This window comes from Hordeum vulgare, chromosome 4H (assembly GCF_904849725.1).
Source record: "Hordeum vulgare subsp. vulgare chromosome 4H, MorexV3_pseudomolecules_assembly, whole genome shotgun sequence".
Lineage (NCBI taxonomy): Eukaryota > Viridiplantae > Streptophyta > Magnoliopsida > Poales > Poaceae > Hordeum > Hordeum vulgare.
The window spans coordinates 153,589,393-153,661,481 of NC_058521.1; the positions used below are offsets into that span (position 1 = coordinate 153,589,393).

General features: G+C 45.4%; 3 protein-coding genes across 4 annotated transcripts; 2 read left to right on the plus strand and 1 right to left on the minus strand.

Moving 5' to 3' along the window:
* The first annotated feature begins 17,859 nt into the window (after positions 1–17,859).
* On the plus strand, positions 17,860–20,067 carry LOC123448226 (protein OCTOPUS-like). Its single transcript, XM_045125055.1, has one exon. It carries the CDS (start codon positions 18,160–18,162, stop codon positions 19,654–19,656), a length of 1,497 nt encoding a protein of 498 aa, XP_044980990.1. The 5' UTR covers positions 17,860–18,159; the 3' UTR covers positions 19,657–20,067.
* Positions 20,068–26,318: 6,251 nt separating this feature from the next.
* Positions 26,319–30,884, minus strand: LOC123448227 (protein prenyltransferase alpha subunit repeat-containing protein 1). Of its 2 annotated transcripts, XM_045125056.1 has the most exons (11): positions 30,763–30,884; positions 29,799–30,199; positions 29,414–29,692; positions 29,224–29,334; positions 28,991–29,081; positions 28,779–28,847; positions 28,582–28,659; positions 28,207–28,290; positions 27,029–27,079; positions 26,730–26,945; positions 26,319–26,612 (listed from the first exon to the last, which is right to left on the minus strand). In XM_045125056.1, exons 2-11 carry the CDS (start codon positions 29,882–29,884, stop codon positions 26,490–26,492), a joined length of 1,188 nt encoding a protein of 395 aa, XP_044980991.1. In that variant the 5' UTR covers positions 29,885–30,199; positions 30,763–30,884; the 3' UTR covers positions 26,319–26,489. The 2 variants fall into 2 exon arrangements, with proteins under 2 accessions (XP_044980991.1, XP_044980992.1); XM_045125057.1 differs by lacking the exon at positions 27,029–27,079.
* Positions 30,885–31,035: 151 nt separating this feature from the next.
* On the plus strand, positions 31,036–31,943 carry LOC123448228 (acyl-coenzyme A thioesterase 13-like). The gene is made up of 2 exons (XM_045125058.1): positions 31,036–31,387; positions 31,459–31,943. Exons 1-2 carry the CDS (start codon positions 31,166–31,168, stop codon positions 31,786–31,788), a joined length of 552 nt encoding a protein of 183 aa, XP_044980993.1. The 5' UTR covers positions 31,036–31,165; the 3' UTR covers positions 31,789–31,943.
* The last annotated feature ends 40,146 nt before the right edge of the window (positions 31,944–72,089 follow it).

The window sequence follows — 72,089 nt, forward strand, 5'->3', positions numbered from 1 at the left end:
GAGATGATTTTCATAAGCCCACTACTATCTTGTTCTTTTCGTTGTTGGTTTTCCAACCACTATGACAATTCTCTGTATGGAGGCTCTTCAATCCTATTATGATGATAGTTGTCATTCTTTTTGTTCATTCTCTTCTTCTGCTTGAGCTAGTTCATATTCTCTTGTTCCGGAGGCATTCTGATGTTGCTCTTTTGGGTCAATCTTGTTGTTCTACCAAGATCATGGTGTTCCCTTGCTCTACTTAGTTGTTTGTTGTGCATATTGTCTAATTCTTCCATCTTATCGAATTTTTTGTCCCATTTTCCTACCGAAGTGTTGCCGAAATTTTTCGTGAATTCTTGCTTCTTTCTCATATCATTCCTCATATCTTTGCAACCTTCAAGGATCGTTGGTTTCACTCGTTTGTCAAAGAAGCGACTAAGTTTTTACCTCTTGTTCTTTCTCATCCTCTCCCCCTTTCATTCTTGGATCTCGGGGCGAGATCCTCTTGCAGTGTAGGAGAGTTGTGACAGCCCGAGACCGACGTTCCAGAAGATTCCCCTTTCTTTCCGTTTTCGTCGTGTGTCTATTTTCTTTTGTCGCATCTTCATCGCATCATCGGCATTGCATCGGCATCCCGTTGCCGCCAGTTTTCAAAACTTGCATCCGTTAGTAGTTGCCGGTTCTCGTCGTTGTCCGTTCTGAGTCCGACCGCACACGCACGCGCCCGCGGCATCGTTTAAATCTTGTTTTGAAAAGTGTGTTGAAAACTTTCTCTGATTGGGTTGGAACTTGGCGTGCGGTCTTATTTGGACGTAGTTAGGCCGCTTGTCAAATTTCGTCGCCATCGGAGTCCGTCTGGTACCCGAATGGTTGACCGTAGTGGCAGCTTATTCGGTCTATCGTCAGACGTGTTTTCGGTGTTTTAAAAACAACTAAGTCGCCGGGTTGCCTATTTTTTCCCCTCTCACCTCTGCCTAGACCCTCTCCACAGTGCACCGACCTGCCCGCAACCTAGCCCGAAACCTCCCGGTACCCGAAACACACAGTCGTAACCGTTGGGTCCGGGTCAACACCGTTTTACCGCAAACCGTCTTCGGTTTGTCCAGAGGACTTCCTATCCTATTTATCTCGACCACCCAATCTAAATCGGAGGGTCGAGATGCCCCTAAAGCTAACCCGTGGGCTATATAGTCCATCATAGGCCAATTCAGTTCAAACCCTAGATCCTAGGCTCTTGTCCCATCGCCCGCCGCCACTCCTCGTTTTTTCCATCGGGCCAACCAGAGCCACTCGCCCGCACCCACAGCTCCCCCCCCCCGGCAAGCATTGCGCGCAGTGGCAGCCAGCACCGCGCCTAGCAGCAGCAGCTCCAACAAGCAGCAGAAGCCCCCATGGCCGCCGACGCCGTGAACCCCACCGCCAGGACCTCCGCCCGCGGCCTACAGCGCCAGGAACGAGTCCCCCTTGCGTGGATCTGAGCCACCGTTGGAGGAGTTTCAACCCCCACCTCGTGTCGTTGCCTTCTGCGCGTGCTGACAGGTTGAGGAGACGAGCTGCTTCGAGCCGATCATGGGAAGGCACCAGCGTGCGCCTCCACCTAGGCCTCTAGCCTCGCGCTCGTCTGGGCACCGAGCTGGGAAGGTGCAGCCGCCTCCAGCTCTGCGTTCCCAAGCCATCTCCGCACACCGCTTCTTTTTTTCCCTGTTGTAAGTCCGATCTGAACTCTGCTTCGTTTTGCCCAGATGCGTTCTGTTTGTCGGCCTTATTAGGATTTCCATGTCACTATTAGCACGAGGACGCCAGCATCAGAGTGGCTAGCCATCCACGATTTAGTTGATGCGACCAGGGGTCGAATCCCCATGGGCGCACCTTTTTAATATCATTTTCTTCTTTGCCCAAGTTGTTATCTCCTTAATCTTAGTTCAAGCGCTAAGTTATGCCACAACTGCTAAGGTAATTCAGTGGTAACACACACTAGTGCGTTTCTGAAGCTCTTGGGCTCTAATCCAGATCCCCCAAGATTTTGCACTTCTTTTTTTAATTTTGTTACGTGCACCAGAGCACTACTTGGGCCGACTTCAGCCTGGGCCACTACACAATAGAGCAATTCGGTCCATTGTTTTTTTTAACGTCGTGTGATTTTTTCCCAATTTCCAGGGACTTTGCTAATTTCAGGAAAAGCTTGTTTTTCAAACGAGCGTAGTTTCTAAACTGTGCATCGGATCGGAGTGATTCAAATTTGTAACTTGCCTAGAATTTTGCGTAGAGTAATAATTTCCAACTCTCATGCATAATTAGAACTGTTCAGGATGTTGTTTGCATCGGTTTGCGTGTCGACGTGTTGAAAACGGTTTAGGTCGTAACTATTTGAACCGTAGCTCCGATTTGATCGTGTCCTACATGAAACTTGCTTAGAATCTTGTGTAGTTTCATTTTCTCTTGCTGTTTGTATGTTTTGAAGTGCTCGTGACCGCCGTTGCACACATATAGCATTCATGCCATCATATCTTGCGGTGCTTGTATCTTTTGAACCGTAGCTCCGTTGGAGATGTTCTTTATGTGTAGATTGCTTGAAATGACGCGTAGAATCACGTGAACCTATTTGTTTTGCTGTTTAACAACCAATTAAATGTGTTAGTTCAGATCTGGACAGAATTGTTAATTAACATGTGAGGTCGTTTCGGAGATGCTATATGACATTTCCGACCTCATTTAAAATGCCTAGATAGGTAGTTTAATTACGCTTCACCTCTTGCCATGTTTAACCACATTTAATATTGTCGTGTAACTAATCGGGATAGAACTAAATAATTAAACATGGAGTTTCGTCAATATGCAACTCGTTGCATATTGAACTTCACTTAAGGTGTAGTGTTTGTTTGTCGTGATTTGTCGTGTTGGGGCTTGCATGTATTCAGCTGCTCATGCATCATTTGTGTTGTGCGTCGTGTGGTGAATTCCAGGTGTTGTTTTGTGTTTCCGGTTTGCTTCATCTCGATAGAGTTCCGCAGCGTGTCGGAATGTGAGGACCCGTTCGACTACGTCGGTTCGTCTGCTTCACGGAGTCGTTCTTCTTCCAAGCGGGATCTCAGGCAAGATGACCATTTCCCCAGATACCATTACTATCATTGCCATGCTAGTTTTATTGCTTCTATCGATTATGTCTCGTTGCCTACCACATGTTAAATATCAGCCTCTCAACAATGCCATGGAACCTTCAACCTGTTCGACCTAGCAAACCACTGATTGGCTATGTTACTGCTTGCTTAACCTTGTTGTTAGCGTTGTTAGTTGCAGGTGTAGTTGCTTCCATGTGATAACATGGGTTCCTTGTTATATCACCATATTAATGCTATTAATTTAATGCACCTATATACTTGGTAAAAGGTGGAAGGCTCGGCCTTTCTAGCCTGGTGTTTTGTTCCACCTTTGCCCCCTTAGTTTTCGGCTACCGGTGTTATGTTCCATAAATGAGCGCTCCTAACACGATCGGGGTTGTTATGGGGACCCCCTTGATAATTCGTTTTAGATTAAAGCTGGTCTGGCAAGGCCCAACTTTGATACTACATTTGCCTAATCACCTAATAAAATTGCATAGGGACTTTCCGGACCCCGAGGATAATTTAATCAACCCCCGGGCCAGTGCTCCTCATGAGTGTTGGTCCAAACTGGACAGACTGCGGGGGCCACCATGGGGCAACTCGAGGTTTGGCACCTGTAGGCTTTTCCATCCGTCGTGTCCTGAGAACGAGATACGCGGCTCCTATCGGGTTCGTCGACACGTCGGGCATTGCTGGATTAGTTTTACCTTTGACGAGATATCTTGTGCATCGGGATTCCGGTGATGCTTTGGGTAATCTCAGAGTTGAGGTTTTCCACTAGGGAATTCGACGAGATCGCAAGCTTCGTGATTGAGGATTTCTATGCGGCTTGTGGTAATTTGTGATGGACTAGTTGGAGCACCCCTGCAGGGTTAAATCTTTTCGGAAAGCCGTGCCCGCGGTTATGTGGCAACGTGGAAACTTTGTTTAACACTGGTTCTAGATAACTTGAAGTTAGCTTAATTAAAACCTGCCAACTGTGTGCGTAACCGTGACTGTCTCTTTCGTGAGTTCCTTCTCCGATCGAGGACACGGTGGGGTTATGTCTGACGTAGGTAGGTGTTCAGGATCATTTATTTGATCAACAGTAGTTCACGTCCGCTATGTGTAGATCTTCCCCCTCTTATTTCTGGTACTCGTAAGTTTAGCCACCAAATATATGCTTAGCCGCTGCTGCAACCTCACCACTTAACCATGCCTCACCCATTAAGCTTTGCTAGTCTTGATACCTTTGGAAATGAGATTGCTGAGTCCCCTGTGGCTCACAGATTACTACAACACCAGTTGCAGGTACAGGTAAAGGTTACTTGACACGAGCGCGTTGATTGTTCATTTGGAGTTGCTTCTTCTTCTTCTTCTTCATCGATCTAGGATGGGTTCCAGGCCGGCAGCCTGGGATAGCAAGGATGGACGTCGTTCTTCTTTTCCCCTTTGTTTTCGTCCGTAGTCGGACCCTGCTCTTACTCTTGATGATTATGTAATGTACTGATGTAGCTTGTGGCGAGTGTAAGCCAATTCTATATATATCTCTTCTTTTCAGTACATGTACTTGTAACGATATCCATTCTTGCGACACGACGAGATGCGCTTCTATCCCTGACGAGGCCTTCGTGACAAATTGAGGATAGGGTCGCATCTTGGGCGTGACAGTGATCCCGGTGTGCCCACTATACCTTGCTCCATTAAAGGAAACTACGTTAGAACTGCGTTGTGCGACCTTACAGCCGGTGTTAGTGTTATGCCTCTCTCTATTTATCATAGGCTTGAACTGGATAAGTTGACACTCACTGAAATCTCTCTGCAAATGGCCGACAAATCAACTGCTTTTCCTATCGGCATTTGCGAGGATGTGCCTGTTGTGGTTGCTAACACCACTATCTTAATAGACTTTGTTATCTTGGATATTCCCGAGGATGATGCCATGGCTGTCATCCTCGGAAGACCCTTTTTAAACACTGCAGGGGCTGTTATAGATTGCAACAAAGGCAATGTCACTTTCCATGTCAACGGTAATGAGCATACGGTGCACTTTCCAAAGAAACAATATGAGCATACGGTGATCAACCCTATTGACGGATTTCTCTCGATGACCATGAGATGGATGAATCAAGGAGTCACAAACCTCTGTTTCAAGCTTTCACTTTCGGTTGCTTAGAAGAAAAATGATAGATTTAATTTAGTTTTCCCTGTTTTCTGTTTTAGCGTCTGGTAGAAAAGTACCCCGAAAATCAAAGTTCTCCGAACGCTCTGAAAATCAAGTTTGATTTTTTCTGGAATATTTGAAAAATACTGGGACAAAGAGTCTGTCTGGGGGTCACACCAGTGGGCCACAAGCCCTAGGGGTGCAGGCACCCCCCCTGGCCGCGCTACCCAGGCTTGTACGGCCCACAGGCACCCCCTCCACTCATGCTTGCTCCCATCCAGTTCTCCTACCTCCAGAAAAAATCGTTTCGCAGCTCAAACCCGTGTTCTTGCACCTCTTGCTAGGATTTTCGATCTCTTTGCTCAAATCACCGTTCTCCGAACCGTTTTTGGGAAATTACTCGGTAAGTGACTCCTCCATTGGTCCAATTAGTTTTTGCTCTAGTGCCTTGTACTCCACGTATTTTTGCTGCCTTGGTGACCATGTTCTTGAGTTTTGCATGCTGATTCTAGCTGGTCCCAAGTAGTTTTGTTGAGTAATATGGTCTCTAGGCACTAGTGGGAGTAGTTGCTACAAGTTTCGTTGAGCCTTATTCACCTTCTCTTAGAATCACCAAAAAAAATTTAGAAATTTTCAGAGATAGAAAAGGGAAAAGATGAGGAGTTTCTTGAGAGGCTCGTCAAGCCGTGACCCCAAGGATGATGGGAGTGAGAAGAAGCCCAAGTATCCGGTCCCTCGAGTCGCGGGAGTTCGAGCGTGCGAGTGGCCAAGCGACGTGTTCTTACGCGCCGCTGGAATTTATGAGGACTTTTATCACTTGGTGGAGAACGCAAGCCTTACCGCCTTCGTTGAAGATAAGTGTTCGCGGTACCTCCTCCTCACTAATATCTTCGTACAAAGCTTTAACTTCTATCTGAGGAAGAATCCTCCTATGGTTGAGTTTAAACTTTATGATGTCCCCCAGCGCATGTCACTCCAGGATTTTTGCAATGTTTGCAAATTACCTTACGTTGGGGATATTCATGAACCTCGTCCACGGGACTTGGAAGCTTTTATCGGTACGATTGCTGTAGGAGAGGAGAGAGGAGTGTCTTGCGCTAGAGATGCTAGCATTCATTTTCCCGTGCTTCGGTACTTCTCACTATTTGTGGGAAAATGTTTGATTGGTCGTGGGAAAGTTGGGTCACTTAGTTCCCCGGATCTTGCGGTCTTGCGCGAAGCCCTTTATAATGATAAAGCTTATAGCTTGGGTGCTATAGTAGCGCAACGGTTGAACCTGAACCGTTCTAAGGGTGTTGTCTATGGAGGTATCTACGCTACTCGTCTTGCCAGATATTTTGAGATACCTATTAGACTAGAGGAAGAAGAAGAGGTTCTTCTTCCCGAGAGATATCTAGATTACGATAGCATGGTTCGCCGTGACTTTCTTGATAGAGATATAGGTGGTAGGATGATTTATAACCTGGTGTTTAGTCAGGGTACTCGTCAGACTATTACTTTGCCTGCTTCTTCTTTGTTCAATCTTCATGCAGGCAGGTACACTATTATGCCCTCGGACATCTACGCATATTGGGGCCTGGCCCAACCACAGTTGCTCGTGCCCGAGCCGCCGGTCGAGTACGAGACGCCAGTTTATCAGTGGGAGCCAGAGGAGCTCACACAGCAGTGGCATCCTCAGTCCACTCCGGAGAACCCAGGAGTTGGTTATTTCCCTCCTTGGGAGTAGACCAAGTTAGGCCAAAAGCCTAAGCTTGGGGGAGTACGTGTTCTCACCGACTTTACATTCTTGCTTATGCTTTCACTTTGTTAGCCGGTGTTCACACTTTTCCACTGTACCATCCATGCTAGTTTATTTTATTTTTCTCGTTTTCTTTTTGTGTGTCTGTCTAGTTTGAGAAAACCCAAAAAGATTTTCTTTCTCTTCTTTTGCTTGTTGGGAGCTTTCCCGCGTAGATAGTTTTCTTTTTCTTTGGGTCAAGATAGAAGATATTGGTTACACTGTTTAGTGGCTCTTGCATGCATACATGTTTAGCTTTCAAAGAGCCATATTACTTTGTCTTCTCCTTTGTGTTTGCCTGCAGATTCCAGCTTTAGTCCAATGCACGAGCACGCTTATTATTGTTCACATCGTTCGGTCGTGCAAGTGAAAGGCAATAATGACGATATATGATGAAGTGATTGAGCCTGGAAAAGCTGGTATGAACTCGATCTATTTTGTTTTTTAAATATGACTAGCTCATCATGCCTAATTCAGCTTTGTTGTGAGAAACATGTTTGCAATGACAACTTAGAGATCATAGTTGCTTATGCCATGCTTATTTAGCTAGGAGCTTATAATGGTTTGTCTTGGATGCCCACATGAATGTTGAGATGACTATGATGTAGTATGATAGGATGGTATCCTCCTTTGAATGTTTCAAGTGGCTTGACTTGGCACATGTTCACGCATGTAGTTGAAACAAAATCAACATAGCCTCTATGATGTTCATGTTCATGGTGATTTATGTCCTCCTCATGCTTGCACTCGATGTTAGTTAATCTCAATGCATTTTGATGACTGTTGTCGCTCTCTAGTTGGTCACTTCCCAGTCTTTTGCTAGCCTTCGCTCTCTAGTATGTCCTCCTCATACTGCTTGTGCATCCACCTCCCATAAACCCAAGTTGTGCCATATGAGTCCACTATACCTACCTATGTGCGGTATCTACCTGCCGTTCCAAGTAAATTTGCATGTGCCACTCTCTAAATCTTGAAGAAATAATTTGTTTTGCATGCCCGAACCGCTCATGTGGTGACACGGGGCTATTGGTATCTTCCATGCTAGGCGTGTTATCCCCGATATGTGTTTATTCACTATCATTCACGAGAAAGGGGCCGGTAATTGGAATTCCTAGTTCCATGCTCAAATCGAAAAGATAATTGTAAACAAAACTCCCCCAGGATTGATGTTGGTATGGACGGTACCCGAGGATTCGGCTAGCCGTGGAGTGTGATTGATTGGTGGTGGGGGAGTCAAAACTTTACTTTTCTGTTTGGAAACCGCCTATAGCATGTGTAGCATGGAAGATGTTGAGAACTCTTAGTCATTGCGTTGACAATGAAAGCATGCCACCCAAAATTATTATCTCTGTTTTCAAAGCTTGAGCTCTAGCACCTCTGCAAATCAATGCTTCCCTCTACGAAGGGCTTGTCTATTTATGTTCGTGTTGAGTCATCCTCCTCTTACAAAAGCACCAATTAGAGAGCACCTCTGTCATTTTTATGCTTTGCTTTTAACTGTGTTGAGTATGACTATGACTGGATCTTCATTGCCATGAATTAGAATGTTTAGTCAGCCCTTGGTCTTTTAAGGTGCTCTGCATTTATGTTTTGCGGTCTCAGAAAGAGCTAGCGAGATACCATCTATTCGTACTGCTTCATGTTGTTTTGATTGAAGTGTTGACACTTGAGGCTTATTATTATTTGCTCGCTAGTTGATTATGCCATTGATATGAGTTTACCGTGAGACCTAGATGTCATTTTCTTTTGTGGTTTGCTTCTGATGTTGCTGAAATTCTGGTTGTGAGTTAGACATAGTTGCAACAACAAGATCAAACAGAGTTCGTCAAAGTTTTTCTTTTGTCTCTCTCAGTTTGTCAACTGAGTTGCTTGAGCACAAGCAAGGCTTTAAGCTTGGGGAGTTGATACGTCTCCGTCGTATCTACTTTTCTGAACTCTTTTGACCGTGTTTTGGACTCTAATTTGCATGATTTGAATGGAATTAACCCGGACTGACGTTGTTTTCAGCAGAATTGCCATGGTGTTGTTTTTGTGCAGAAACGAAAGTTCTCGGAACGTCCTGAAAATTTACGGAGATTTTTTCTGGAATAAAAGAAAAATACGTGCGCAAAGTTCCACGTGAGGGGGCGTGCGAGTGGGCCACAAGCCCCTGGGTCGCGGCCACCCCCTATGGACGCGCCATGAGGGCTTGTGGGGCCCACGTGGCACCACCGCCCCCAATCTCAGTCCTATATCTTCCGTTTCGCCTGAAAAAAAATCAAAAAGAAGGTTTCATCGCGTTTTGCGATACGGAGGCGCCGCCACATCCTGTTCTTCATGTGGAGGGTAGATCTGGAGTCCGTTTCGGGCTCCGGAGAGGGGAAATCGTCGCCATCGTCATCATCAACCTTACTCCATCGATAATTCCATGATGCTCTTCATCGTTCGTGAGTAATCTCATCGTAGGCTTGCTGGACGGTGATGAGTTGGATGAGATCTATCATGTAATCGAGTTAGTTCTTGACGGGGATTGTTCCCTAGTATCCACAATGTTCTAGATTGATGTTGCTACTACTTGGCTATGCTTAATTCTTGTCACTAGGGCCCGAGTGCCATGATTTCAGATCTGAACCTATTATGTTGTCGCCAATATATGTGTTTTTTAGATCCTGTCTTGCAAGTTGTAGTCACCTACTATGTCTTATGACCCGGCAACCCTAGAGTGACAATAGCCGGAACCACTCCCGGAGATGACCATAGTATGAGGAGTTCATGTACTCACCGCGTGTTAATGTGTTGGTCTGGTTCTTTATTAAAAGGAGAACCTTAATATCCCGTAGTTTCCATTAGGACCCCGCTGCCACGGGAGGGATGGACAATAGATGTCATGCAAGTTCTTTTCCCTAAGCACGTATGACTACATGCGGAATACATGCCTGCATTAGATTGATGAACGGGAGCTAGCCACATATCTCTCCGTGTTATAGTTGTTACATGATGAATCACATCCGTCACACTCATCCATCACCGATCCACTGCCTACAAGTCTTTTACTACTGGTTCTCGCTACGTTACTTTGCCTATGCTTGTCCCTTGCTACAAGAGGGATTGGGCTACTTTGTTGCTGCTGTCACTTTGCTGCCGTCACTACTGCTGTTACTTGTTACTTTGTTGTTGCTGCTACTGTTCCTTGCTACTCCGTTGTTACTTGTTGCAAGACTTTGTTGGCACTAACATCCCGTCAACAGGGCCTTTTCTGGCGCAGTTGCTGGGAAGTGTCAAAGCTTTTACTTGCGCCTTTGATACAATAGTTAGGAATAGTCTGCCTTGTCACCAGATCGTTTCTGGCGCCGTTGTTATCATACTACCTTGCTGCTGATACTTTGCTTGCAGACACTAATCTTTCAGGTGTGGTTGAATTGACGACTCAGCTGCTAATACTTGAGAATATTCTTTAGCTTCCCCTTGTGAGCGAATCAATAAATTTGGGTTGAATACTCTACCCTTGAAAACTGTTGCGATCCCATACGTTTGTGGGACATCAAGGGCCATGTGACATTCTGTCTGAGGCTCTGAAAACCAAAGGCCCCCCCATCCGTGCAAGGGATTTAGAGGTCAATGTCCCACACAAGAGGGATTTCTCATTGAGAAAAGAAGAGAGGCTCGCCATGAAAGTAGCGAGTCATGCAAACAAGCAGAATGACTTGTATGAAAGGTTGAAGATGGACATGTACCCGACAGCTTGGATGGAAATTGAGGAGTCATTGATGATGCAGAGGAATCTAACAATGAGAGATAGCTAGCAGATGCAAGGGGGTGGGCATGAAGGATATTGTTATTGTGCAACAACACCACACAAGAGTAGTTGTGCATCAGCTCACCTGGCAACACTGAGACTGCAGCTGTGCATGATGAGGCTATATCTGATCTATATGGAATGACATGTAGACTGAGGGGTGTATGTACACATTATGAACGTAAGTTAAAATGTGCAAGTGCCTAGGTTTCCCCCCCCCCCCCTCTTGGATGGGGCCTCTTGTTAGACAATGTGACATTGAAGTGGGGTTGTGTGAAGTGCTATGTGACTGAAGTCAAGCCTAGATTGATTAATTTTTCCTAGAATAATGTCCTAGGGGACTATGATGAGCACAAGACCTTGGGAGAAACACTGCTAAGTCGTATACAGTGCCCACGGAAGGAAATAGACCTCATGGATGAAATACCTCAAACCCCCCCCCCCCCCAAAAAAAAGCAACCAATGGCTCCCTTGAACCAGTGACTATCTTCTCGTCACATTAGCTCTTGCATGCTTCCCACGAGGAACCTAATAATTGTAATCCAACGAGTGGGGTATCAACATGTGATCAGCCCGCCCGACGTCCTGTCGTACATGCATGTCATCGTCCGCTCCTGAGCAGCTTGTGGCAAGGCCAACAATTGACGAAGACACACCAATGTTCACATGCCGGCCATTGAAGCAACAGTGGGAGACATGGTGGTATTGCATGCTCAGTAGACCAACCCGATGGAACCGCCTGTTAAGTAGTCTGACACTTCGAACCCCCTGCTCAGAAGTCAGACGGTTTGGAACCGTCTACTAAGCAGTTTGAAGGTCCAAAACCACCTGCTCATCAGTCCAGCGGTTCGCAACCGCTTGATCAGGATATCGATGTGTCGGCACTGCGTGCTCAGCAAACCAATGTGTTGGCACAACCCTCCTAGCACACCTCCACGTTGGCACCACCTGTGCAGAAGCCCGACATAACTTGAACGCTTGGTCAGCAGTCTGATGCTTTTGCTATTGTACCTCAGCAGTCCATCACAACAGTATCGATTTCTCACTAGTCTATTGTAACTTTGTCGTACGTTCATCAACAGGTGTATCATGCATCCAAACCTCACACCAGAAGTGCTCTAGTTAACAAGAGGAAAGGGGACATGGTCGCACCCACGAAGAAGGTGCACATGAAACCGAGGAGGGTTGAGAACCAGAGCATCCTACTAGAAAGACTCTTCAACCAGGACCAAATTAACAAGTTGTTTGGAGTGATGAGTAATCCCCGTTCTGATGGCATGGCCGATGAAAAACCGGGGAAGGTACTTTCTAATAATAAAGTAGACACACTTGGACCATACAAGTACGAGTATGGCCAGTCATTTCTTGTTGGCGAGTACTTTGAGGAGTGTAGTTCCAGTTGCCGCAAGTTACGTAAATATTGCATGGTGAAAATGTCAGAAAAGGATAATAACATTCTGCAAGTCCACTACAATAGTCAGCATTTCTCTCACCTGTCAGGTACCATCAATGTTGAACTCAAGGACTTTCATCACTTCTTCAACTTTGATGTGCTCGCTGCAACTCTTGTTAAATGCTTGATGTTGTAAGTACTTCACAAACTCCGATCAACTTCTTCATACAAGGCTATAAATGAAAAAATTCTAATTGTATTGTATTCCTCTTAGGGGATTGATCGCGCAGAGAACAAAAAAGGAGAATGTGTATTTCGTAGATCCTGATGTTGCAAACATCATTTTATTATTAGGTAGCAATGATCTATGTGCCGAGCCATTGAATAGGTCGTCAAGATCTTGCATTTTGTACTCTAAGCAGAATTCTTCGTTTGGCCATATCATGAATGGTAAGTTAAATATACAACCACACATATATTGGTTGTCTTTTAGTTTTTAACATAGTTCTTTAGTTCATGGTTTTCTTAGTCTGTAGCAATCACTGGATCTTGGTAGTCATTATCTCGGACTGCAACACAATTTACTACCTGGGTTCTCTCACAGAGTCAAAAAAGCTTCAGCATTTGACGCATCTTCATGAATTCATGGATATGTATTGAATTCTTTGATGTTGATATTTTGTATTCATATCTGGTCAAGAATTGAGTATGTGAAAATTCATGTTCATTTGGAGTGTACTTTCAAAGTACATAACTAAATGAGTGAACCAGTTCGACCGTCAACTATCTCTGCAGCACGAGATCTTTTCTCTGGTAAGACACTCAAATTCGTTATTTTCGGCAAATGTATCCAAAAGTTCTCAAATATGTTTTCTTATGCTAATCAAATGATCAAGCTCCTAAATAAACCTCTTTCCTTTTCACTCCAAAGAAGAAATCAACTTACATTGTTAGGTTGTTCCTAAGAGGGTAAATACATGATTAACTCTATAAAAAATAACTTAGTGTCCTCAACAACAAGAAGGGGCCAACCTTTGTGGATACTATGTTTGCAGAGACATGATCTCCCTATGCAGATCTCCTGAATGTTGTAGTAAGTCTGTATATTAATTACTATCTTCTACTCCAGACGCATAGAACATTTTGATATAAAACTCATGTAGTTGATCTTTAAACCGATGTCCCATGAATCGCTCCCCACAGCTGAATTGCTCGCCGTTGGGATATTTGTCAGCAAGTTCTTCATGCAACACTATATCAAGCCCACTCATATGATGAAGATTTCAACATGCCTTTTTGTCCAACAATAAGTATGCATTTAGTTAGTTTTAGAAGCTAAACATATACGTATGGATCCATTATTTTTTATGTGCTCAGGTCTTCATATTTCCTACACTGTCATTATGTACCACATATGTCGACACATTTGTGAAATTTACCTAGCATTTGTTCAATTAAGTATTGTGACGAATTTTGACGAGTGTTCTTCATGTGGAAACTATTTGTTAAATTGCATATCATGGAGAATTTGCTTTTTGCAGGGCGGTTCAAATGCAATATTTTTCCATAACATGTCCATTTAAGCACACATGGTTCAAGTAAATAAGCATGTGGGATCCAGAACAGAAAGCACGCGTCACTCATAGCGCATCCGCGTGTGATCTATAGGAAAAGCACACAAGATATAAACTAAAACATTGGTGATACACAACAAATTGCACACAGTTTACAACACTTCTACGTGTGCGTAGGGAATCCGCAACCGTTTCTGATAGCACATTATCTCACACATGAGCTTAGAGGAAACTGTGCCCGATGCAAAATGCAATCTCACTCGTACATTATTTAGCAAAGTGTGCGATATTATCATGCATGGCAGACGCTTTCCATAGAACAATCGTGTGTGATGATCTAGATATCGCACACAGTTTCTACGACGGCCCGTGTGGCTTCGTTAATATTTTGCAAACGGTTAAGTGTCAAACATCGCTTGTTTTTTATTAGCAATTAGACGCATTTCACTCGTGATAAACTTGTGCGATTGGTCCCCAAATTCCACATGTGTGACCAAGATATAGTGTGAGCTATATGCTACTATATCGCGCACAATTATATTTGGCACAACGTCTGCACCATCGGTCACCATCGCACACGATTTCTGTGTCATGTGGGATGCCCCCCTCCCCCATCGCACACACATCCAAGCGACAGTTTAAACTCCATCATGGAAAGGGGGTAAAAACCATTTGTATAGGACGTCACTGCACCAATGGATTGGCAATGAGTTCAAGCCTAAGGATTAATCAGGCCTTACTCTAAGGTAAGCCATTGATGATCAATGACGAGACATATTTTGATGCTCATCACCGTTGTTTAAACCAGATAATCTTGAAATTTAAAGAAATCACTCTCATATTGCTAATAATGACTAATGAATGTAAGATATCGTGAAATCTTTTGTCTAATTTTTTCCACAGAAAAATACCAAATATGGAGATAAATCATCACTTAAAAGAAACACAAGGAAAGTGGAGAAGGGGCGGAAGGAATATGAGGCGCAACAATCAATCCAGAGCGCAAGACGGTGTCTTGTATGAGCGCACGCGCTCGTACCAGCACTCGTACCAAGTGCCCTCGAGTCTAGGAGGTCCACCCCCAACAACATTTATAAAAGGGACCGACACTAGAATCACGAAGGGGGCGTCGAGAGAACTAAACATCAAGAACACCACTGAAGCCATCGCCCAAATTTATCCTATTTCAATGATATATTTCACATTATGATGCAATTCTAATGCTTTTCTCTCTTAAAATGCAAGGTATACAGAGAGAGGGGAACTATCGGACATATGGAATTCATGACCAAAAATACAACAAAAGAAAAAAAATCCGAAGCTCCTAAAGCAAGGGGGATTTTAAGAAATCATTTTTAGAAAATATGAAGCCAAGAGCCACGAGAGGGGCTAGAGGGGACCCACCAGGGCGCTCGCTACCACCCCAAGCGGTGGGCCCTAAGCCGCCCCACATGGTCGCATGGGCCCCTGGTGGCTCGCCTCCTGATGCCCTTTGACCATAAAATCCCATTACCCTGGACAAAATGATAGAAGTTCCTTGATACTTCCTCTCGTCGTCTGCAAGGTGAAACCTAACTCAAGCACTTTTGCTCTCCCGTCGAGCGATTTTGCCAAGGAAACTTCCCTCCGAGAGGGGGAAATCAAAGTCATTGTCATCACCAACAACACTCTTTTCATTGTTGAGTTCATCATCTTCATCAACATCTTCGTGAGCACCAGCTCATTTCCAAGCCCTAGTTCAACCATTTTGGATATTAAGAGGGGGCGAGGTGCTTGAAAGAAAGTGTGAGAACATGTCAAACTCATGCACCATCCTTCCTAACACAATATCCAAAAAATACCCCCAATCCCATCGCAAGTATGCCAACTGTCACCCTACCCTATTCCCACGGGGTCTGAGGGTCGTGCCCACATGATACAGGGTTAAGTCTCTTGACAGCTCGTGTGCATGGGCTCCTGGCACCGTATGTCCATGGGGTTGTGTGCAATCTCGCTGGGCATCCCGTGCGTGTGGGGTCTCTCACACCCATGCCCATGGGATATGAGGAATTCTCTAGGGCAAAGCTGGCCAAACGGGTCGTGCTTTTTGGGCCGGCCCGGAAGCACGCCACAGGCCAGGCACGACACGGGCTAATCGGGTCGTGCCAGGCATGCAGCCCGCCTCGGGCCGTGCCTGGGCCTGAGGGCTGGGCACGCGGGCCGGCACGGCACGGCCCGTTTACCATATTTACTATTTATTTATATACATATAAGATTAAAAAATAACCTAATAGGCCAAAATCGACCCAAAATACAACCCAATATGTTAAAGTCGGCCCAAGAAACAGCTAAACAGGCCAAAATCAGCCCAAATAACAACCTAAAATTATAAAAAAAACTAACAGGCTAGCGGGCCTGGCGTGCCTGGCGTGCCCACGGGTCGGCCCGTATAGCCTCCGTGTCGTGCCTGGGTCGGGAGGCTGCGCACGTGGGCCGGCACGGCACAGCCCGACTAGTATTCGTGCCTGGGCGGGTCGTGCTGTGTCAGGCCCGTTTATGGCGGGTCGTGCCGGGCCGGCCCGTTTGGCCAGGACTACTCTAGGGTAACCCAGTGCGCGTGGGAATTCTCTAGCAAGACCGGTTAGAGGTTCCTCCAGAAGCTCATTTGCTTGTGGTGTGTAGTGACTAGTGCATTGCAGGAAGAGTTCATATCGCCGATGCGTCATGTGTGTGACGGGAGGTTCAACCAGTGGGTTGTGTTACAATGCGGCGACATTGCCGCTTGGAGTGGAGGAGATGGCTAGGGGAGGAGGGGGGAGACGCCGTATAGGGTTTGGAGCAAGGCTGGCTTTGGAGCGAGCCCCAAATTTTGACGACCGCGACATATATGTTGATTTTGTTAGAGTGTTATTTTGTACTAATCATAATGTTATTATGACGGTTTGGCTAATATAGCGACTCTGCTAGAGTTGCTATTGGTTACTTTTCGTGCACGCAAAAATCATGAAGGCATCGCTCCTGATTGAATTTATGGGCACATGTTCTCAGCTTAAAATTACAAGCGCTAATCCCTGCTCCGACTTTGTTATTTGTCAACTAATGTGGTAACGTTCAGATAAGGAGAGACCGGCTAGTTTAGCTCCTAGTACTTGTTAATAACCCCGGGCTCGCGTGACCGTTGGAGGATTAGAATAACAATGAGGAGCATATCCATCATATGCAATGCGTTAGACTGTTTATTATAGTTAAATGTTTCACTCTCGTACGTGCTCCTTTTTGTGTTTCAACTTGGGTTCTTTGGTAAAAATATATATTAGTATGAAATTCCCTTTAATTAATAAATAAGTCGCTGTGTAAAAAAAAATGATGTTTCAAGTAAAATACCTTCAGTATGAAATTCTTGTCATTAACACGCATGAATGTACGAGTGGACAAGATCCTTCCTTGTGTTAATTGTGGTGGTGTTGCTTTCAGATGGAAACTAATTGAAGGCCCCATCCAGTCCAGTCGAGTCCAGACCATGCATCCTGTGCAAGCTTATGCACAATGATGATGCTGAATAGCAAGGTGGACATGAGCATTAGCTAGCAGAAGCTGGTAGGTAGTACTACAATCCAAAGCAAAGCACAAGCAGGTCGGTCGATGGATCGATCATAAGAGAAAAGTTAGCGTGCATGCATGCATGCATTGCTGAAAATTATCATTCATGATGCACTGCATTCTTGGGAATATTATCATTATGCTCAAATCCTGGTCCATCCAGCTAATTATTTGCTACGCCGATGCATCAATTTCACCTACTCCTACTACTCTTGTGTTTATCATTCATCTAATTAGAGGTGTTGGCACGCATGTTTTGTTACCCTACACAATGAGAACGTGTCTGCTTGGGATTTGTTTGTCTGGCCAAAATTGAACTAGACATAGACCATACATGTGGGAATGCATGAAGTGAAATGTTAAAGCAAATGAAGAATGGAATGGAAGCAAACAAATGTAAGAGAGTTTGTATGGAATGTGCAACAAGAGTCCAAGATGGGGGAAAGGGTAAAAGCAAAAGAGAAGAGAGAGGAGAGGGACAGGGGCAAGAAAGGAAAAGTGAAAAAGAAAAGGAAGGGAAAGAGGTCACCATCACTGCCCCTGCCTAATGAGGTCTGTCTCTTTTGCCTGCTCAGCTCATCACCTCTCCCAGTCCCAGTTGAGTTGAGGGCTCAAAACACCACAGCAGTAGAGAACACAATAGAAGAATATAACACAAGAGTCTTCCATTCCACTCCTCATCTTGTCTTTCTCCCACATCACAAGTTTCTTTCTTTCTTCAGGCAAAACACATCAGTCTTCTTGAGTAGGAATTCAGTTCGTCAATGGCAATGGTGCTGCCTCCTTGCCCTTGCCCTTGATAGATTGATAGACGAGCGAGTGGGGTAGTCCGTCAATGGATCAGCCGGTGCCCTCCATCTGCGGCCTCCACCCGGGCATCGCCGTCACCGGCTTCTGCTCCGCCTGCCTCCGCGAGCGACTCGCCGGCCTCCACCCCAGCGACCCCGCCGACTCGGCGGAGCTCCGCCGCTGCAAGTCCTTCTCCTACGCCCGCTCCGCCGCCGCCTACTTGGAGCCGCAGCGCCGCTCCTGCGACGCCCGCGGCGCCGCCGCCCTCTTCCACCAAGACCTCGCGGGGGAGGAGGAACATCTTCCACCAACAACGGCGGCCCGGCCCATGAAAGACCACATCCACCAAGAGTCCTCCTCCAAGAAGACCGCCGGCACATTCGGGGGGCTGGGCAAGAAATGGCAGGAATGGCGCCGCAAGAGCAAGCTCAAGAAGCAGGAGCAGGGGGGCATCACCAGCAGCAGGGCCGCCATGCCGCACGAGAATCTCCGGCACCGCAGCTTCCGCGACACGCGCTCCGAGGTCGCCGTCGACGCGCTCGGCCGGCGCTCCGTCGATGTGGACACCCTCCTCTCGATGGACCCCGGCCGCATCTCGGTGGATGAGCCCCGAGCTTCTTGCGACGGCTACCACGGCGTACGGTTACGCATTCCCCCGATGCTGTCCCTGGTCGAGGATGCGCCCATCCCACGCTCTGATGGCCAAATCCCCGTGGAGGAAGACGAGGACACCGAGCCCGGCGGCTGCGCCCAGACAAGGGATTACTACTTGGACTCCTCCAGCTCCAGCAGGAGGCGCCGGAGCGTGGACCGCTCGTCCTTCTCCAGCCGCAAGTCATTCTCCGATGCCAGTGAGCTGCCCAGGATGATGGCTGGTGCCACTGCCAATGCCAATGCCAATGCCCGGGTTTCGCCGGCCATTGGTGCCGAGTTCTATCAGTACCACCACGCTCAGAGTCAGAGTGTTCTTGACCATAACCAGCAGTGGGAGCAGGGACCGAATTCTTATTCTCTCCGGGATGATGATATGTCAGGGAGCATTGATCCGGCGGCATTCCAGGATGGCATCCCTCTGCCGGCTAAGAAGTCTAAGAAGTGGATCAAAGGGTGGAACATCTGGGGTCTCATACATAAGAAGAGCAGCACCAAGGAATCTGAAGCCACCAGTTTGGCCAACAGATCATTCTCAGAAAAGTGGCCGGAGCTCCGTGCAAGGGGATACAATGGGCAGATGCTCAGGTGCAACAGCAGCGTAAGCGCAAGGAGCTCCTTCGGTAATAGTGGAGCAGCAATGGGCGGTGTGAGCGGGAGGAGGAGCAATGTGGAAATGCATGTTAATGGCTTAGGGAGGATGAGGAAGGAGGAGGTTTTACTCGAGAGGAATTTCAGTGCAAGGTACACGCCTTGCACGGTTGATAATGGTGCCATCCCTTATCCAGTCGGAGGTACCCAATTCAACCGGCGAAATCAGAATGGGATGCCCGGGAAAGGAAGGCCTGCTCGTTCATCCAATTTGCCTCGTAGCTCACTTGGAATGTACTGATGTAGCAGTGATGAAGGCAGGTTTATGTTCTTCTCCATCTTCATCCAATGTGCCTTGGCTACAATGTGCATAGCTATGGTAGTAGCGTCATCAAAATCAACTTTTTATAGGCTCAGAAGAAAAGGTCGTCAGGTGAAGTGGTGATGCTGTTGGATTATATACCTTACTTAGTCTTATTTCCTACTGGGCTTGGGAGTGGAGCATAGCATTTAACTTTACACCCTTGTATAAGATATGCCATATGTATGTTTGCTTTTCTCAATTGAATTCAAGTTAGCATTCTGGCAATAGCAATAACATGATGTAGGGGCTATGGAATCAAATGCCGATAATCTTATTGGTGTTGTAAGATGTTTTGGATCTTGTTTGAGATTGACAGCAAGAAAATTGCAGGGTCCTTGTTACAGCCTAGCAGCATGTCAGGTTTTCTCCATAAATCTTAAATCCGTTACAACTTCATTTCTTCCTTAAGCTGTGCTTATGTTACTTTTAGGGCTACCTAGGTTGCTTGTTTTCAGGTTATTGTAAAAAAATACATTATTCTGCTGGATAAATCAGATAATTGTTATGTTATCTAAGGATCCTATCGCATTTCCCTTATGTTTCAGAATGAAGTTGTTATGACCGGCATCGTTTATAGCCGGAGGAGGCCCAATGGGCCGGTTTAGTTAGGGGCTTAGCCCAAATTATTTTATTTTTATTAGCATCAAGATTATATAAACAGTTGTAAGACACCCTTCTGAAATTAAGCAATAAGACATACTCCATCCGTCCCAAAATAACTGTCTTAAGCTTAGTACAACTTTATACTAGAGCTAGTATAAAGTTGAGACAATTATTTTGGGACGGAGGGAGTATTATATTGTCCGGCTTCGAGAGGAGCCGGAATCCCTAACCCTAGTCGCCGCCTCTTCCATCGCTGTTGCCTCCCCACAGCGCGAGACGGCGCCCTCGCGCCGGCCGCCGCGCTCACGCCCACGCCCACGCCAGCTTCCCTCCTACCCTTACAATTTCAGGCAGAGGCAGTAGGATCCTAACTCGTACCAGTTTGGTATCAGGAAGCTTTGGTTCGGTCATGTCTTCGCCGCCACCACCACCGCCTCGATGACCACCACGGATGGCGCCCCGCACGTGCCCGTGTCGGTCACCTCGCCGTGCCGCTTCCTACCGTCCTCACCCCGGAGGAGATCGTAGGAGCGATCCGCGACCTCACCACCGCCGTCCAGGGGATCCGCCTCTACCTGGCCGGCCCCTACGGGCCGCCGCCAGTCGCGCCAACAACCGCCGCCAACGGGTCGTTGTTGCTGTTGTGGCAGTCGCCGCACCAGGCGGCATCTATCGCGCTCGCCGGGCCGCTGCAGCCGACGCTACTGTTGTCGTCGCCGCCACCCTCCGTCGGGCCGCTGCAACGACGATGCTGCTGTCGTCGCCGCCACCCTCCGCCGGGCCGGGCCCTACCTCGGCGCCAGGGCTCCCTATCCACCAGCTCTAGGTTTCCCCCCTCGCCGTCGCCGCTACCGACCTGGGTGACTGGGATGTCGCAGCCGGTATACACGACGGCCTCGGCGCCGTCGCACATCCAGTCACCACCGGCGCCACCCCCGCAGTACGGCGAGACCTCTAGCTTCGCGGGTTCTTACGCCGGCCCCGACGGTTACCCGGCGCCGACCCCCGCACTTCTCCGCGCCGACGAGCCGTACCACCACGGCGCCCATACCCACACGTCGTCGCGTTTCACCAAACTAGACTTAGCCACCTACAACGGCACCGAGGACCCCCTGAACTGGCTCAACCAATGTGACCAGTCCTTCCGAGGGCAACGAACGCTAGCGTCGGACCGCAGTTGCTCGCTTCGTATCACCTCCGAGGCGCCGCACAGACGTGGTATTACGCTCTCGAGTAGGACGAGGGCGGCATGCCTCCATGGGAGCGTTCCCGCGAGCTCTGCCTCCGATCCAAGGAAGCCGGCTTGCGGAGCTTGGCCACCTACCCTTCACCTCCACGGTGCAGGACTTCGCTGACCGCTTCGAGGCCCTGGCGTGTCACACGCCCGGCGTGACGGATCGCCAGCGGGCCGAGCTCTTCGTGGGCGGTCTGTCGGATCACATCCGAGTGGATGTGGAGTTGCGGGGCCCCCAAGACCTCCAAATGGCCATGTGTTACGCCCGTGCCTTCGAGCGTCGCGCGCAGGCCCTGCAGCAGGCGTCGCCGGCTCGGGGCGCCCGGTAGCTAGGAAGGCCGGCCCCGACACCACTAGCGTCGGGGCGCCCGCCTCCGGCCTCTACGGCGACCCCTGCTCCAGCCACGACGCGGCCCTTCCGTCGGCTCACCCCGGCCGAGCAGCTCGAGTGCCGTCGCCAGGGGCTTTGCTATAACTGCGACGAGCCCTACGTGTCGGGCCACGTATGCCCGCACCTCTTCTACTTGGAGACGGCTGACTACGTCGAGGAGGGCACCATCACTGATGGGCTCGGTGACTTGCCCACCCTAGTTGTGGCGGAGGCCACACCGGCGCCAGCTCCTGCGACGGCTCTCGTGGTCTCCCTTCATGCTCTCGCGGGCATCCGAGACGAGTGGACTATGCTCTTACCGGTGATGATCAACGGCGAGCGCCCGATGGCCCTCTTGGATACGGGCTCCACGCATAACTTCCTACCTGAGTCGACCACGCACCGCTTAGCGCTCCAGCCGACGGGCGGGGAGCACCTCCGGGTCACCGTGGCTAACGGCGACCGCGTCCGGTGCCATGGGATTGCGCGGAACGTGCCCATCACCATCGACGATGAGCACTTCACCATCATGTGCGCCGACATTGACTTGGGCTGCTTTGACTTCATCCTCGGCGTCGACTTCTTGAGGACCCTCGGTCCCATCCTCTGGGACTTCGACGCCATGTCGATGACCTTCTGGCGCCAGAGTCACCGCATCCGGTGGGTGGCGCCTCCCCAGCGACGCCGCAGCTCCAGCTGGCAGTGACTACTACAGGGCCCGAGCAACCCATGTTGGATCATCTCTTGCAGCAGCACCGCGACCTCTTCGGCGAGCCTCAGGGCCTTCCGCCAGCCCGGGTGTATGACCACCGCATTCATCTCCTGTCGGGCATGGCACCGGTTGCGGTGCGCCCCTACCGCTACCCCCAGTTGCAAAAGGATGAGCTGGAGCGGCAGTGCACGCTCATGCTCGCCTTGGGCATCATCCGGATTTCCACGTCGTCGTTTTCGGTGCCGGTCCTCCTCGTCCGTAAGTCGGAAGGCACGTGGCGCTTCTGGATCAACTACCGCACCCTGAATACCCTGACGCTCAAGGACAAATTTCCTATTCCAGTCGTCGACGAGCTCTTGGATGAGCTACATGGGGTGCGCTTCTTCACCAAGCTCGACCTCCGTTCGGGCTACCACCAGGTGCGGATGCACCCGGACGAGGTCGCGAAGACTGCGTTTCGGACTCATCACGACCACTTTGAGTTCTTGGTGATGCCTTTTGTCCTCTCCAACGCTCCGGCGACCTTTCAGGCCTTGATGAACGATGTCCTCTGCCCCTACTTGCGTCGATTTGTGCTTGTTTTCTTCGATGACATTCTTATCTACAACGCCTCTTGGGCAGAGCACCTTTAGCACGTCGCCATCGTCTTCAACGAGCTTCAGGCGCATCATCTTCATCTTAAGCGCTCGAAGTGCTCGTTTGGCACGCCTTCCGTCGCCTACCTCGACCATGTCATCTCGGCCAAGGGTGTTGCTATGGACACCGACAAGGTGGCGGTTGTCGCGGCCTGGCCGACGCCGCACTCACCGCGGGCTCTCCGCGGCTTCCTGGGCCTCGCGGGGTACTACCGGAAATTCATCCGGGAGTTCGCCCTGTTGCGACACGACGCCTTCGCCTGGGTTGCGGAGGCAATAGAGGCGTTCGAGGCCCTCAAGCAGGCCCTCGCGACAGGCCCCGTCCTCCAGATGCCCGACTTTGACCGGCCGTTCATGGTGGACTGCGACGCCTCCGGTGTGGGGTTCGGCGCCGTTCTTTATCAGGGCGACGGGACGCTTGCGTTCTTCAGCAGGCCTTTCGCCGCGCGCCATCATAAGCTCGCGGCTTGGTGCAAGCTGTGTGTTCACTACAACCTTATTAGACCAGATGTTATCTACCGTGCCGCAGCATCAGTGGATGAGCAAGCTCTTTGGCTTCGACTTCACCGCCGAGTATCGTCTGGGCCGCCTTAACACCGCGGTCGACGCCCTGTTCCACTGGGACGCCGACCACGACGCAAACGCCGGCGACTCCGACGGGGCGGCTCTCTGCATCCGCTCGGGGCCCTCCTTCGCCCTCCTTGACAACATCCGCCAGGCTACCGCGGACGCGCGGGACGCTCATCTCCTTCAGCAGCGCCTCGACGCCGACGACCTGTCCGAGCTGTGGCGTTTGGCAGACGACTTGCTCCTACATGGGCGTTGCCTCTTCGTGTTGGATCACGGCGATCTCTGTCACTAGGTTCTGCTGCTGACACACTCGGTCGACCACGAGGGTGTGCAAAAGACTCTCCACCATCTCCGTGCCGATTTCCACATCCCTGGCGATCGGACCTTGGTCCAGGACTGGGTGCGGTCTTGTGTTACGTGCCAGCGTAACAAGACAGAGACAGTACGCCCGGCTGGGTTCCTACAGCCCTAGGAGGTGTCCTCTCAAGTCTGGGCCGATATCTCCATGGACTTCATTGAGGGCCTCCCAAAGGTGGGTGGCATGTCTGCCATCCTCACGGTGGTCGACCGCTTCTCCAAGTACGCTCACTTCATCGCGCTCGGCCATCCCTACACGGCTGCCTCCGTGGCTCGTGCCTTCTTCGACGACATTGTCCGCCTCCATGGGTTTCCATCTTGGATCATCAGCAGCCGGGACCCGGTGTTCACGGGGCATGTTTGGCGTGATCTCTTTCGACTGGCGGGCGTGAAGCTCCGCCTGAGTACGGCCTTCCATCCTTAGACGGACGCCAATCCGAGGTGGTCAACAAGGTGATTGCCATGTATTTGAGTTGTGTTACAGGTGATCGTCCTCGTGCTTGGGTGGATTGGCTCGCATGGGCGGTGTACTGCTACAACACCTCTTATCACTCCGCCATGCGTGCCACGCCGTTCGAGGCGGTATATGGCCGACCGTCCCCGCCCATCCTGGCGGTTGACCCTGAGACGGCTAGGACCGAGGCGACGGGCGATCTTCTTCGCAGCATGGACGAGATGCTTGCGGAGGTGCGCCAACGCCTTCTCCAGGCCCAGCAACTGTCGAAGCGGTACTATAATGACCATCACCGAGAGGCAGAGTTTGTAGTGGGCGACTGGGTGTGGCTGCACCAGTCCCTGGACCCCGAGCGCTAAGCGCAAGCTGGGCCCTCGCTACGCGGGGCCATTTTATGTGGTGGAGCGCATAGGCAAGGTGGCCTACCGGCTCCAGCTTCCGACCGGTGTCAGCATCCATGACGTGTTTCATGTGGGGTTGCTGAAGCCCTTCCATGGAGACCCGCCAGTCGCCACACCGGTGCTACCTCGGACCTCCGACGGGCGCCTTCTTCCAGGACCGGCCAAGGTGTTGCAGGTCCAGCAGCGTCGTGGAGTGTGGCATTTATTGATCCAGTGGCAAGGCCTTCCGAAGGAGGATGCCACTTGGGAGCAATTAGAGGAGTTCCGCCGATATTTTCCAGACTTCCAGCTCGAGGACGAGCTATTTGCGCAGGCGGGGAGAGATGTTATGACCGGCAACGCTTATAGCCGAAGGAGGCCCAATGGGCCCGTTTAGTTAGGGGCTTAGCCCAACTTATTTTATTTTTATTAGCATCGAGATTATATAAACAGTTGTAAGACACCCTTTGAAAATTAAGCAATAAGACATATTCTATTGCCCGGCTCCCAGAGGAGCCGGAATCCCTAACCCTAGCCGTCGCCTCTTCCATCGCCACCGCCTCCCCACCGCGCGAGACGGCGCCCTCGCGCCATCCGCCGCGCTCACGCCAGCTTCCCTCCTACCCCTACAATCTCAGGCAGAGGCCCGGTAGGATCCTAGCTCCTACCAGAAGTAATATACTCCCTCCGTTTCTAAATATATGCCTAGGGCGCCGTCCGCCACGCTCACGCCAGCTTCCCTCCTACCCCTACAATCTCAGGCAGAGGCCCGGTAGGACCCTAGCTCCTACTAGAAGTAATATACTCCCTCCGTTTCTAAATATATGCCGTTTTAGAGATTTCAATATGAACTACATTAGGAACGGAGTAGTATATAATAGCAGCTTGATTAAGAAAAGAAGCCCCAAAGCCGAATACCCAGTATCTAAATTCTGCTCAACTGAAAGGGGAGCCAAGTTGAATGGACTGTGGCCCTTATTCCACTAGCATTGGTGCTAAATTAAATGGAAAAGTATATCTGGGCCGTCTATTTGCAGTTGGAGGGAAGTTGTATCTGTTTCAAATTCAGAACGTAGCTAAATATACAAGATCAGATTAACCAGAAGCAAAACACACATTTGTATGCAACCAGAAGCAGACTTGACTACTCGAAAGTTAGTTTGATTCCAGGCCATGGCATACGAAACAAGGTTCGGTATGTCTCCCCGCCAACCCTATGAACATCAGTATCCTAAAAGCTACACTGACAACACAACGGCAAGAATACCACACGAACAAATTAAGTACCATGAAAATGAAGTGATGTTTCTCTTCTGATTAATTGTTGCTAGTTTATCTGTGATGTTTAGGCACGAGTAACCAGAGCAGCAAAGCTCAATGATCTGACATTGACAAATAATACAGCAACTGTAAAACAAAAATACGCACAACACAGCAGCATCTGCAGGTCAGCACTCAACAGTGAAGCAAATGTGTCCACAGTCTGCTCTTCTCCGGGCAGGCCCTTGCCAACACCTCCTTCAGGCTTCCCACCGACTGCAGCCTCTCCTCCACCTTCCCTTTCACCGCCGCATCTTGCTACATGCAGCAAAAACATATCACACCACTAGTTAGCTTTTCTTCTTCAGCCAAACGCCACACCATAATCAATATATGCATCGCGATTCAACTTAGGTTTGTGAAAGAAGAGGTTGCCTTTGATATCCACAGAATGTAGAGCGCTGCAAGCTCCACCTGAACACGTGTTTCACCAAACTCATCACCAGGAGCACCCAGGCAGTCTGACAGGAGGTGTATCTCTTGGGATAGGAAGAGGTCTGCCAGGGACTCGCTTGATGGGCTGGTTTCCTCACAGCTGAGCAAGTGTTGTACCCACCACTGTGAGAGGAACCGACGATGGTTCCACAACGACTGCATCAATACAAAATAAACTTTACGAATCAGTCACAACCCCCAGCAATAATACCATCTTTGATTCATCACAGGCACAAAACCTCTCTCCCTTGGTAGCGTCTGATGAGCGTATCATTCCACGTTAGTTCCTCCTGTCGGGTCATATATAATCAAGTCTCTATCAACATGGCCTGAAATGCGCATGGGCTTGTTTTCTACTCCATAACAGATGTATATATATACTCCCTCCGTTTCTAATATATATATATATAGGTAAATTGTTTGGGGCACCTAGGTGCCTGGGCACCTAGCATTTAATAGTTTGCATGTCAATTCATTAGCATTTACTAATTTGGAAAGAATTAAAACACACATTAATTGATGAAGAGAGAATAAGAACATAAAAGGAAAGATGTTTACATGTTTACTTGCATCCTTTTCAGATCAAGGTATACATATATGTACGCTCAAGGTGACTCGTCGGTGAATGAAAATTCTACGCATGGATGAACACACATATATATACACAGACATTGATTATTTCATTAGGTATCCAAGACAAAATACTTTTATTATTTAGAACTAATAAATTATCCATCAGACTCCAAATCGCAGAGACATACCCATGGCATATAATACCTAGTAATAAATTATGTAGATACGTCGTTATATATTTTTAATGATTTATTTTAGGTTGTAGCTAGTAAAAAATTATATACGTATGCGGATATATATGTATACCTATTAATGAAATTGTGTACATATGTAGATATGATATATCTACTAACAAAATAATGTACATGTGCTGGTATATATACCCAATGATTTGTTCTAATTTGTAGCTAGTGAAAAAATTATGTACATACGCGGATATGCATGTACCTACAAATGAAATTATATATACGCAGGTATGCATATGCCTACTAATAAGGTTACGTACATACATCGATATATACACACCTAGTAATTTATTCTACGAATCAATAAATGCTATATAAGGATACAATAAATGTTAATTTTTATTCCCTATAATATATAAAATGATCTTTCTTTTATCACGTGACATGCATGCATGAGATGGTCAAATAATTAATGCCTGCCAAATTACCTATTAATTAAGGCATTTACATTGGTTTCCATATCAGCCGCCAAATATGATCTGACGATGGATAGGGAAGGTGCCTAGGCACCTAGGTGCCCCAAACGGTCATATATATATATATATAACTAAATGCGCACGGAAATAAGAGTGATTAGCATTTGGTGAAATTCACCATACCTTCCACATTAGATGAGCTTCCGATTGACAAGTAAGGGAAACTTTTCCGTTCGCTGCACCATCCAGTAATGCAAGCAGCAGGGACTACAAAACAGAAATAACACGGCATGCTTGCATTAATCCACTTTGAATATGCATATGGTGCCATAGAGAATAGTTAGTAAACAGGGTATGAGTGCTAATACAGGATATTGGAATGTGAGAACAAATCCAAACCCTAAAACAGTGTGTGTGTTTTTGCATGGTGTCATTGAAAAGCTCTCAAAATTGATATGTAAACAAGTGGTTGATATGACAAATCATCCAGTAAGATATGAATTTGCTTTGAACTAGTAATATCAACAGTGCAAGCTAAAGAATAAGGAAGGGCCTAACCCTGCGGTAGTGAAAGCAGCAGTTGTCAGCAACATGCAACTCAGTCCATTTTTTTGACTTGTTCAACTCATCTAGCACCTTCAAAAAACAAAATTAGATGCTATAATGATGGGAGCAGAAAGTCTTGTAGCATTTTAACAGTCAACGCCAGGATTAAAGTTATACTAGTGTTCAGGAGTCCGAAGGAATGATCTCACCTGTTTTATTTTCATGTAAGGAATAAGCCAGCACCGATGCCTCCATGCCCGGTAGTTCATCTTTGATTTCTGCAGATAGAATAAAGTAAAAACTATCATTTTGTTGCACACTATTTATCACTAATCGTGTGTTTGTGATTTTAGCAATCAGTTACAAATGAGAAGTCGTTAGTTGAGAAGAGTGGACGTCAAAATTCTGAATGAGCAAATACCTCTGCTATGTTTTTTACTAGTAGAGATTCCTTGTCTATAAGCTCCGGCATATCCTGAAGGCGTTGTGCAAGTCTTTTTATCACCCATCTCCTGTTATAGACAGCAGATTTTTAAGGTGTATGTATATACTAGTATAAAGTATAAACAAGGGAAATCAACATGGATTACCAGCAGCAGAAAGATGGGTTAAATTTAATTGGTTTATAGGCAAGGCAAGGCAAGGTATGTGTACCTGTGGCTCCAGGTGCTCTCATTCTTTGGCGAGTAGGAGAGGATCAAGGCACACAATCGCAGCTCATCCTTGAGGTGTGAAAGATTAAAATTGGTGGACAGCACCATCTTCCTACATGAGAATATAACTGTTACAGATAAGGCCCGTGTGAAAATAGCCGGCGTTATATAGAGACTACCATTAGAGTTACCTGGAGTTCCATGCGGTGAGCAAGTCAGGGCAGAGTATGAGCAGCGCCTTACTGTGCATCATGATCAAGGCAGCAGCAGATGCAGATGGTGATGACGAGGGGCGGTTCAGCGCTGTGTCAGAATGTGCACGGCGAGCGGCGCGGTAGAGCTCAGGTAGGATGTCGGAGGAGATGGCAAGCTTGTGGTCTGTGCACCAGAAGTATTGGAACGCAGATTTGTTGGCGCTGTCTACGAGTAGTGAGTGGAACTGCGTGGGATGCAGGAATCCGACCTCGTCTCTGCGATGCCATGGAACCACGTCATGAACTGGAGACTGGGGAATGTGGTCGAGGAGAAGAAAGTTGAAAGATAAAAAAAAAGGTAAAAAAAGGATTGGATCCTTACATGAGGGGGTCGTCATGGAGGATTCGCTCAAAGTTGCGGAGGAGATCCCCTTTCGCCTGCGCTGCTGCCGCTTCTTCCGGTTCCATTCGCGGTCTCTCTTGGTCTTGTTGTTTTCTGCTCTCCTCAGACCAATCTCTCTCTCTCTCTCTCTCTCTCTCTCTCTCTCTCTCTCTCTCTCTTTTGTTGGTGTGGTTGAGTCAACTCAGGAGGAGGTGACCCGTGAGATGCTCAGAGATGAGATTGGGTACGCATGGGAGAAGAGTTGCAGCCAATCTTCACCATATACAGTCATATCTTGGCCTCAAGCTCACTTTGATTCATTTGGAAGGACACGGTCCAACTAGGCTTAAACATCTGGTCACTTTGGTCAAGGTTTTTCCTCAAATTGACTTTCTACAGGGCTGAAGAAAGGGAAGAGTCAGTGAAATGAACATCTGGTCATCAAAATGCTATAATTAAGCTTTATCGGAGAAAACAGGGGGTCCATATTATCAGTTTTAGTTGTTGAAAAGAAATGCATTGATATACTTTTGCCATCTTGTTTTTCCCTAAACAGAAATCTTCCCTAATAAGTATTTCCCTTTATCCATGCAAACCATCGAGCCAACGTGCTGCTAGTCCACGCAAACTGCAATGTTTTAAATTGTATACAAAGGTTCATCTTGAAGGAAACATCTAACGGTTTTGTCTTCTATTTATGATAGACATACAAATGCAGTAATTCCATTAATTAGTTGCTTATTACTGGCATCGTAAGGGGTTTCTCACATGTACAAGTTCATTAAGCAATGTTTCCCTACGACGCCATCAGAGGCAGTGGTTGACTTCTTTGACGCAACACAGCACAATAGCAGCAGTTCATCAGCATGAATAGTAGAACAGAGGGAGGGGGGGCAACCTCATGACCCGGACAGATCAAGTGCGTCGCGGGCGAGCGGAAGGGAGAAAGAACTCGGATCCGTACCTGTGCCGTGTGGCTAGCGGCCGCTCTCGTTCTATCCCGAGGCGGAAGACGGAGCCGAATGCGGCGGCGGCGGCCGGGGTTTGGACTTGGAGCGGACCACTGAAAGAAGAAAGGAAAGGAGAAGCCGTCCTCGCCTTGTCCAGAGCCGAGGGGAACGCCTGGAGCGGGAGAATGGAGGGATGCCGTGCGATGTTGACAACGGACAGGTGTCGGCAGATGAGATCGTATGGGTACGCACTAGAGGAAAGTGGCAGCCAAACAAAATCCCGACTGGAATGGATGCGGCTGGTGGCCTTGGACCTTGGTCGCGTGGCACCAACAGGCAACAAATTCCCAAATTCACGGGACGGGAGAGAGATAATCACCATTCACCAAGCAGCAGCAGAAGCAGCAGGAGGTGGCCATGGCCGACTCCCCCGAATTAGCTCGTGCTCGGGGCGTCCTGAGCGTGAGCGCCGACGACCACGCGCGGGTGGGCGCGCTCTCCTCTGCCGCATCCCTATCACCGGCCACTACTCATCTGTCGCCGAGCTTCTTCGAGGGATTCGCGCTGCGCGGGATCCGCGTGCTCCGCCTCCACCCGGGGTTCATCCACTGCTCCTACACCGTCCCTCCAGGCCTCACCGTACGTCACTCGCTTCCTTGATCGATTTCACCTGTCTTGATCCCAGCTGAGCTACACACGCGCGCACGCAGGACTCCACCACCGGCTGCCTCGCCGCCGGTGCCGTTGTGGCCCTGGTCGACGAGATCGGCTCCGCCGCCTCCATCTCCCAAGGCCAAAACCTCAAGGTATCCGTCGACATGTCCGTCGCCTTCCCCGACCTCTCCCAGGCCCGCCCGGGGGACCGGCTGAGCATAACGGCAAGGGCGCTCGGGCACAAGGGCGCCTACTCCGGCACGCACGTGCTCTTCACCAACGCTGCCACCGGCAACGTCGTCGCCGAGGGCAGGCACTCCCTCTTCGGGAACATGAAGAAGTCGCCACCCAAGCCAGCAGCCACCACTCACAGGAGCAACTTGTGATAGGTGCCTCTGCCTGCTCCTAAGTACCAAGGAAATGTGTTCTGAACGGCCGCCTACTTCTCTCTTATCAGTTCCGCTTGTATATGTAACCTTGATTCAGAGGACGATGTACTATGTACTGTATGACGTAGTATTATGCAACTCAACTTTGGTAATCGCAGGTATCATTCTCCATGTCTACCACAGCTCCTGCTACCTCGTTCAACACCATGCCATACCGGTGCTGCCTCCTCGCCCTCCACTCAATTCAAAATTCTTCCCCAAAGCCCATTGCCATGAACGTTGATGGCGAGAGGTAGACGAAGGCACGAGGATGGATTTGCAACGCGTAAACATTGCAGCCTTTTTGCTCCTTCCTATTCCTTTTATTCCCTTCATTCAAAGAAGGGAAACGTGACGTAGTGTATGCTGAGCTGCCAGCCGTGGCATCCCACGGTCCGAGCGTGTGCTAACTGCTAAGCCTCCTACATAATCGCCAGGAGCACTCACACCCTGTCCTCCACGTGAACTAAGGACATGTACAATGATGGCACGACAAAAAATTGCTTGAAGCATCTACACTGATTTCTTTTAATGCAAGCTATCATTAGTGAATCACATAAAAAAAAGCTCTGGTATACATGCATCTCTATTTCCCGTTTCAACTTTTTAGCTTTTTGCATCGAAACACATTTTTTCTTCTGAAGCACCCACCTCCTGTTGGGGGTCCCGCTACACCATCCGAACCTATATTTCATCCTACATGGTATACGAGGCATCATCCTGAAGCTATGCATTGGTCATGCCCTAACAAACTTTGCAAAAAAAATAAAATATAGTTAACTAAAAACTAAACTGTAAAGGGCTGGCATGGCAATGTTTTTCTTTGGAACACATTATAATCAAAGTAGTTCATATATACGAGCATACACTTATCCATATGAACGCATGCACGTACACCCACCCCTATAAGAACTTTTAAGAGATTGAGCGGGCATAGCATCTTGAGATTTTACGAAGTCACCAACAGGGGCGGAGCCGGAAAATATGTATTAGAGGGGCCAAGTGTTACTAAAATAGGTTGGGGAGGGCCAAACTATTGAAAAGTAATTTTTTAGCGACAAATTAGTACTAATTTTCCAATGATCACCACAGGCAAAAGAATAGCTAGAGAATCCTGATGTTACTGGAGCCAAGGCCACTGTTGTCCCCCTGTCTCTGCCACTAGTCACCACATGGGCCTCCTAGTTGAAAGAGTATGGTGTCACCATGTTTGATTTTGGTAATTAATGACAATCCATGTGGACTAATGGTTGTCTTGAGTTATATTTGAAGGATTTGTCCATAGGCATTGCTTGAAGAACAGTTGTTGGTTTCAATATTATTACAAGAAGATTATGTGTTCATCGAGGTGTTATTCAAGGAGTCATCCAAAGATTGATCATGTGAGAGTTAAGCCTATTGCAAGCATGTCTTGAAGAAGAAGATCGTGTGCACATTAATGTTTACCTTCAAGACATCATCTTTATGAAGAGAGAAATAAGATGCAAGGTTCATCAAGACTACGTCAAAGTGTGTTTCAAGTTGATCAACACCACTAGTGGAAAACGGGCCTTTGGCCTGGACCCTTTAGTCCCGGCCTGCCTCTGGGCCGGGACTAAAGGCCCGGCCACGTCGCCCCAATTCTCAATGCCTCCCTCGAGGCTTTAGTCCCGGCCTGTAAGGAGCCTTTAGTCCCGGTTCGTGTCCCAAACCGGGACTAAAGGGCTACGCGGGGTGTAGCCCGCATGTGCGCCACCTTTAGTCCCGGTTTGTGTCTCAAACCGGGACTAAAGTCCTCTGCCTATATATAGCACAGCCCCCCTCTCCCCTCTTCCTTGCATTTTTCTTGGATGGAGGATTGTGGGTGTGTGCTAGCTCTCCACTTTTTTTGATGCACTAGAGGTGTTTGTTGAAATGTGTGTTAGAGCGATGCCGCTTCAGTTCACCGAACACAACTACGATATGAGATGCCTGAGCCACGCTTAAACCTCTTCCTCTTTATTTCTACTTATTCTAAAAGGTTAGCAACTATATTTCCTCGCTTAGACCGTGCGGTACTAATTTTTAGGATCGTGATTGTATTTGATATACTGTCGTATAACACAGATGAGCCATCCATGGATGTACGGTGATCGACGCACAGCCGCTTACAGAGAAGGCGTGCATTCTTTTCGAGATGCAGCCGATGCGAACAAGCATGGTGGTGGCTATATGTTTTGTCCATGTGTTGAATGTCGGAATGAGAAGGATTACACTTCCTCAAGAGTCATTCAGAGCCACCTGCTTCGGTCCAGTTTTATGTCGGGCTATAATGTTTGGACCAAGCACGGAGAAAGAGGGGTTATGATGGAAGACGACGATGAAGAAGAAGAGAACGATGATGACAACTACCGATCTATGTTCCCTGAGTATGCTGATACCGCAATGGAAGACAATGAAGAAGAAGATCAGGATGAAGAACGGGAACCAGATGAGCCCGCTGATGATCTTGGTCGGGTCATTTCTGATGCACGGCGAGGTTGCGACACAGAAAAGGAGAGGTTGCAGTTCGAGCAGATGTTACAGGACCACAACAAATTGTTGTACCCAACTTGTGAAGATGGCCAGAAGAAGCTAGGTAGCACACTGGAATTGCTGAAGTGGAAGGCAGATACCGGTGTGACTGACTCGTCATTCGAAAAGTTGCTGGTACTGATGAAGAAGATGCTTCCAAGAAAGAACGAATTGCCCGCCAGCACGTACGAAGCAAAGAAGCTTGTCTGCCCTCTAGGATTAGACGTGCAGAAGATACATGCATGCCCTAATGACTGCATCCTCTACCGCGGTGAGAAGTACGAGAATATGGATAAATGCCCGGTACGCACTGCATTGCGGTATAAGATCAGAAAAGATGACCCTGGTGATATTGAGGGCGAGCCACCTAGGAAGAGGGTTCCTGCCAAGGTGATGTGGTATGCTCCTATAATACCACGGTTGAAACGTCTGTTCAGAAATAAAGATCATGCGAAGTTGTTACGATGGCACATGGAAGATCGTATGAAAGACGATAAGTTGAGGCACACCGCTGATAGTCGGCAGTGGAGAAAAATCGAGAGAGAGTTCTCGAGATTTGCAGCTGACGCAAGGAACTTATGGTTAGGTCTGAGTACAGATGGCATGAATCCTTTTGGGGAGCAGAGTTGCAGTCACAGCACCTGGGCCGTTACTCTATGTATCTACAACCTTCCTCCTTGGTTGTGCATGAAGCGGAAGTTCATTATGACGCCAGTGCTTATCCAAGGTCCAAAGCAACCCGACAACGATATTGATGTGTACCTAAGGCCATTAGTTGATGAACTTTTACAGCTGTGGGCCGAACCAGGTGTACGTGTGTGGGACGAGCACAAACAAGAGGAATTTGACCTTCGAGCGTTGCTTTTCGTAACCATCAATGATTGGCCTGCTCTTAGTAACATTTCAGGACAGTCAAACAAGGGATACAATGCATGCACACACTGTTTGGATCAGACAGAAAGTATATATCTGGACAAATGTAGGAAGAATGTGTATCCATACAATCGTCGTTTTCTTCCACCCAAGCATCCCTTAAAGAAAAAAGGCAAGCATTTCAATGGCAAGGCAGAACCCCGGGGGAAGCCTGTCATCCGTACTGGTGCTGAATTATTTGATATGGTCAAAGATTTAAAAGTAATCTTTGGAAAGGGTCCTGGCAGCCAACCTGTTCCTAACGGCCCTGATAAGCGCGTACCCATGTGGAAGAAGAAATCTATATTTTGGGAGCTACCCTACTGGGAAGTCCATGAGGTCCGCTCGGCAATCGACGTGATGCACCTGACGAAGAATCTCTGCGTGAATATTCTAGGCTTCCTGGGCTTGTATGGGAAGTCAAAAGATACACCGGAAGCACGGGAGGACCAGGAACGTCATAAAGGAAGAGATGGCATGCATCGAGGGCAGTTTCAAGGGCGTGCCAGCTACGCTCTTACTAAGGAAGAGAAGGAAATCTTCTTTGAAGTCCTTTTCAGTATCAAGGCCCCGACTGGCTTCTCGTCGAATATAAAGGGAATCGTAAATATGAAAGACAAAAAATTCCAAAACCTAAAGTCTCATGACTGGCATGTGCTTATGACGCAATTGCTTCCGGTTGCATTGAGGGGAATTCTACCGGAAAATGTTCGCCCGGCAATTGTGAAGGTATGTGCATTCCTCAATGCAATTTCTCAGAAGGTAATCGATCGAGAAAGTCTATCAGGGTTACAGATTGATGTGGTCCAATGTCTGGTCAGCTTTGAGTTGTTGTTCCCGCCATCCTTCTTTAATATAATGACACACCTCCTAGTTCACCTAGTCGAAGAGATTAGAATTCTCGGTCCTGTGTTTCTACACAATATGTTCCCCTTCGAGAGGTTCATGGGAGTCTTAAAAAAATATGTTCGTAACCATGCTAGGCCAGAAGGAAGCATCTCCAAGGGCTATGGAACAGAGGAGGTCATTGAGTTTTGTGTGGACTTTCTTCCTGACCTTAAGCCGATTGGTGTTCCTGAATCTCGGTATGAGGGTAGGCTGACAGGAAAAGGCACACTAGGAAGGAAAGCAAAAGTATGTATGGACGGGCATTCTTTCTCTCAAGCACACTACACAGTTCTACACAATTCCACCGTGGTGGCTCCGTATATCATGAGACACAAGAATATTCTACGCTCCGAAAACCCGGGGAAGGCTGACTCTTGGATTAAAGGGGAACACGAGAAGACTTTCGGCAGTTGGTTGCAGACACATCTCATGAATGACGACACCGTTGGAGATGAGCTATACTGTTTGGCGAGGCCACCATCTTCGACTATATGTACTTTCCAAGGGTATGAGATAAATGGGAATACATTTTACACGGTTGCCCAAGATAAAAAGAGCACCAACCAAAATAGTGGTGTCCGCTTTGATGCAACAGACGAGAATGGGCACTGTTTGGAAACATATTACGGGTACATAGAGGAGATATGGGAACTTGACTATGGACCTACTTTTAAGATCCCTTTGTTTCGGTGCAAATGGGTGAAGCTGACAGGAGGCGGGGTAGTTGTAGACCAAAAGTACGACATGACAACAGTGGATCTCAACAATCTTGCGTACATGGACGAACCATTTTTCCTAGCCAATGATGTCGCTCAGGTTTTATATGTGAAGGACATGTCTACAAAAAACGAGAAAAAGAAATCAGCAAAAGAAGATATCGTCCGATGAGCCAAAACGCCACATAGTTCTTTAAGGGAAAAGAAACATCGTGGGAGTAGATGACAAGACAGACATGTCAGAAGATTATAATAAGTTTCATGAAATTCCGCCCTTCAAAGTGAAAACTAACCCAAGCATCCTACTGAATGATGAAGATTCTCCATGGCTACGACCCAGAAGAAAACAGAAATAATAGATAGGAATATTGGTGCAATAATGTAATAATGCATTAAACCTTTTATGTAATGCATGTATGGAATGTACTAAATTTCAAACACTTTTCATTTTCATAGTATCCATGTTAGAGATGAGTTCTCGTTCGAAACCCTCATACTTCGAGAGAGATTGTCCGTTTTGTACACGAAGTGCATCCAGTTTTTGTCGTAGCCCTCTCAACTTTTTGACACATGCTATGTGGGTGAAATGATGATAGCATTCCAACTTTCAACATTTTCAGAGTTCATTTGTAGTGCTTTTCAATTTCAGGGTCAACTAGCTCAAAAAAATAAGTAAATGCACGAAATATACCAAATGAAGTCAAAAATTGTTAAAATTTTGTGATGTGCCTTTGAATGTTGATTTTGAACACACAAAAAGTATGCAGTTCAAATAAGTTCAAAAAAATGAAATCCCTTTGTAAGAGATGAGTTCTCGTTCGAAATCCTCATACTTCGAGAGAGATTGTCCGTTTTGTACACGAAGTGCATCCAGTTTTTGTCGTAGCCCTCTCAACTTTTTAACACATGCTATGTGGGTGAAATGATGATAGCATGCCAACTTTCAACATTTTCAGAGTTCATTTGTAGTGCTTTTCAATTTTAGGGTCAACTAGCTCAAAACAAATAAGTAAATGCACGAAATATACCAAATGAAGTTAGAAATTGTTGAAATTTTGTGATGTGCCTTTAAATGGTGCATTTTGAACACACAAAAAGTATGGAGTTCAAATAAGTTCAAAAAAATGAAATCCCTTTGTAAGAGATGAGTTCTCGTTCGAAACCCTGATACTTCGAGAGAGATTGTCCGTTTTGTACACGAAGTGCATCCAGTTTTTGTCGTAGCCCTCTCAACTTTTTAACACATGCTATGTGGGTGAAATGATGATAGCATGCCAACTTTCAACATTTTCAGAGTTCATTTGTAGTGCTTTTCAATTTCACGGTCAACTAGCTCAAAAAAAATAAGTAAATGCACGAAATATACCAAATGAAGTCAGAAATTGTTGAAATTTTGTGATGTGCCTTTGAATGGTGCATTTTGAACACACAAAAAGTATGGAGTTCAAATAAGTTCAAAAAAATGAAATCCCTTTGTAAGAGATGAGTTCTCGTTCGAAACCCTGATACTTCGAGAGAGATTGTCCGTTTTGTACACGAAGTGCATCCAGTTTTTGTCGTAGCCCTCTCAACTTTTTAACACATGCTATGTGGGTGAAATGATGATAGCATGCCAACTTTCAATATTTTCAGAGTTCATTTGTAGTGCTTTTCAATTTCAGGGTCAACTAGCTCAAAAAAAGTAAATGCACGAAATATACCAAATGAAGTCAGAAATTGTTGAAATTTTGTGATGTGCCTTTGAATGGTGCATTTTGAACACACAAAATCTATGGATTTCAAATAAGTTCAAAAAAAATGAAATCCCTTTGTAAGAGATGAGTTCTCGTTCGAAACCCTGATACTTCGAGAGAGATTGTCCGTTTTGTACACGAAGTGCATCCAGTTTTTGTCGTAGCCCTCTCAACTTTTTAACACATGCTATGTGGGTGAAATGATGATAGCATGCCAACTTTCAACATTTTCAGAGTTCATTTGTAGTGCTTTTCAATTTCAGGGTCAACTAGCTCAAAACAAATAAGTAAATGCACGAAATATACCAAATGAAGTCAGAAATTGTTGAAATTTTGTGATATGCCTTTGAATGGTGCATTTTGAACACACAAAAAGTATGGAGTTCAAATAAGTTCAAAAAAATGAAATCCCTTTGTAAGAGATGAGTTCTCTTTCGAAACCATGATACTTCGAGAGAGATTGTCCGTTTTGTACACGAAGTGCATCCAGTTTTTGTCGTAGCCCTCTCAACTTTTTAACACATGCTATGTGGGTGAAATGATGATAGCATGCCAGCTTTCAACATTTTCAGAGTTCATTTGTAGTGCTTTTCAATTTCAGGGTCAACTAGCTAAAAAAAAAAGTAAATGCACGAAATATACCAAATGAAGTCAGAAATTGTTGAAATATTGTGATGTGCCTTTGAATGGTGCATTCTGAACACACAAAAAGTATGGAGTTCAAATAAGTTCAAAAAAATGAAATCCCTTTGTAAGAGATGAGTTCTCGTTCGAAACCGTGATACTTCGAGAGAGATTGTCCGTTTTGTACACGAAGTGCATCCAGTTTTTGTCGTAGCCCTCTCAACTTTTTAACACATGCTATGTGGGTGAAATGATTATAGCATGCCAACTTTCAACATTTTCAGAGTTCATTTGTAGTGCTTTTCAATTTCAGGGTCAACTAGCTCAAAAAAAATAAGTAAATGCACGAAATATACCAAATGAAGTCAGAAATTGTTGAAATTTTGTGATGTGCCTTTGAATGGTGCATTTTGAACACACAAAAAGTATGGAGTTCAAATAAGTTCAAAAAAATGAAATCCCTTTGTAAGAGATGAGTTCTCGTTCGAAACCCTCATACTTCGAGAGAGATTGTCCGTTTTGTACACGAAGTGCATCCAGTTTTTGTTGTAGCCCTCTCAACTTTTTAACACATGCTATGTGGGTGAAATGATGATAGCATGCCAACTTTCAACATTTTCAGAGTTCATTTGTAGTGTTTTTCAATTTCGGGGTCAACTAGCTCAAAAAAATAAGTAAATGCACGAAATATACCAAATGAAGTCAAAAATTGTTGAAATTTTGTGATGTGCCTTTGAATGGTGCATTTTGAACACACAAAAAGTATGGAGTTCATATAAGTTCAAAAAAATGAAATCCCTTTGTAAGAGATGAGTTCTCATTCGAAACCCTGATACTTCGAGAGAGATTGTCCGTTTTGTACACGAAGTGCATCCAGTTTTTGTCGTAGCCCTCTCAACTTTTTAACACATGCTATGTGGGTGAAATGATGATAGCATGCCAACTTTCAACATTTTCAGAGTTCATTTGTAGTGCTTTTCAATTTCAGGGTCAACTAGCTCAAAAAAATAAGTAAATGCACGAAATATACCAAATGAAGTCAGAAATTGTTGAAATTTTGTGACGTGCCTTTGAATGGTGCATTTTGAACACACAAAAAGTATGGAGTTCAAATAAGTTCAAAAAAATGAATCCCTTTGTAAGAGATGAGTTCTCGTTCGAAACCCTGATACTTCGAGAGAGATTATCCGTTTTGTACACGAAGTGCATCTAGTTTTTGTCATAGCCCTCTCAACTTTTTAACACATGCTATGTGGGTGAAATGATGATAGCATGCCAACTTTCAACATTTTCAGAGTTCATTTGTAGTGCTTTTCAATTTCAGGGTCAACTAGCTCAAAAAACCATTGCAGAACATATGACCAAATTAATAGAAGTTCATCATCACATTAAAGCCAAAGAACAATAGTGATCAAATATTATTATTGCAAAAAATAAATACATAAAGTTCTCTCATAAAACAACATATAACTATGTAAAACATTTAAATGCAACAACAAACGCGATCAAAATCGCAACTAAGGTAACAATTGAACCAACAACATAATGATACCAAGCCTCTTTATCAATGGCATATTTTCTTATATTCCTAATCTTCAAGCGCATTTCATCCATCTTCAAGCGCATTTTATCGATCTTCAACCGCATCGCATCGATCTTCATCTTGCGATCATCGATGACATCGGCGACATGCAACTCGAGTTCCATATTCTTATCCTCAATTATTTTCAATTTTTTCTTCAAGTATTTGTTTTCTTTTTCAACCAAATTAACTTCTCTACAAGAATTTTTATGTGGGTTGGAATTTCCGGTTCACATACCTCCTAGATTAAAAAAATATATTTCACGTTGGTCGTCATAATTGTCATAAACACTAAATAAAACAAATAGTTATAAAATATAATATATACCACATCCGAATCATAGACAGGACGAGGGCCGACGGAGGCGGATACCAAAACCATCGCACTATATAATAACAAAAAATAATGAAAGTGAGTAATTTATACAAGTATGTATCTAAATCATACAAGTAAGATTTTCTTTTTCTTTTAAAAAGAAGATAAGAACAAGAGGCTCACCACGGTGGTGCTCGCGACGAGATCGGCACGGGGCGATCGACAATGGTGAGGACGGGCACGGGACGACACCCTACGCATGTGCAGACTCTAAGAAGTTAATTTGAGCATTTGAAATGAGCTACACTAGCAGTGACAAATGAAAGGATGAAGTAGCTAACCTTTTAAAACACTTGTGCAGTTGGTGCACGGCCAAACCTAGACAAATATTAAGGAAAATGGAGCTTGGAGGTCGAGCTTGGAGAGGAGAAAGCTTAAGTAGAGTCGCCCGGGCATTTCATCGAACACGTCATGTGCATGAACTAGAGTGGCAAGAGCATGGCATGGTCACACTTCAACAACCAAAAAACAGGGGATATGGTGGGCAGGGGCGAGGGTTTATATAGGCAACACTTTAGTCCCGGTTCGTTCCGTGCCCCGGGACTAAAGGCCCCTGCTTCCCGCCTTCTGGTCTGTCGAAAAAGGGCCTTTAGTCCTGGGTCGTGGCTCCACCCGGGACTAAAGGGGTGTCTTTACTCCCGGTTCGAGCCACGCCCCGGGACTAAAGGCCCCTCCTTCCCGCCTTTTGGTCTGCCGAAAAAGGGCCTTTAGTCCCGGGTCGTGGCTCCACCCGGGACTAAAGGGGTCTTTAGTCCCGGATCGAGCCCCGAGCCGGGACTAAAGATCCACCTGTATAAGCGGGAGTTAGAAAATTTCGAACCCAACTCGTCCATTTCTCTTCTTCTTCCTCTCGTTCTCCTGCCCGGCGCGGCACAGCTAGCGACGAACTCGACAACGCCGTCAGGCTGCCCGCCGTCCTGCTCGCCGCCGCCTGTCGTCCTCCTCGCCGTCGCCGTCGTCCTGCTCGCCGCCACCATCCTCCTCGCCGCGCGCCGCCCTCCTCGCCGTGCGCCGCCGTCCTCCTCGCCGCGCGCCGCCATCCTCCTCGCCGCGCGCTGTCGACACCTCCGGCCGGTAAGCCCCATGCCCCCTCATCCCCAACACTCCGGCCAGCACAAGCAAAGAAGAAAAAGGAGAAGAAAAGAAGAAAAAGGAGAAGAAAAGAAGAAAAAGGAGAAGAAAGGAAGAAAAAGGAGAAGAAAGGAAGAAAAAGGGAAGGAGAGAAGAAAAGAAGAAAAAGGAGAAGAAAAGAAGAAAAAGGAGAAGAAAGGAAGAAAAAGGAGAAGAAAGGAAGAAAAAGGAGAAGAAAGGAAGAAAAAGGGAAGAAAGGAAGAAAAAGATTTTTTTTGTCATTTAATTCCTATTGTTATTAGGTTTGTGCTAGATTATTAGGGTTAGTAATATGTAGAATTTGGAAAAAGGAAAATAAGAAGAGGAGGAGAAGAAAAGAAGAAAAAGGAGAATAAGAAGAGGAGGAGAGGAGAAGAAGAGGAAAAATATAAGAAGAGGAGAGGAGAAGTAATAGAAGAAGAGGAGAAGTAGAAGTAGAAGAAGAGGAGAAATAGAAGAAGAGGAAAAATTAGTGTAGGGTTACAAGAAGAAGAAATATTTTTTTTGTCATTTAATTTTGCTATTGTATAGTGTATATGCTTAAGTGTTAATAGTGTTTCTTAGATTATTGCTTAATTTTGCTATTGTATATGCTTAAGTGTTAATAGTTTAATTTTTCTATTGTATATGCTTAAGTGTTAATAGTTTATTTTTAGCAAGAAAATTAATAGAACTAGTTTAATTTTGCTATTGTATATGCTTAAGTGTCCGGGACTGGGCTCCGCCCGGCTGGTATTTTAGAGTTTAGGTTCTAGCCAAGACCCGGGACTAAAGGTCCTCCTATATAAAACGACACTTCGAAGTTTCCAACCCCTCTTATATAGTTTGTTAGTTTATTAGTTAATCAAATGTCCGTTTTTTGCAGAATTATGGATCCACATATCAGGAACCTCGAAGAGGAAGAACTTCTCGAAGATATAATCAAAGACGGCCCCGATGTTGAACCAGCTGAATCTCCGACGTCATATCTAAACGACTCCGGATATGGAATGGAGGTCGAGCGACACGAAGATGAAGCCGATGGGGCAGGATATAGGTCCAACGACGGAGAAGGTGATAGCTCCACTGATGGAGAAGCCGGTGAAGAAGCCGGTGAAGAAATAATAAAGTCTGGCGAGGTATACATATGAAGTTCCACAATCACTTGTAATATGTAAAAAATATTGGAGATAGCTCTATATTGTATACATATACATTCATTTGACGAATGTTTCTCCCTCTTAGGCCTCCACATCGAGAAAATCTACGAAACGAGGCCCGACTAGAAAGTTGGATGCACGGACGCATTACACCTTTGAGGTGATAATGCCTACGGGCAAACCCAAGCTTCCTAAGAATGCTGCTGACACATTCAAGAAGCAATGCGGAGTTCTCGTTAGGGATCACGTCCCGATCAGCGTTCGGGAGTGGAACAAGCGCAAAGGGGCAGCCGATAGTGACTATGTCGCCGAAAGGTACAAAGATAATCTTTGGAATGATCTCATGTCACATTTCAACGTGCCAGAATGTGAGAATGAAGACGCCGCAGACAAACTGAGGGCCAAAGTCAAGCAGTGGACTTTAAAGAAGATGGCCGAACTGTTCCGTAGCTGGAAGAAGAAGCTATGGAAAAACTATCTGAAGACAAAGAAAGTGCCAGTATTCGAGGGGTATCTAGCCAAGCAGGCGAATCACTGGAAGGAATTTCAAGAGTACAAGGAGTCAGAAGATGCCCAGGCATTATCAGAAAAGAACAAGATAAATGCCGACACGAAGAAATATCACCACAAGCTGGGGCCAGGGGGCTATGAGACTGCCATCCCAAAGTGGGATAAGGAAGAGCAAGATCTGATAGATAAAGGCATCATACCTGAACCACTCCGTGATGAGTGGGAATTGAGAGCAAGAAATTGGTTCCTTGCGCATGATGGGTCGTACGACGAAACAACAGGGGACCTCATCTGCAATGACGATCTTAGGATACCCAGGGAGAATAGGAAAAGGATAGTGAAAGAAATTAAGGAGGGACAAAGAAAGTTCACTGCAGATAGAGATAAATATTTGCTCACACTGGTCCTCAGAAATGACGAACATGGAGGACGAACGCGAGGCTTCGGTCCTTCTTACCCATGGTGGCTTGGGTTTGCCAGAGACCAAGACACTTACAGAAGCCGAGATTGAGCAAAGAAGCGGCAGCAGGATGAGGAGAATGACAAGTTCAACTAGTTGCTTGCCAGGATTAACGAGCAACAGAAGCAGATTGATGAGCTTAGAGGATTACCGCGCGAGGAAGATCCTGCACTTGATATTACCGGCACCCCATCTAAGCGGAAAAGCAGCGTGGCTGAATCTGAGGCCCCGCCCGACGATGAACGAAGAATGATAGAGGGCGGTCCCGGCTACCCCGTGGATGGAATCAAGGAGTCAACATCATGTGAACTCCATCAGAAATTCAAGAACATATCCATGAAGGTGGCCGTCGGACAAGCTTTACCTTCTGGCCCTGATGCACGCTGGCATGGCCGTGAGATTCCAGCTGGCTTTGCTAAAGTCAGGGTGGATGAAATCATGACGGGGTTTAATGATATGGAGCTCGACATAGCTGGACCCAAAGATGAGAGGACACTCGGAGAAGTATTGGGTGGAGTCATCCTATGGGACAAGAACTACATCAAGCTTCCAGGCTCGGCCCCAAGGACAACACCACCTCCGAGTCGTCGCAGGTCACCTACACCTCCATTACCTCCAAGCCCTCCACATGACGTCGGCCAGCATAACACGAGTCCATCTCGATCACCGCCGCCGGACTTGGGTCGTCCGTCTGCGCCGCCGCCCGCTCCGGATACAAATCCTGAGCCTGCCACGAATACAAAGCGGGAGCGTGCCACCAAGAACGCTCCGCCGACGATTCCTAAGCCACAGAGCACCCCAAAGCGCAAACGGTCGCCCCTCCCAAAGGTACGTCATGCTAATCTTCCCATCAGACCTTATGATCGTACCCCCGAGGAAAACGCCAGGATAGCAAAGGAACATCATGATGCGCAGATGAAAAAGAAGGAACCCGAGCCCCGCCCGGAATACACCGAGAAGCAAATAGCATTTGGAAAATACTTCACGACCCTTCCATCACAGTATGACTTACACCATAAGCCTGATGACTATACACGCACATTGCAGAAGGAAGTGAAAAAGAGCAGATCACGTGCAAGCCCTTCACATGACGTCGGCCAGCACAACACGAGTCCATCTCGATCACCGCCGCCGGACTTGGGTCGTCCGTCTCCGCCGCCGCCCGCTCCGGATACTAAGCGGGAGCGTGCCACCAAGAACATTCCGTCGACGATTCCTAAGCCACAGAGCACCCCAAAGCGCAAACGGTCGCCCCTCCCAAAGGTACGTCATGTTAATCTTCCTATCAGACCTTATGATCGTAACCCCGAGGAAAACGCCAGGATAGCAAAGGAACATCATGATGCGCAGATGAAAAAGAAGGAACCCGAGCCCCGCCTGGAATACACCGAGAAGCAAATAGCATTTGCAAAATACTTCACGACCCTTCCATCACAGTATGACTTACACCATAAGCCTGATGACTATACACGCACATTGCAGAAGGAAGTGAAAAAGAGCAGATCACGTGCAAGTGCAAGTGGGAGCAAATCAAGTTCAACTACAAGCAAGAAAAAATCAGACGTTCCTCAGCTTGGACAACATGCCAAACAGTCGATCCCACCCCTCAAGGTGTTAACCGAGAATGTTCCCCCTCCGGTGCAGGGGCTAGCTTTAGAAAGAGCAAAGGAGTTGGCGGCTGCATGTGGTGTCTCGGTTGAAGAATTGCTGCCTTCCCAAGACGACAGGATACCCAAGGCTGTGGTAGCCCCTAAGCCACAGTTTGTCATGGGTGAGCCTTTGGTCAGCAAAGATGATCTCCCAACAAATATGCGTTACTTGCATCAATGGTACTTAAGTGAATCAAAGAATGGGAGAATGATGATCGTGATGAGTGTCCCACAGGAGTACTACGGCGGCCCCGAACAAATCCATATCGACTTTGATGAACTCTTCCAGATGTACAATGGCGACGCCCTCGACAAATCGCTTATGAGTTGCAATTGTCTGTAAGTTTTTCAATTCGTTGTCTACATATAATTTGTTTAGTTATTTCAATTCATTGTCTATATATAACTTGTACTCTATTATGCAGAATGAAGATTCTGGATTGTAAAAGTAAGAGCATCCTAAATATTGGGTTTATTGTCCCAGATAAAATACATATAGCGACGCTAACTAATTATCCCAAGGAGACGGAGGAAAACCTTCTAAGGTTTCTAACAGATCAAAATTTCTGTGACCACATACTGTTTCCATACAACTTCAGGTGAGGGTCTTTACTCTGTTGTGTCCATTCACTTATAAGTGTAATTGATAAGTTACTGACACACACACACACACACACACACACACACACACACACATATATATATATATATACATGTGCAGCTTCCATTGGATTCTGTTGGACATTCAAATTGATAAGGGAAGAGTTGATGCCTTCGACCCATTATCGAGACCCTTGGAACAGTTCCAAAGCCTGCAGGACATGCTCCAAGGGTAATTTCAGTCATTCTTGCGCTCTATCGGTCTCTTTTGATGATTTTCTGATATATCAATTAATGAAAAACTTAGCAAATCATTATCCTTGTCGGGCAGGGTTTGGAAGCGGTTCAAGTGCGTGACTTCCGGTATCGAGCATGTGAAGCTGACCTTTAGAGCGGCTCACGTAAGTAGTAGTATGATATACTTCTATTTTCAATACATTTATGATGCTAGATTATTATTTTGATTATATATATTCTATCTCGTAAAGTGCGACCAGCAGCCACGGGGAACGCATCTATGCGGATACTATGTTTGCGAGACCATTCGCACGTTTACCTCTGAGCACAAGGATCACAGATTCGACGTAAGCAATGAACATTCACACCTCTATTTTTACCCGTCATTCTTTGCTATCATGATTGATATTCATATTCATCTCCTCTTCTTATATAGCACACGGCCATGACGACGAAGGTCCTACCAGAGCAACGCGCGATTGCTGTTGCAGAGGAGCTTGCGACCTTTCTGAGGATGGAAGCTATAGATGACAAAGGACGATTTAGTGTAGCCAGGGGCCATTACTGATGTTCGTCCATGTAATCAAATAGACGGGCTCTAGTCCCGATAATTCAGATCTCCATATAATTGTATATATATGCTCGCTTGTAAGATAAGTTAACCTTATATATATATGCATAATTATTTCTATTTAAATTATATGAAAACTAATTCCTGAACACCAAACGAGGCATCACGTTAATCTCCCGAACACCTAAACCCTAAAACCCTAAAACCCAAAAATAATTTCATTAAAAAAACCCCGAAAATAAACAAAATCTGAAACTCTTTAGTCCCGGCCCGTGTAACGAACCGGGACTAAAGGTCCTGCCCATGGGGCGCTACGAGGCGCCCACGTGGAGCACCTTTAGACCCGGCTTGTAATAGGGCCGGGACTAAAGGTTAGGCCTTTAGTCCCGCCCCTTTAGTCCCGGTTGGTGAACCGGGACTAAAGCCCCTTACGGCCGGGGCTAAAGGCCCCGTCCCCACTCACACGAAGCATAGAAGATGTACTGCGTGGGATCAAGTGATCCCATGATATGGTAAGTATTGTCCTTGACGCTTAGTGTACTAACCCATTGTTGGTGTCAAAACCGGCAGATCTTGGGTAGGGGGACGAGATGTGAAATCAGATCAAGGGTAACGGGAAACAAGGAATACAATGCTTTTACCCGGGTTCGGGCCCTCTCGATGAAGGTAAAACCTTACGTCTTGCTCTTGTTGTATTTATGGTGTAGCAATTACATAGTTGATGTACCTCAAGATCGTGAGATTGTGGGCTAAAACCCTAGGGGTTATGATGTTGTGTATATGTGTTTTCTATGGTCTAAAACCCCATGGTTTATATAGGCACCGGGGGTATCTAGGGTTACATGAGTGTCGGTTATCATCTATAGATTACACGCCGAACGAATCATCCTTTCCCTGGAGTGCACGGCAAGCCTTTGATAGAATCCGGAGTATCCATGCTTTGTCATAAGGCCTCCGAAGTCCTCCTTGACTGGCCCCGAGTCCAGCCCATGGACTAAACCACCTCGGATGGGACTCCTTAGTGGAGGACTCCCTCAATAGCCCCGGGACTAGTCTTCAATGCCGAGCATGAGGATCTCTTCTTCGATCTTCATCTTGATAGATGAGTTCAACACCTCTCTAATAATTTGTGTTGCAACTTCTTCCAGCCGAAGTGTTTTTCTGGGTCCGAGGACCAAAACTTTGACTAATCCAGAAACAAGGTACTCACAACCTTTTCTGAATCACCATATTAATGACATCATGTCTATCGGCCACACTTACTCGAACCGTGCTTCGAGGCAACTCTTGGCACGTCTTATCAAAACAGAGGTCATGCCCCGCATTTCGGGAGATATCATCAATCAAGCTTCATACCCCATGCATCCAAAATGACTTGATCTAGCCAAAACATGGCGATTTCATCGACACAGTTAAGGGGGTCGTTCGTCTTTCCACCAGCCTATAAAGGCCCTCGGGGGTTAATATTTTCCTCACGCTCCCTTACTGCTCCTACATCGAAACGCCCTCTGCTTCTAGCGACCACATACTTCCCCGCCCAAGCCTTTCCACCGCAATGGGGAACACAGAACCAAAAGGGCAATGGGGCCCTTCAAAGGTGGATCTCGCTACCATCGGCGAGCTCCGGGCAACGGGATACATTCTCGCACGTGTTGCCTACAGAGTGTTGGAGCCTAATTAGCGTGTTCCCTCTCCCGAAGCTGGGGAGCGGGTCATCTTTATTTCCCACCTCGTCAGAGGCCCGGGCTTCCCCCTGCATCCATTCGTACGTGGGGTTCTTTTCTTCTATGGCATCGACTTCTACAACCTCGCCCCCAACTCAATCCTCCACTTCGCTATGTTCATCACGGTATGCGAGGCATTCTTAAGGATCCCATCACACTTCGGCTTGTCACTTTCTATCGCAAGCCGAAGAGTGGCGGCAGCGGAGGCAGTGACCTCGCCGGATGCAGTGAGGCGATGATCAACAAACGGTAGAAGGCAATGTGGTTGAAAGGTACTTATGTGGATACGGTGAAGATGTGGCAACAAGAGTGGTTCTACATCACCGAGCCCCACGCCGAGAACCTTGCTGTGCTCCTGCCCTTCACGGCGCTGCCACTAAGGACGGTGAACTCCTGGGAGCCCAAGAGGTTGGAGTGGGGTAACCCTAAGGAGATCTCCATCCTCCAGTCGAAGATCAAGAAGCTCGGGACCCCCGCCAAGCTGGTGGATATCATTGACGTGATGCTGCACCGTGGCATCCTACCACTCCTGTTTCGGTCCAATATGATGTGGCTTTATACGCCCGAGGTGTTGGGGGAACGTTACATGGGAAATAAACATTCCGTACACACATACAAGATCTATCCATGGTGATGAGCATCTACAGAAGGAGAGATCGGATCCACATGCCCTTATAGATCGCTAAGTGTGAAGCATTAAGAAACCCGATTGATGTAGTCGAACGTCTCCGCGGTCCAAATCGAAAGACGTCCCGCGATCCAATCATGATCTAGTGCCGAACGGACGACACCTCCGCGTTCAGCACACGTACAGCTGGATGACGATCTCCGCCTTCTCGATCCAGCAAGAGGGAACGGAGAGGTAGATGAGTTCTCCGACAGCATGATGGTGTGGCAGCGGTGGTGGTGGAGCTGATGTGGCAGGGCTGCGCCATGCACTACTTAATCAATCTAGAGGTGGAACGACCTAGAGGAGGGAGAGAGAGCTGCGCCGTGGCTTGGGGTCCGGATGCCCTCTCTTATCTCCACTATATATAGGAGGGAGGGGAAGGGGTGGCGCCCTAGATAAAATCCCTAGGGTTGGCCTGCGGCCCAAGAGGAGGAGTCATCCTCCAATTGGGGAGGTGGAGGCGCAAGGAGGAGTCCTCCACCAATTCGGAGCCCCTCCTCACACGTTGGAACATAGGCCCATAGGGGCTGGCTGCCCAGCCCACCAAGGGCTGGTGCACCACCTCTTAGGCCTATGTGACCCTCCCGGGTGGGTGGCCCCTCGGTGAACCCCCGGAAACCATTCGTCACTCCCGGTACTCTACCGGTAGTGCCCGAAACCTTTATGAAACCTTTATACTTCTTTCCTATATATCAATCTTCGTCTCCAGACCATTCCAGAACTCCTCGTGACGTTTGGGATCTCGTCTGGGACTCCGAACAACCTTCGGTTACCAACACACATAACTCAACTATACCGAAACATCATCGAACCTTAAGTGTGGAGACCATGCGGGTTCGAGAACTATGCATACATGACTAAGACAATCTCCGGTCAATAACCAATAGAGGGACCTGGATGCCCATATTGGTTCCTACATATTCTACGAAGATATTTATCGATTGAACCTCTATGTCAAGGATTCAGTTAATTATGTATGTTGTTCCCTTTGTCCATCGGTATGTTACTTGCCTGAGATTCGATCGTCGGTATCTGCATACCTGGTTCAATCTCGTTACCGACAAGTATCTTTACTTGTTCCGTAATACAAGATCCCGTGACTAAATCCTTACTCACATTGCTTGCAAGCTTATTGTGATGTTGTATTACCGAGTGGGCCCTAGAGATACCTCTCCATCATACGGAGTGACAAATCCCAGTCTTGATCCATGCCAACTCAACAGAAAACCCCGGATATACTTGTAAAGCATCTTTATAGTCACCCAGTTATGTTGCAATGTTTGATACACACAAGGTACTCCTCCGGTGTCAGTGAGTTACATGATCTCATGGTCATAGGAACAAATACTTAACATGCAGAAAACAGTAGCAATAAACTGACATGATCACATGCTACGTTCGTAGTTTTGGTCTTGTCCATCACATCATTCTCCTAATGATGTGATCCCATTATCAAATGATAACTCTTGTCTATGGCCAGGAAACCTTGACCATCTTTGATCAACGAGCTAGTCCATTAGAGGCTTACTAGGGACAATGTGTTGCCTATGTATCCACACATGTATTTGAGTTTCCAATCAATACAATTCTAGCATGAATAATAAACAATTGTCTTGAACAAGGAAATATAATAATACTATTTTATTATTGCCTCTATGGCATATTTCCAACAATCTCCCACTTGCACTAGAGTCAATAATCTAGCTCACATCACTATGTGATTTACATTGTAATGAATCTAACACCCATACAGTTCTGGTGTTGATCATGTTTCACTCGTGGAAGAGGCTTAGCCAACAGGTCTGCAACATTCATATCTGTGTGCTCTTTGCACATACTTATGTCCTCCTCCTTGATGTATTCGCGGATGGAATTGAAGCATCGCTTTATGTGTCTGGCCCTCTTGTGAAACCTTGGTTACTTGGCTAGAGCAATGGCACCAACGTTGTCACAGAACAGAGTATTGGATCGAGTGCACTAGGCACAACTCCAAGATCTGTCATGAAGTCCTTCATCCAAACACCTTCTTTACACGCCTCCGAGGCATCTATGTACTCCGCTTCGCATGTAGAATCAGCTACTACGATTTGCTTGGAAGTGCACCAACTTACCGCACCCTCATTGAGAATAATTATGTATTCGGTTTGAGACTTAGAGTCATCCAGATCAGTGTCAAAGCTTGCATCGATGTAACCCTTTACGACAAGCTCTTGATCACCTCCATACACGAGAAACATTTCTTTATTCCTTTTCAGGTACTTCGGAATATTCTTGATCGCTGTCCAGTGTTCCATTCCTGGATCACTTTGAAACCTTCCCGCCATACTTATGGCAAGGTTAACATCAAGTCTTGTGCACATCATTGCATACATGATAGAGCCTATGGGTGAAGCATAGGGGATGATACGTCTCCAACATATCTATAATTTTTGATGGTTTCATGCTATTATCTTGTCAAACTTTGGATGTTTTGTATGCCTTTTATATCTTTTTGAGACTAACTTATTAACTCAGTGCCAAGTGCGAGTTCCTGTTTTTTCCATGTTTTTGACCCCTTTCAGAGGAGGATTTTAAATGGAGTCCAAACGGAACGAAACTGCCAAAAAGATTTTTTTTGAAACAGAAAAAGATCGGGAAGCCTGAGAATCAGGGCAGGAGGCCACCAGGGACCCCACAAGCCCCCTAGCCGCGGCCAGGGGGGCCTGCAGCTCCCAGGCTTGTGGGCTCGCTGGGCCACCTCTGCCCTAGGTCTTTCGCCTATAAATTCCCTAAAATCCCAGAAAAAATCAGGAGATCATCGAATTACTTTTCCGCCGCCGCGAGCTTCTCTCTCCGCAAGATCCCATCCAGGCACGTTCTGGTGCCCTGCCGGAGGGGGGATTCGGATACAGAGGGCTTCTTCATCAACACCATGACCTCTCCGATGATGCGTGAGTAGTTTACCATAGACCTATGGGTCCATAGCTAGTAGCTAGATGGCTTCTTCTCTCTCTTGGATCTTCAATACAAAGTTCTCCATGATCTTCATGGAGATATATACAATGTAATCTTCTTTTGCGGTGTGTTTGTCGAGATCCAATGAATTATGGATTTATGATCAGATTATCTATGAATCTTATTTGAGTTTCTTCTGATCTCTCTTATGCATGATTTCATATCCTTGTAATTCTCTTCGAGTTGTGGGTTTTGTTTGGCCAACTAGATCTATGATTCTTGCAATGGGAGAAGTGCTTGGTTTTGAGTTCATACCTTGCGGAGACCTCACCCAGTGACAAAAGGGGTAGCGAGGCACGCATCGTGTTGTTGCCATGAAGGGTAAAAAGATGGGGTTTACATCATTGGTTTGAGTTTATCCCTCTACATCATGTCATCTTGCTTAAGGCGTTACTCTGTTTGTCATGAACTCAATACACTAAATGCATGCTGGATAGCGGTCGATGTGTGGAGTAATAGTAGTAGATGCAGAAAGTATCAGTCTACTTGTCTCGGACGTGATGCCTATATGTATGATCATTGCCTTCGATATCGTCATGACTTTGCGCGGTTCTATCAATTGCTCAACAGTAATTTGTTCACCCACCATAATATTTGCTATTTTGAGAGAAGCCTCTAGTGAACACTATGGCCCCCTGGTCTACTCCACACCATATTTTCAGCCTTACACTTTTTCTTCGTTGCACTTTCCGCCTTCAGATCTCACTTTGCAATCAATCTTGAAGGGATTGACAACCCCTTTATAGCATTGGGTGCAAGCTCTTTGTGTTTGTGCAGGTACTCTGGACTTGACGAGATTCTCCTGCTGGATTGATACCTTGGTTCTCAAACTGAGGGAAATACTTACTGCTCCTGTGCTGCATCACCCTTTCCTCTTCAAGGGAAAACCAACGCAAGTTCAAGAGACGACAGAAGGTTTCTGTCGACGTAGCAGAAGGATTTCTGGCGCCGTTGCCGGGGAGGATCAAGTCAAGATCTCATCCAAGTAAGTGTCGCAAACTCATCTCTTGCATTTACTTTTTTGCTTCTCGTTTTCCTCTCCCCCACTTCTGAAAAACAAAAATTTACAATTTGTTTTTGCCTTTTTCGTTTGCCTTTTTCGTTCGCCCTTTTTCTCGCTTGCTCTTTGTTCGCTTGTGTGCTTGCTTGCTTGCCGAAGTCACCATGACTGAAAACACCAAACTTTGGGACTTCTCGAATACTAATAATAATGATTTTATTAGTACTCCGATTGCTCCCCCACTAGTGCGGAGTCATACGAAATCAATGCCGCTTTGCTGAATCTTGTTATGAAAGAGCAATTTTATGGCCTTCCTAGTGAAGATGCCGCATCCCATATTAACACCTTCATAGAGCTTTGCGATATGCAAAATAAGAAAGAAGTGGATAATGATGTGATTAAGTTGAAGCTTTTTCCTTTCTCGTTGCGAGGTCGAGCAAAAACTTGGTTTTCGTCTTTGCCCAAAAATAGTATCGTTTCTTGGGATAAGTGCAAAGATGCTTATATATCCAAGTATTTTCCGCCGGCTAAGATTATCTCTCTCCATAATGATATCATGAATTTTAAGCAACTTGATCATGAACATGTTGCACAATCTTGGGAGAGAATGAAATTGATGATTAGGAATTGTCCCGCTCATGGCTTGAGTCTTTGGATGATTATACAAATCTTCTACGCTGGCTTGAATTTCGCCTCTAGAAATATCTTGGACTCCGCCTCAGGTGGAACGTTCATGGAAATCACGTTAGGAGAAGCCACAAAACTGCTAGACAATATCATGACGAACTACTCTCAGTGGCACACTGAAAGGTCACCTACTAGCAAGAAAGAACACGCTATAGAAGAAGTTAACTCGTTGAGTGCTAAGATGGATGAGTTAATGAATTTGGTTGCTAGTATAAGTGCTCCTTTATATCCTAATGATATGCCCTTGTCTTCTTTGATTGAGAGTAGCAATGCTAGCTTGGACGTTAATTTTGTTGGTAGGAATAATTTTGGCAACAACAATGCTTTTAGAGGAAACTATGTTCCTAGGCCTTTTCCTAGTAAGTCCTCTAATAACTTTGGCAGCTCCTACAATAATACTCATGGAAATTACAATAGATTACCCTCTGATCTAGAGAGTAATATCAAAGAGTTTATCAACTCGCAGAAAATTTTCAATGCGTCCATAGAGGAAAAACTAGTCAAAATTGACGATTTGGCTAAGAGCGTTGATAGAATGTCTAGTGATATTGATGCTTTGAAAGTTAGATGTGCTCCTCCCAAGATCAATATGGATGAAACTTTGAAAGCTATGCGTGTTTCCATGATTGAGAGCAAAGAAAGAATCGGCCAAATTCGTGCTAGACATGAATGGCTAAAAAAGGCGTGTTCTCGTGATAAGAATCACGAAGATCTTAAAGTGCTTGGTGTGACTCCCATTGAATCTTTGTTTTCTTGTTTCAAATCCAATGATGATGGGGCTGGATATGAATCCACTTTGGTTGAAAAACGCCCCAATGATTCGGAGTCCATCTATCTTGATGCTAAAAGCATTGAAAGTGGAGTAGAAGATATTAAAACTTTGAGTGGTAATGAAGTTACTACTTTAGATTTCAAGGAATTCAATTATGATAGTTGCTCCTTGATTGAATGCATTTCCTTGATGCAACCCATGCTAAACTCTCCACACGCTTATAGCCAAAACAAGGCCTTTACCGATCATATCGTCGAAGCTATGATAAAATCTCTTGAAGAGAAACTTGAATTGGAAGTCTCTATCCCTAGAAAGCTTCATGATGAGTGGAAACCTACTATCAAAATCAAAATCAAAAACTATGAATGCAATGCTTTGTGTGATTTGGGTGCTAGTGTTTCCGCGATTCCAAAGTCTTTATGTGATGTTGTGGGTTTTAATGAGATTGAAGAGTGTTCTCTTAATTTGCATCTTGCGGATTCCACTGTCAAGAAACCCATGGGAAGGATCAATGATGTTCTTATTATTGCAAATAGGAACTATGTACCCGCGGATTTCATTGTGCTTGACATTGATTGCAATCCTACATGCCCTATTATTCTTGGTAGACCTTTCCTAAGGACTATCGGTGCCATCATCGATATGAAGGAAGGGAATATTAGATTTCAATTTCCTTTAAAGAAGGGCATGGAGCACTTTCCTATAAAGAAAATAAGATTGCCTTATGAATCCATGATGAGGGCCACTTATGGTTTGAGCACCAAAGACGACGATACGTGATTCTGTCGCCTTATGCCTAGCTAAGGGCGTTAAACAATAGCACTTGTTGGGAGGCAACCCAATGAATTTATTTCTATTTATTTTATTTTTTGAGTCCACACCATCATAATTCTGTTATGATTGTGTTGTTTCTAGCACCGTTGGAAGGTCTTTTGTTGCAGTAGCAGGGGCCCACAAGCCTGCTAGGCGCGGCCCCCCTAGCCACGCCTAGGGGGCTTGTAGCCTCCCCTGGTGGCCTCTGCCTTGGTTCTCACGCTCCCTGCGTATCTTCTGTTCCGGAAAAATCTTTTCGGAGGTTTTATTTTTTGTGTTTCTTTTTGTGTTTGATCCAAGCAAAACCTTTATGACTAGTCTTGGTAATGGTTGTTTGATCCTGCTGAAAAAAGACAGAAACTTTTCGCTCACGAGATGATTTTTAATTTTTATTCAGAAATGGATTTTGAGTTGATTCTTTTTGCTGCTGGTTGATATGCCTTTTTCCCAGGCATTCGTAATATTTCAGAATTTTTGAGGTACCAGAAGTATAGGAAGTATACAGATTGATACAGACTGGTTTGTTTTTGACAGATTCTGTTTTTGTTGAGTTGGTTGTTTGTTTTGATGAAACTATGGATAGTATTAGTGGGTACTAGCCATGGAAAAGTGAGAGTATCCCAACACCTATATCAATAGAAATCAAGATTTCTACAGTACCTAAAGTGGTGGTAGTTTGTTTTCTTGTGCTAATGTTATCACGAGTTTCTGTTTAAGTTTTGTGTTGTGAAGTTTTCAAGTTTTGGGTGATGATCTCATGGACAAAGGGACAAGGAGTGTAAAGAGCTCAAGCTTGGGGATTCCCAAGGCATCCCAAGCCAAATTCAAGGACACCAAAAAGCCTAAGCTTGGGGATGCCCCGGGAAGGCATCCCCTCTTTCGTCTTCAATCCATCGGTAACATTACTTGGAGCTATATTTTTATTCACCACATGATATGTGTTTTTCTTGGAGCGTCTTGTATCTTAGTAGTCTTTTCTTTTTGTTGTGTCACAATCATCCTTGCTGCACACATTTAGAGAGAGACATGCACTCATCATGATTTTACTAGAATGCTCCTAGTGCTTCACTTATATCTTTTGAGCTAGATAATTTTGCTCTTTGTGCTTCACTTAGATCTTTTAGAGCACGGCGGTGCGTGACTTGGTAGTTGGCTTATGCTATGAAAGTAGTCCCAAAGGTGATAGGTACCCAAAGAGGATACAAAAACCTCCATCTTCATGTGCATTGAGTAGAAAGAGAAGTCTTGATTCCTCTCAATTAGTTTTGAGACGTGGATTTGGTAATATTAAGAGCCATGTTAGTAGGGTGTTGTGAATCTAGAAATACTTGTGTTGAAGTTAGTGATTCCCGTAGCATGCACGTATGGTGAACCACTATGTTAGGAAGTCGGAGCATAATTGATCTATTGATTGCCACCCTCTATGTTGCGGTCGGGATCGCGCGATGGTTAACACCTACCAACCCTTCCCCTAGGAGTATGCGTTTAGCACTTTGTTTCGATTACTAATAAAAACTGCGGAACAAGTATGTGAGTTCTTCATGACTAATGTGAGTCCATGGTATATATGCACTTTCACCTTCCACCATTGCTAACTTCTCTAGTGCCGCGCAATTTTCGCCGGTACACAAACCCACCATATGCCTTCCTCAAAACAGCCACCATACCTACCTACTATGGCATTTTCATAGCCATCCCGAGATATATTGCCATGCAACTCCCACCGTTCCGTCTCATGACTTGTGCCGTCACTCTCATATTGCCATTGCATGATCGTAAGATAGCTAGCAAGACGTTTCAACGTCATACACCAAGCTAGATCTTTGCACATCCCGGTACACTGCCGGAGGCATTTCCTATAGAGTCATTTCTAAGCTTTGAGCTGTGAGTAAATAAAAGTGTGATGAGCATCATTATTAGAGAATTGTCCCATGTGAGGAAAAAAAGAGAGGCCAAAGAGCCCAAATAAAAAAAAGGAGAAAAAAAAATAGAGGCCTAAGAGCCCAAATAAAAAAAAGAAAAAGAGAGAAGGGACAATGCTACTATCTTTTTCCACACTTGTGCTTCGTAATAGCACCATGTTCTTCATGATTGAGAGCCTCTCGTTTGGTCACTACCATATGCTAGTGGGAATCTTCATTATATAACTTGGCTTGTATATTCCAATGATGGGCTTCCTCAAATTGCCCTAGGTCTTCGTGAGCAAGCAAGTTGGATGCACACCCACTAGTCCTCCTTTTGAGCTTTCACATACTTATAGCTCTAGTGCGTCCTTTGTATGGCAATCCCTACTCATTTACATTTATATCTATTAATGGGCATCTCCATAGCCCTTTGTTACGCCGAGTCAATGTGCCCATCTCCTCCTTTTTGTCTCACAACCACCACCACACTGTATTCCACCTATAGTGCTATATCCATGGCTCGCGCTCATGTATTGCGTGATAGTTATAAATTTTTTGAGAAAGTAAGAGTGCGAAAACAATTACTTGGCCAATACCGGGGTTGTGCATGATTTACATTAGTTGTGTGAGGATGATGAAGCATAGCCAGACTATATGATTTTGTAGGGATAACTTTCCTTGGCCTTGTTATTTTGAAAGTTCATGATTACCTTGCTAGTTTGCTTGAAGTATTATTGTTTTCATGTTAATAGCAAACTATTGTTTTGAATCTTACGGATCTGAACATTCATGTCACACGAAAGAAGTTGCAAAGGACAACTATGCTAGGTAGCATTCCACATCAAAAATTCAGTCTTTATCACTTCCCTACTCGAGGACGAGCAGGAGTTAAGCTTGGGGATGCTTGATACGTCTCCAACATATCTATGAATTTTTGATGGTTTCATGCTATTATCTTGTCAAACTTTGGATGTTTTGTATGCCTTTTATATCTTTTTTGAGAATAACTTATTAACTCAGTGCCAAGTGCCAGTTCCAGTTTTTTCCATGTTTTTGACCCCTTTCACAGGAGGATTTTAAACGGAGTCCAAACGGAACGAAACTGCCAAAAAGATTTTTCCGAAACAGAAAAAGACCGGGAAGCCTGAGAATCAGGGCAGGGGCCACCAGGGACACCACAAGCCCCCTAGCCGCGACCAGGGGGCCCGTGCCTCCCAGGCTTGTGGGCTCCTGGGCCACCTCTGCCCTAGGTCTTTCGCCTATAAATTCCCTAAAATCCCAGAAAAAATCAGGACATCATCGAAAGTACTTTTCCGCTGCCGCAAGCTTCTGTCTCCGCAAGATCCCATCTGGGGCACGTTCTGGTGCCCTACCGGAGGGGGATTCGGATACGGAGGGCTTCTTCATCAACACCATGACCTCTCCGATGATGCGTGAGTAGTTCACCATAGACCTACGGGTCCATAGCTAGTAGATAGATGGCTTCTTCTCTCTCTTGGATCTTCAATACAAAGTTCTCCATGATCTTCATGGAGGTATATCCAATGTAAACTTCTTTTGCGGTGTGTTTGTCGAGATCCGATGAATTGTGGATTGATGATCAGATTATCTATGAATCTTATTTGAGTTTCTTCTGATCTCTCTTATGCAAGATTTCATATCCTTGTAATTCTCTTTGAGTTGTGGGTTTTGTTTGGCCAACTAGATCTATGATTCTTGCAATGGGAGAAGTGCTTGGTTTTGGGTTCATACCGTGCGGTGACCTCACCCAGTGACAGAAGGGGTAGCGAGGCACGCATCATGTTGTTGCCATCAAGGGTAAAAAGATGGGGTTTTCATCATTGGTTTGAGTTTATCCCTCTACATCATGTCATCTTGCTTAAGGCGTTACTCTGTTTGTCATGAACTCAATACACTAGATGCATGCTGGATAGCGGTTGATGTGTGGAGTAATAGTAGTAGATGCAGAAAGTATCGGTCTACTTTTCTCGGACGTGATGCCTATATGTATGATCATTGCCTTAAATATCATCATGACTTTGTGCGGTTCTATCAATTGCTCGACAGTAATTTTTCACCCACCGTACTATTTGCTATTTTGAGAGAAGCCTCTAGCGAACACTATGGCCCCCGGGTCTACTCCACACCATATTTTCAGCCTTACACCTTTTCTTCGTTGCACTTTCCGCCTTCAGATCTCACTTTGCAATCAATCTTGAAGGGATTGACAACCCCTTTATAGCGTTCGGTGCAAATTTTTTGTGTTTGTGTAGGTACTCTGGACTTGACGAGATTCTCCTACTGGATTGATACCTTGGTTCTCAAACTGAAGGAAATACTTACTGCTCGTATGCTGCATCACCCTTTCCTCTTCAAGGGAAAACAAACGCAAGCTCAAGAGACGACAGAAGGTTTCGGTCGACGTAGCAGGGGACGACACTCATCTTTTCTCTATCTTCTACAGTCACTAGGCATTGAGTCTTACTCAACTTCACACCTTGCAATACATGAAGAACCCTTTCTTGGACTGTTTCATTTTGAAGTTCTTCAAAAATTTGACAATGTATGTGCACTGTGAAAGTCCTATTAAGTGTCTCGATCTATCTTTATATATCTTGATGCCTAATATGTAAGCAACTTATCCTAGGTCCTTCATTGAAAAGCTCTTATTCAAATAATCCTTCACGCTTCCCCAAAATTCTATATTGTTTCCAATCAACAATATGTCATCCACATATAATATCAGAAATGCTATAGAGCTCCCACTCATTTTCTTATAAATAAAAGCTTCTCCATAAACTTGTATAAAACCAAATGCCTTATTCAACTCATCAGAACACTGATTCCAACTCCGAGATGCTTGCACCAGTCCATAAATGGATCGGTGGAGTTTGCATACTTTGTTAGCATTCTATGGGTTGAAAAAACCTTCCGGTTGCATCATAGACAACTCTTCCTCAAGGAAACCGTTAAGGAATGCTATTTTGACATCCATCTGCCAAATTTCATAATCAAAAAATGCAGCTATTGCTAACATGATTCTGACGGACTTAAGCATCACTACGGGTGAGAAAGTATCATCGTAGTCAACTCCTTGAACTTGTGAAAAACACTTTGCCACAAGTCGAGCTATATAGACGATGACATTGCCGTACGCGTCTGTCTTCTTCTTAAAGATCCACTTATTCTGAATGACCTTTCGCCCTTCAGGAAATACTTCCAAAGTCCACACTTTGTTTTCATACATGGATCCTATCTTGGATTTCATGGCCTCTAACAATTTGTTGGAATCCGGGTCCACCATCGCTTCTCCATAGCTCGTAGGTTCATCGTTGTCCAACAACATGATTGATAAGACAAGGTTACCGTACCACTTGGGAGCAGTACGTGCCCTTGTCGACCTACGAGGTTCGATAGCAACTTGATCTGAAGCTTCATGATCATAATCATTAGCTTCCTCTTCAAGTAATGTAGGCTCCATAGAAACAACTTTCTGTGCTGCCCTACTGTCCGGTTGAAGTAAAGGTTCAATAACCACATCAAGTTCTATCTTCCTCCCACTCAATTATGTCGAGAGAAACTCTTTCTCAAGAAATGCTCCGTTTTTAGCGACAAACACTTTGCCTTCGGATCTGAGATAGAAGGTGTAACCAACTATCTCTTTTGGGTATCCTATGAAGACGCATTTCTCCGCTTTGGGTTCCAGCTTTTTTGGCTAAAGCTTTTTGACATAAGCATCACATCGCCAAACTTTAAGAAATGACAACTTTGGTTTCTTGCCAAACTACAATTCATATGGCGTCGTATCAACGGATTTTGATGGTGCTCTATTTAAAGTGAATGTAGCTGTCTCTAATGCATAATCCCAAAATGATAATGACAAATGGGCAAGAAGCATCATAGAACGCACCATATCCAATAAAGTACGATTACGACGTTCGTACACACCATTACCTTGTGGTGTTCGAGGCGGTGTCAACTATGAAACAATTCCACATTTTTCTTAAGTGAGTGCCAAACTCATAACTCAGATATTCTCCTCCTTGGTCATATCGTAGGAATTTGATCTTCTTGTTAGGATGATTCTCCACTTCACTCTGAAATTGCTTGAACTTTTCAAACGTTTCGGACTTGTGTTTCATTAAGTAAATATAACCATATCTACTTAAGTCATTGATACGCCCATTTTGCATCATGTTTTCATGTTGATACATCTCGCTTCTTGGGCTATTATTTCACTTCACGGTACAATTCTTATGCCGTAAAAATCAACGAGGATTTTTTCCCAATTTATCAAAAATACTGGGCCGAAGAAGTGCCAGAGGGGCACCACGGGGTGCCCACAAGCCTGCACGGCGTGGCCACCCCCCAGGCCGCACCACGAGGTCTTGTGGGCAGCCCACTGGCCCACTTGCTCCCCTCTTTTGCTATATGGAGTGTTTCGTCCAGGGAAAAATCAGGGAGGAGCTTTTTCGTGGTTTCGCCGCCGCCACGAGGCGGAACTTGAGCAGAACCAATCTAGAGATCCGACAGGACGATCGTGCCGGGGAAACTTCCCTCCCGGAGGGGGAAATCGTCGCCATCCTCATCACCAACACTCCTCTCATCGGAGGGGACTCGTCACCATCAACATCTTCATCAGCACCATCTCATCTCCAAACCCTAGTTCATCACTTGTAACCAATCTCCGTCTCGCGACTCCGATTGGTACTTGTAAGGTTGCTAGTAGTGTTGATTACTCTTTGTAGTTGATGCTAGTTGGATTATTTGGTGGAAGAGTTTATGTTCAGATCCTTGATGCTACCCATTACCTCTCTGGTCATGAATATGATTATGTTTTGTGAGTAGTTACTTTTGTTCCTGAGGACATGGGATAAGTCATGCTAATAGTAGTCATGTGAATTTGGTATTCGTTTGATAATTTGATATGTTGTATGTTGTTTTTCCTCTAGTGGTGTTATGTGAACGTCGACTACATAACACTTCACCATTATTTGGGCCTAGAGGAAGGCATTGGTAAGTAGTAAGTAGATGATGGGTTGCTAGAGTGACATAAGCTTAAACCCTATTTTATGCGTTGCTTCGTAAGGGGCTGATTTGGATCCACTAGTTTAATGCTATGGTTAGACTTTGTCTTAATTCTTCTTTTGTAGCTGCGGATGCTTGTGAGAGGGGTTAATCATAAGTGGGATGCTTGTCCAAGTAAGGGCAGTACCCAAGCGCCGATCCACCCACATACCAAACTATCAAAGTAACGAACGTGAATCATATGAACATGATGAAACTAGCATGACAGAAATTCCCGTGTGTCCTCGGGAGCAATATTCCTCCTATAAGACTTTGTCCAGGCTTGTCCCTTTCTACAAAAGGGATTGGGCCACTTTGCTGCACCGTTTCTACTTTTTTTACTTGTTGCTTGCTACGAATCATCTCACCACACAATCACTTGTTACCGACAATTTTAGTGCGTGCAGATTTTAAGAGTCTGAAAACCACTTGTCAGGTCCTTCTGCTCCTCGTTGGGTTAGACACTCTTACTTATCGAAAGGACTACGATTGATCCCCTATACTTGTGGGTCATCAAGACTCTTTTCTAGCGCCGTTGCCGGGGAGTGAAGCGCCTTTGGTAAGTGGAACTTGGTAAGGAAACATTCATATAGTGTGGTGAAATTTGTTGTCACTTGTCACTATGGATACTAATCCTTTGAGGGGCTTGTTCGAGGTATATTCACCTCGAACGGAAGCACAAATAGTTGCTCCTCAACCTGCTGCACCTACTGAAAATATGTGTTTTGAATTTCCTTCGGGTATGCTTGAGAAACTGCTGGCTAACCCTTTTACAAGAGATGGAACATCACATCCAGACTTGCATCTAATCTATGTAGATGAAGTTTGTGGTTTATTTAAGCTTGCAGGTGTGCCCGAAGATGAGGTGAAGAAGAAGGTCTTTCCTTTATCTTTGAAGGATAAGGCGTTGACATGGTATAGGCTATGTGATGATACTGGATCATGGGACTACAATCGGTTGAAATTGGAATTTCATCAAAAGTTTTATCCTATGCATTTAGTACATCGTGATTGGAATTATATTTATAATTTTTGGCTTCATGATAGAGAAAGCATCGCTCAAGCTTCGGGGAGGCTTAAGTCAATGCTATATTCATGCCCCAATCATGAGCTCTCGAGAGAAATTATCATTCAGAACTTCTATGCTCGGCTTTCTCATGATGATCGCACCATGCTTGACACTTCTTGTACCGGTTCTTTTATGAAGAGAGATATTGACTTCAAATGGAATTTATTGGAGAGAATTAAACGCAACTCTGAAGATTGGGAGCTTGAAGAAGGTAAGGAGTCAGGTATGAATTTCACGTTTGATTGCGTTAAATCCTTTGTTGAGACAAATACCTTTAGTGACTTTAGCGCTAAGTATGGACTTGACTCTGAGATAGTAGCTTCATTGTGTGAATCCTTTGCTGCACATATTGATCTCCCCAAAGAGAAGTGGTTTAAATATCATCCTCCTTTAGAAGTCAATGTAGTTAAACCCACTCGAGCTGAAGACAAAGTCATTGCCTATAATGATCCTGTTGTTCCCAGTGCTTACATTGAGAAACCACCTTTCCCTGTTAGGTTAAAGGATCATTCTAAAGCTTCAACTGTGATATGTAGAGGGTATATTAGAACACCTACACCCCCAGAGCAAAGTAGAGTTGAACCTAGCATTGCTATTATCAAAGATCTTCTGTCTGAAGAAGTTGAGGGACATAATATTCACTTCTGTGAAGATGCTGCTAGAATTGCTAAACCTCACGCTAGAGACAAACATAGGCCTGTTGTTGGCATGCCTGTGGTTTCTGTTAAGATAGGAGATCATTGTTATCATGGTTTATGTGACGTGGGTGCTAGTGTTAGTGCAATACCTCAATCCTTATACGATGAAATCAAAGATGAGATTGCACCTGTAGAGATGGAACCTATAGATGTCACTATTCAGCTTGCCAATAGAGATACTATCTGCCCTGTGGGAATTGTTAGGGATGTTGAAGTCTTGTGTGGTAAAACGAAGTATCCTGCTGATTTCGTCGTTCTTGCTACCGCACAAGATAACTTTTGTCCCATCATATTTGGCAGACCTTTTGTCAAAACCGTCAATGCTCATATTGATTGTGTGAAGCAAACTGTCACTGTTGGCTTTGAAGGCGTGTCACATGAGTTCAGTTCCTCTAAGTGTGGTAGACAACCTCATGAAAAAGAGTTGCCTAGTAAGGATGAAACTATTGCCTTAGCTTCTATTGCCGTGCCTCCTACTGATCCCTTAGAGCAATACTTTCTTGAACATGAAATCGATATGCATATGGATGAAAGGGATGAAATAGATAGAGTTGTCTTAGAACAATATCCTATCCTTAAGAATAACTTGCCCGTTGAACTGCTTGGGGATCCACCGCCACCAAAGGGTGATCCTATGTTCGAGCTTAAACAGTTGCTTGATACTCTTAAGTATGCCTATCTTGATGAAAAAGAGATATATCCTGTTATTATTAGTGCTAGCCTCTCAGAGCATGAAGAAAAGAAGTTAATAAAAACTCTGAGGAAGCACCGTGCTGCTATTGGATATACTCTTGATGATCTTAAGGGCATTAGTCCTACTCTATGCCAGCACAAGATTAAAACTGATCCTGACTTCAAACCAGTTGCTAATCATCAAAGGAGATTAAATCCTAAGATGAAAGAAGTAGTAAGAAAAGAAATACTAAAGCTCCTGGAAGCAGGTATCATCTATCCTGTTGCTCATAGCGATTGGGTGAGTCCGGTGCATTGCGTTCCTAAAAAGGGAGGCATTATCGTTGTCCCTAATGATAAGGATGAATTGATCCCACAGAGGATTATTACTAGCTATAGGATGGTGATCGATTTCAGGAAACTGAATAAAGCCACTAGGAAAGACCATTACCCTCTGCCTTTTATCGACCAAATGCTAGAAAGACTGTCTAAACACACACACTTCTGCTTTCTAGACGGTTATTCTGGTTTCTCCCAAATACTAGTTGCACAATCTGATCAGGAGAAAACCACTTTCACCTGCCCTTTCGGTACCTTTGCTTATAGACATATGCCTTTTGGCTTATGTAATGCACCTACCACCTTTCAAATATGTATGATGGCTATATTCTCTGACTTTTGTGAAAAGATTGTCGAGGTTTTCATGGATGACTTTTCCGTTTACGGGTCTTCTTTTGATGATTGCCTCAGCAACCTTGATCGAGTCTTACAGAGATGTAAAGATACCAATCTTGTCTTGAATTGGGAGAAGTGCCACTTTATGGTTAATGAAGGCATCGTCTTAGCACATAAAATTTCTGAAAGAGGTATTGAAGTCGATAAGGCTAAGGTTGATGCAATCGAGAAAATGCCATACCCCACAGATATCAAAGGTATAAGAAGTTTCCTTGGTCATGCTGGTTTCTATAGAAGGTTCATTAAAGACTTCTCTAAGATTTCTAGGCCTCTTACCAATCTCTTGCAAAAGGATATTCCTTTTGTCTTTGACGATGATTGTGAGGAAGCCTTCAAAATACTTAAGAGGGCTTTGATAACTGCACCTATTGTTCAACCACCTGACTGGAACCTACCTTTTGAAATCATGTGTGATGCTAGTGATTATGCTTTTTGTGCTGTTCTAGGGCAAAAAGTTGACAAGAAGTTGAATGTTATTCACTACGCTAGTAAAACTCTAGACAGTGCACAGAGAAACTATGCCACTATGGAGAAGGAGTTTTTAGTAGTCGTGTTTGCATGTGAAAAGTTCAGGTCTTACATAGTTGATTCCAAAGTCACTATTCACACTGATCATGCTGCTATTAAGTACCTCATGGAGAAGAAGGACGCTAAACCTAGACTTATCAGATGGGTTCTCTTGCTACAAGAATTTGATTTGCACGTTGTCGACAGAAAGGGTGCTGATAACCAAGTAGCAGATAACTTGTCTAGGTTGGAGAACGTTCTTGATGACCCACAACCTATTGATGATAGCTTTCCCGATGAGCAATTGAATGTCATCAATGCTTCACGTAGTGCACCGTGGTATGCTGATTATGCCAACTATATTGTTGCCAAATATATACCACCTAGTTTCACGTACCGGCAAAAGAAGAAATTCTTCTTTGACTTGAGACATTACTTTTGGGATGATCCTCACCTTTATAAGGAAGGAGTAGATCGTGTTATTAGACGTTGTGTACGTGAACATGAACAGGGACATATCCTACAGAAGTGTCACTCCGAGGCCTACAGAGGACACCATGCGGGAGATAGAACTACACACAAGGTATTGCAATCAGGTTTCTATTGGCCCACTCTCTTCAAGGATGCCCGTAAGTTTGTCTTGTCTTGTGACGAATGTCAAATAATAGGTAATATTAGCAAACGTCAGGAAATGCCTATGAACTATTCACTTGTCATTGAACCATTTGATGTTTGGGGCTTTGATTATATCGGACCTTTCCCAAAATCCAATGGGTATACTCACATCTTAGTTGCTGTTGATTACATCACTAAGTGGGTAGAAGCTATGCCCACTAGTAGTGCTGATCACAACACCTCTATCAAGATGCTGAAAGAAGTTATCTTCCCTAGATTTGGAGTCCCTAGATATCTAATGACCGACGGTGGTTCACACTTCATTCATGGTGCTTTTCGTAAAACGCTTGCTAAGTATGATGTCAACCATAGAATTGCGTCTCCCTACCACCCTCAGTCCAGTGGTCAAGTAGAGCTAAGTAATAGAGAGATTAAACTGATTCTGCAAAAGACTGTCAACAGGTCTAGAAAGAATTGGTCTAAGAAGCTCGATGATGCACTATGGGCTTATAGAACTGCCTATAAGAATCCCATGGGCATGTCTCCATACAAAACGGTGTACGGTAAAGCATGGCATTTACCTCTTGAGCTAGAGCATAAAGCTTATTGGGCAATCAAAGAGCTCAACTTTGATTTCAAACTTGCCGGTGAGAAGAGGTTATTTGATATTAGCTCACCTGATGAGTGGAGAACTCAGGCATATGAGAATGCCAAGCTGTTCAAAGAGAAGGTTAAGAGGTGGCATGATAAGAGGATACAAAAGCGTGAGTTCAATGTAGGTGATTATGTCTTGCTATATAACTCTCGTTTAAGATTCTTTGCAGACAAGCTTCTCTCTAAATGGGAAGGTCCCTATGTGTTGAGGAAGTATATCGTTCTGGTGCTATCAAGATCAACAACATGGAAGGTAATTGTCCAAGAGTGGTAAATGTGCAGAGAATCAAGCATTATATCTCAGGTACTCCCATAAATGTTGAAAGGAATATCATCAATACCATAACTCTGGAAGAATACCTATGGGACATTTATCAGCCTGTTTCAGACTCCGAAAACGAAGAGGTATGTGATTTGGTAAGAAAACAAAGTCCAAAACTTTTCAGTAGGATATTTTCTCCGTTTTGGAATATTTGAAAAAATACAAAAAATGGAAGTAGTCCGGAAAGTGCGCGAGGAGGTGACAAGCTTGCATGGCGCGGGCCCACCCCCTGGCCACGTCGTGAGGGCTTGTGGCTACCTTGTGCGCCTCCCGGACTCCGTTTTCATGCGGGGTACTCCTTGTGGTCTGAAAAAAATCATTATATATACTTCCGTTTGGTCTGACCCCTGCATCACGCAGATTTCCTCTGTTTTTCGTTTCGAGCCTGTTTCTGTTGCAGATCTAGATCGCCATGACTTCCCCAAAAGCTCCGAAGGACAAGATCTTCGAGAAGGTCATCAATCCCTACCTCACGGGAGTGCTGCAACACCCTCAATCTATTGAGATGCGTGAGGGGATGTTGCACATCCGTGATGTTGAGGGGCATAAGAATACCGGAAGCGTGGAGACGAGGCTCGAAGTAATGGAGCAACAGTCTTCAAGTGCCAAGGGATGGTGGAGCATGGACTCAACGCCAACCACATGATGATCACGGAGTTCACCAACAAGCACATGTTTGATGCTAATGACATTGGGAAGCATCTCTCCAGGATCTATGACAGGATAGATCAACTCCAGGGCCAGATCTATGACCAGCAAAACCAAAACTGTGAGTATGAGTACAGATTTAAATCAATACGGTTGGTTGCAGATTTGAGGATTCCGGAGACTCGTTCATATTTCCGTGATGGAGCACCAATGCCTTGGAAGACGGACGATCAAACTCATGTTGCAACAACTCCACCATCACCACCAAAGGAAGACAACTGAGCATTGGTATGGGCAATCCCCTTGGCTTGTGCCAAGCTTGGGGGAGTTGCCCCGGTATCGTATCACCATCACATCTTTTGCCTTTACCTTTGTTATAGTTTGTTCCTTTTCAGTTTTCTCTGTCTCTAGTAGTTTAAAAGTTTTAGTGTTTTAGTCTTGAGTTTTGCTTTGTGTCACCCCCGATGTATTCTTGCTCGTGAGCCATATAATAAAGAGTGTCTTAGTTGAAGGGCTTTGCCTCTTGTCATGATCAAAAGAGTGAGAATAGAACAAAAGAATGAAAGATCATGTAATGATCTTATGGGAAGTGATGGCTTCACATATAAAAAGAATGAGGATTGAAACTTGTTGAGGGTAGGCAAACGTAGACCTTGGTCATTGTTGCAATTCATAGGAAGTGATAAAGAAGGAGAGGTCCACATATAATTATATCATCTCTGACGCCATCTATGATTGTGAACACTCACTAAACTATTACATGCCTAGAAGTAGATGTTGTACAAGGAAGACATCATAATGAATTGTGTTTGCTTGGCTCTGAACAATGTTATATGATTAGAGATCCCTTAGCATGTGACGATTGCTTCCACCTCATATTAGCCAAAACCTCCCGCACCAAGTAGAGATACTACTTGTGCATCCATAAACCTTCAACCCAGTTTTGGCATGAGTGTCCACCATACCTACCTATGGATTGAATAAGATCCCTCAAGTAAGTTGTCATCGGTGCAAGCAATAAAAATTGCTCTCTAATATGTATGATCTACTAGTGTGTGGAAAATAAGCTTTGTACGAACCTGTGATGAGGAAGACATAAAAGCGACAGACTGCATAATAAAGTTCTTTATCACAGGAGGCAATATAAAGTGACGTTCCTCCGCACTAAGAGGACACACATCCAAACCTCAAAAGCGCATGACAACCTCTGCTTCCCTCTGCGAAGGGCCTATCTTGTACCTTTACTTTTTGCCCTTGAAAGAGTCATGGTGATCTTCACCAATTCCTTGTTTTGCCTTTATCTTGGCTAACGTCATATGCTTGGGAAAGATCTATATTCATATGTCAACTTGGAGGTAAGTATTCATGAATTATTATTGTTGACATTACCCTTGAGGTAAGCAGTTGGGAGGCAAAACTGTAAGCCCCTATCTTTTTCTGTGTCCAGCTGAAACTTTGATCTCATGAGTACCACGTGAGTTGTAGCAATTGTAGAGAACGAAAGAATGATTGAGTAAGTGGATTTGCTTTACAAGCTCTTATTTGACTCTTTCTGATGTTGTGATAAATTGCAATTCCTTCAATGACTAAAGGCTATCGGTTGTTACTTCTCGGTGAGGTTCTTGATCCATGCATTACTTTGTGAAGGAATTGTCACTTTAGCATGCGAGATTATATGTTGGTATTGCTGTTCTGAGCTTGATCATGATGCATGCATGTTCGTATCTTGTTTTGTCGACACCTCTCTCCCTAAACATGTGGGCATATTTATTGAGCTAGGCTTTCGCTTGAGGACAAGCGAGGTCTAAGCTTGGGGGAGTTGATACGTCCATTTTGCATCATGTTTTCATGTTGATATTTATCGCTTCTTGGGCTGTTATTTCACTTCACGGTACAATTCTTATGCCTTTTCTCTCTTATTTTGCAATGTTTACATGAAGAGGGAGAATACCGACAACTGGAATTCTGGCCTGAAAGTGGAGAAAGTTTGAGATACCTATTCTGCGCAACTCCAAACGCCGTAAACATCAACGAGGATTTTTCCCCGATTTATAAAAAATACTGGGCCGAAGAAGTCCCAAAGGCGCACCAGGGGGTGCCCACAAGCCTGCACGGCGCGACCACCCCCCACGCCACACCATGAGGGCTTGTGGGCAACCCACTGGCCCACTTGCTCCCCTCTTTTGCTCTATGGAGGGTTTCGTCCAGGAAAAAATCAGGGAGGATCTTTTTCGTGGTTTCGCCGCCACCACGAGGCGGAACTTGAGCAGAACCAATCTAGAGCTCCGACAGGACGATCCTGCCGGGGAAACTTCCCTCCCGGAGGGGGAAATTGTCGCCATCGTCATCACCAACACTCCTCTCATCGGAGGGGACTCGTCACCATCAACATCTTCATCAGCACCATCTCATCTCCAAACCCTAGTTCATCACTTGTAACCAATCTCTGTCTCGCGACTCCGATTAGTACTTGTAAGGTTGCTAGTAGTGTTGATTACTCTTTGTAGTTGATGCTAGTTGGATTATTTGGTGGAAGAGTTTATGTTCAGATCCTTGATGCTACTCACTACCTCTCTAGTCATGAATATGATTATGCTTTGTGAGTAGTTACTTTTGTTCGTGAGGACATGGGATAAGTCATGCTAATAGTAGTCATGTGAATTTGGTATTCGTTCGGTAATTTGATATGTTGTATGTTGTTTTTCCTCTAGTGGTATTATGTGAACATCGACTACATAACACTTCACCATTATTTGATCCTATAGGAAGGCATTGGGAAGTAGTAAGTAGATGATGGGTTGCTAGAGTGACAGAAGGTTAAACCCTAGTTTATGCGTTGCTTCGTAAGGGGCTGATTTGGATCCACTAGTTTAATGCTATGGTTAGACTTTGTCTTAATTCTTCTTTCGTAGTTGCAGATGCTTGCGAGAGGGGTTAATCATAAGTGGGATGCTTGTCCAAGTAAAGGCAGTACCCAAGCGCCGGTCCACCCACATATCAAACTATCAAAGTAACGAACACGAATCATATGAACATGATAAAACTAGCATGACAGAAATTCCCGTGTGT

What these genes read in the sequence shown, in the direction of transcription:
- LOC123448226 (XM_045125055.1), top strand. Translation starts at nt 18,160, where the DNA reads ATGGATCAGCCGGTGCCCTCCATCTGCGGCCTCCACCCGGGCATCGCC.
- LOC123448228 (XM_045125058.1), top strand. Translation starts at nt 31,166, where the DNA reads ATGGCCGACTCCCCCGAATTAGCTCGTGCTCGGGGCGTCCTGAGCGTG. An exon ending in CCGTCCCTCCAGGCCTCACC is followed by an intron (nt 31,388 to 31,458) that starts GTACGTCACTCG and finishes GCGCGCACGCAG; the next exon opens with GACTCCACCACCGGCTGCCT.
- LOC123448227 (XM_045125056.1), bottom strand. Translation starts at nt 29,884, where the DNA reads ATGGAACCGGAAGAAGCGGCAGCAGCGCAGGCGAAAGGGGATCTCCTC. An exon ending in GAGAGCACCTGGAGCCACAG is followed by an intron (nt 29,082 to 29,223) that starts GTACACATACCT and finishes TGTCTATAACAG; the next exon opens with GAGATGGGTGATAAAAAGAC. An exon ending in GCTGCTTTCACTACCGCAGG is followed by an intron (nt 28,291 to 28,581) that starts GTTAGGCCCTTC and finishes TCTGTTTTGTAG; the next exon opens with TCCCTGCTGCTTGCATTACT.